This window comes from Equus asinus, chromosome 2 (genome assembly GCF_041296235.1).
Source record: "Equus asinus isolate D_3611 breed Donkey chromosome 2, EquAss-T2T_v2, whole genome shotgun sequence".
Taxonomy (NCBI): domain Eukaryota; kingdom Metazoa; phylum Chordata; class Mammalia; order Perissodactyla; family Equidae; genus Equus; species Equus asinus.
In genome coordinates this window covers 182,878,105-182,950,193 of record NC_091791.1, presented here as the reverse complement: position 1 = coordinate 182,950,193, position 72,089 = coordinate 182,878,105, and the positions used below count along the sequence as shown (strand labels likewise).

The following is a 72,089-nucleotide window of genomic DNA, read 5'->3' as shown; positions in this document are numbered from 1 at the left end:
TCTTGAAAATTAGCTTGATGTGTTAATTTTCAAGAATTAGCAACAACTTGGGCTGAATTACAAGCTACCACTAAAATAAGTCCTATACAATGGAATCTATTTTTCTTGATACAAATTCTCTCTTTAATGCGTAGGGATTCACAGAAGTAAGACCACCCAAGACACCAGATGGCTCAGTGTTGTTCAGTGGTCAGAGGCAACTGAGCAGCCAAGGATGCTCTTGGTCCACAGAGAAAGACTATGCACATGCCTTCCTCCGCTTGGAATGCCTGTCTCCTCAGTTGAGTTCAGTTCTGCTTTTCTGTGTTGCCTGACACCCAGAAGGTACCCAAACATTTGTTCATCTAATGAGTGCCTTCAATAATTAGTGAGAAAGGAGGTTTCTAAGTTAGCCTTAAGACAGCAACAACAAAACATAAGTTAGTATAAATGTGTCGATTAATACTACACACCAATTATATTCTGATAGGGTAAAGTTGTCTGGAGGCTTAATGGAACTGGCATTATTTATTTTCTCCAAGTTAATGGGGATAGACTCCAGTAAATGCCAGGGACATGGTGAGAAAAAAATTTAGCAAAGGGCCAAAGAGACGTTGTGAAGGTGTTCAAAGGATGTCTCTGTCACCCCCATTCCTGCTCCTCATTGGTGCTGACGGCTGGTATTGCTAAGGGCCTTGCACAGGATTCTCATGACAGTGTCTGAGAAACACTCTCTCACAGCTACTGGGAGTTTGTTGTTATCGATTTAGTAAATTTGCTCAATCAGATATCATTTATTCTGTAGCATATTTGCATAGGCAGTTGTTGAGAAATAATAAATAATTTATCTTGTGTTTGAAAATGATGAGGATCCAGTGTCTTATTTATCTGTGAATTCTGATTACACATTTTGGAGGCCACCAGGCTTGTCACTACAACTCAAAGCGGTAATCTGGGACTAGAGAAAATATTCCAAGTGAAAATGTTAATATTAAACCCAAAAATCTTAACAAAAAATTCTCCATATAAACGATCCCTGGGCTGTTAGCAGAGGCCCTGGAGGCCCATAGCATTAGGCAGAACGTGGCTTCTGCTCTTTGGCTCTGCGATTTTGTTATCTCCAAGTGCTAAATTTTAAATTATCTTTGGGCGATATAATTACAGTCTCAAAAATAATATGGTGAATATTAGTATATTTTAAAAGAACATTAACATTTCAGTTTTTTATTGAAGGGAAGGAAATAAAAACAAGCCCCATTATTTACGTTTATTCTCCCTCAAAGCTAGGTTACTCTGATTACATCGGACACTTTGGGGCTATTTGTTAAGTTGTTCTTTGGCTTCTTATTGACTGGCGGGAGGACAGAGGGATATGGTGCAGCGTTTTTAAAGAAACCTCTTGACCTGAGGCTGTGAACAATGGTTGACTCTCTCTTCCCTTGGCCACTGATGTCACGAGAAGCACGTACCATCTTTTGAGTAAAAAGATAGTTATACTTATCTTGATGTGTATTTATTTGTCCAGAAGACGTTAACTTTTGTTATAACCCAAATATTAAAAGGAGAGGATAAACCTGTGGAAATAGAAGCAGTATTTAAAATAAAATTTCTTATATTCACTGATCTCAGCTTGTCATCCTTATCTGAGATGATAAAAAGCTCCCTTAGGGAAGAATGCAGATTCTGACTGATGATGAAATCCAGAGGCAGCCTGGGCCAAGGGGGTTTGAAACTCATTTTATTATTGTCAATAGCGTCACAGAGACAGACAGGAACACCTAATAGATACCTCCTTCAATAAATTTATGAGCTAATCTGAATTAATCTTTGTCAAACCCTGTGAGCCATCTATACCTGGATACTACACTGAGCAATCCATGAGAGGCCACGTGGCTTTATCATAATTAGAAAAGAGAGCTGGAGCCTGGTGTATTCTATGCAATCATAAAAAAGCTTCAATTCACTCTGTTGTGATTAAAACTCCAAGATATACAGAGAAAGAACAAAAAGCTCTATATTAAAATCTCCTGGCATGTTTAAGAATGAGTGGAGTGGCTCAGACCTAAAGCTATCATACACAACCTTGATCAGTCAAAACACAAATGTGAACAGGTCCCAGGCTGTTGTGAAAAGAATATGATAGCACCACCATTGTGCCGAGGAGAGTGGGCACCTTGACTAAATCATGAGGCAGGCAAAGTGTGAGACTGTTTGTCCGTCTCCAAAATAAGGCTTTTGGATTTAGATGGTCTGATAAGTAACTTTTAGGTTTAAAATGCCATGAAGCTACAATTCTAAAATTTAGGGGTTCTCCATTTCCTCGGGCTCTAAGCTGTTCTTGGAGCACCTCCTTCATTGGCTGGATGTCAGCCTCTGCTCCCCATCTCACACCTCAGTAAGGGGCTTCATCCACATTTCTCTCACTCGGCTCTAGGTGTTTCCTCTTCTCTTATGGATACTTCTCCTTCAGGATCTCCCAGACCAGCAAGCTGATTTCTTCAAATGATGATTTTAATATGTTACCTCTTTTTAAAATTAATTAATTAATTTTTTAATTGCAGTAACATTGAATTATAACGTTGTATAGCTTTCAGATGTACATCATAATATATTTTGAATTCTGTGTAGATTACATTATGTTCACCACCCAAAAACTGATTATAGTCCATCCGCTCACATGTGAGCCTAATCACCCCTTTTGCCCTCCCCCCCTTCCACCATGGTAACCACCAATCCATTCTCCGTTGCTATGTGTTTGTTTGTCGTTGTTTTTATCCTCTACTTATGAGTGAGATCATACAGTATTTGACTTTCTCCCTCTGACTTATTTCACTCAGCATAATACCCTCAAGGTCCATCCATTAATGTGTTACCTCTTCCACAATATATTTGTATTTACAGAGGGATACTTTGAAATATTTATCTATCCATTTTTTCCCTTTCTTATTCTTTTAATCCTTTCAGCATTAAAGTTAGACAGGGGGGTTGAATCTTATAGCCCCAGGGAAGGAAGGATACACAGAAGCACAGAGAGAAGATTTCATTGAGTTTCTATCTAGATTAAAGCAACAACAACACCAGAGGCAATAGATACAAAATTCCTGGATTTTAATGGAAAGTGCTAGTTCCTGCTTCTGATAACGGCTTAGCAGCTTCTATCAGAAGAACCTGTCCTCAAATAACTATAAACTCTGCAGAAGATAGAAAACACAATCTTCTAAAGGCATTAGGGGGTAAACCAAAGTAGACACTTAAGGATGTATTTGATTGAAACATTTGAAGGAAGGGAGCAGCATTGAGTGGGTTTCCAACTTCTTATAGATTTTATCCTGAAGGTAAATTCTATTCACCACGCTAGGAAACCAAAACATGGATAGAAAACCCACAGCCTTACTGAGGATAGAGTTTGAGGCAACCACAGCAGCTGAAAGTAAGGGAGGAATCCTAGAAAAGAGAGAGCCATGGAGACGGTGCCTAAATTCATTGCATCAACTGTCCAAATATCTGGGTGAACCCTGAATGACACATGTGCAGGAAGACTCTAGGCTTCCAGCCAAGGCTCAAAAAGGTGAACTGAGCTCTCAGAGCTTTGAATTTGAGTTCAGCCTAGTTAACTTTTTGCCAAACAAACAAAAATAAAACTCTCTAGAGACACATAATGGAATCCAGAGTCTGTATAATGTATCATTCATAATGTCCAGGATACAATCCAAAATTACAGGCATGGAGAAACAAGAAAACGTGACCCATACCGAAGAGAAATGACTGACCAGATAACTAGATGTTGGATTTAGCAAACAAGAATTTTAAAGCAATGATTATAACTATGTTAAAGGATATAAAGGAAAATATTTCTATAATGAATAAATAGCTAAGATATCTCAGCAAATAAATTGAAACAATAAAAAAGAACCAAACATAAACTTCAGAACTGACAAATACCTGAAATAAAAATTTACCAAAGGGACTTTACAGTAGATTGAAGATGGTAGAAGTAAGAGTCAATGAATTTTAAGATAGATCAATAGAAATTACCCAATCTGAAGGATAGAGAGAAAAAAGATTGGAAAAAAAAAAAAATGAACAGAGAACCTCAGAGGCCTGTGGGCAACATAAAAATACTTTGAAAATAAATGAATGGAAAAAGACATAGCATATAAACCATAAGCATAAGAAAGCTGAGTAAACTGTATAAATATGAGATAAAATAGGCTTCAAGACAAAGGGTACTATAAGAAATAGAGTAGATTTCACAGTGTTAAAAAGATCCAAACAAAAGGACGATGTTACAATCATATGTAAGTATGTGCCTAATAGGAGAGCTTCAAAGTACGTGAAGCTAAACTGGACAGAATTAAAGGGAATGGCAGACACCAGGCACTTGAGAATTTTCTATATCTCCAAATATTTTTAAATATTAAAAATCATAACCTGATGGACTAAGGACGTTGATTATAAAATGAACCTGGAAATAAAGGGGATGCAGGATGTGGATAATTGTAGAGGAATGGATTTGAAGGGGATGAAACCAGGGAAACACGCCAGATTTAGGAGATGCCCAGAGCGTGAAGATTTGTACCTCGCTTCTCACAGCATGGTGCAGGAGGATGGAAAGTGCCGGATGAGGAAGTGGATAAACCTGGGGCAGCCTCAGTTAGTCCCCATGCTCAGCAGGTGGAAAGAGAGAGCAGCTGAAATTTCCTGAGCTTGCAGGGCCATGCAAAAGTGCCGAGAGGGGTGGTAGGCTGAAAGAAGGCCCAGGTCTGAATGAGGGGGGTTCAGATTGCACTGCCTTTGAGACTGGCATGGAGTTGAGGCAGGAACTGAGCATGAATGTGTCCAACACCAGCACACCAGCGCATGGTGTGCTGTGACCAGGTGGGGTGACTTACACCTTTACAGATGTTAGTGAGTGCTGGTAGGTGCATTTGGACCAGATACATTTCTCCAGCTGCCAAGATTTCTTGGAACCCCCTTGGGAAATTTTATTATCTTCAGAGGAGAAGGAGATGGAGAAGAGTGGAAGAATCTTGAGTTGACATAACATTTACTCAATGAGGCAATTTTAAATCAAAAGGGACTGGGCTAACTTCAAGTGGCAAGACTAAGGGATTAAAAACATCTGTTTCATGTTGAAATTGAAGAGTACATAAAAGTGCATAAAGCATATATGTACAGTTTAACAAACCATCCAGGTTAAGAAACAGGACATTGCTGGTACTTGAGAATCTCTCAGTGTGTTAATTCATGATCACCACCCCGTTCCTTCCTCCCAATGGTAACCACTATCTTGATAATTGGTTATTATTATATTCTAAATAATTTTACCACCTACCATGAGAGCACTCATGCCGTAATTATTCTTGTACAGGGGCCACGGTCACATGCACACGTATTCCTATAGGATAAAGACCTAGAAATGGCATTGCTGGGTGGTACGATTTGCACATCTTTGCCTTTACTGAATAACGTCACACTATTTTCCAAGTGGTCCTACCGATTTTCACGCCCACCAGCAGTGTATGAAAGTTCCTGCTGTTTCACATCTTTGACAGCTCCTTATTTGGTATCAGACTTTAATTTTTTTGCAATAATTATTACAGTATTTTGCAGTCCTCATTCTCAGGTGATGTCTTGCCTCTCATTTCTCTGAGAAAATAGGACAATCAGAATAGACTTGCCACAATTCCCATCACTGCTTCTACCTGCCTACCTGCATCAGTGCCCTGTACTCTGCCTCTTCTCCTATTATTATGGAAGGACAGTCTGTGCTCTTGGCTGTGGCAATCATCCCACTTGTGCCCTAGATCTCATCCTTTATTATCTCCTCAAGGACATTGCTCCATTAATTCCGTCCTCTTTCTTCTGTATCATCATTTCCCCTCTCTCTACTGGATAGTTTCCATTAGCATACAGACTTGCAACTGTTTCTCTCAACTTCAAACAAACAAACAAACAAAATAGTAGATAACACAACTGCCAAGCAACTGCTCCATTTTTCTGCTTTCCTTTACAGAAAAGCTTTTAAAGAGTTGTCTTCAATTCCTCACTTCTCAGTCTCTCTTAAGCTCAATCCAATCAGGCTTTCTTCCTTACTATTCCACCAGAACTGCTCTTGTCAAAGTCACCAATGACCACCGTATTGCTAACTCCAGTGGTCACTTCTCAGTCCCTATCTTACTCAATCTATTTGTTGTCACTTCTTTAATTTTCCAGAATGCCTCCCGAGTTTTCTCCTACTTCACTGGTTATGCCTGCTCGGTCTACTTTGCTGCTCCTCCTCAGCACTCTGATCTCTTAAAATTGGATACGACAGACCTCAGTCCTTGGATCACTCCTTAATTTTTTCCCTCTCCATTGATGAACTTATCCAGTCTCATGGTTTTGAATAGTATAATTAAGCTCGCAACTCCCAAATTATACTTCCTTTCTGGACTTGTTCAGGGAAATTCAGATGTGTTTATTCAACTGCTTTCTTGACAAATTCACTTGGATGTCTGATAAATCACTTAACACGCCTGAAACCAAACTCCTGATTTTTCTGAGAGTTGCCATAACATTTATTTTACGCCAATTAGAAGAAGCCTTATCTTCCTCCAGACAGATGCTGCCTATGAGGGTGCACAGCTTTGGCTTCCCTTTTCTTGTAGCCTCCTTATCTTCCTCTTCAAACTGCTCCACCATCCTCTACTTCTGTTAATAGCAGCTCCATCCTTCCTGTTCTTCCAGTCAAATATTTTGGGGTCATCCTTCCTTGATTTTCTTCTTCTTTCCAACCACATCCAATTAACCAATGGCCTTGATGGACATATTAGGTTGGATAAGAGGGATGAGAATCCTGGCTAAAGGAATAGCACAAAAACAGGGAGGCCAAGGAGCATGTAACACATTTGAGGAGGCAGAGTAGCTCTTCAGCTTTGCTTTCGTTTTTCATGCTATGCTTTTTGTGAGGAGATGTCTTTCTTTTCCACCTTTAATAGCCCAGCTCATCTTTTACAGCTCAGCTCAAATAGGATCTACTTAATTTCTTTAACACTGTTTTAGCACCAAACTCTTCTTTCTACTACTTATCACTCTTTGTGTCACTTTGGTTTTGCCTTAGTTTTCTTTTCTGCACAATGGGGATATCAATATCGCTCAACTCATGGATTTCTATGAGATTAAATTGAGTTAATACTTGTAAAGTGCTTAGAACAGTGCTTGGCACATGGTAAATACTAATAAAATTTAGCCCTTTTGATAATGCTGATGATGTTACTGTCTTCCCAGTAGATCCTATGCCCCTGAGGGGTCAATGAGGTTGTCTGATTCATCTTTGAATACTGAGAATTTAACATAGTGCTAAGTACATAGTAGGTGATCAACAAATGTTTATTGAAGAAGTGGATTTATAGGATCAGGCATGCAGTTGTGGGTGGATAGACATAGATACATAGAGGCAGTAGTGGTGCATTGGAAAAAGTGCTGAAATTAAAAGATTTAGTGGCAAAGCTCTGGCTAAGACTTTACCAGTTGCATGACCTTGGGCAGGCCACTTAACCATTCTGAACCTTCTTTTCTTTAGCTGAAATTAGAGATAATAATATCTTAGGGTAATGTTTTTAAGGATCACTTGAGATAAGGTATATGAAAGTAAGCAGTAATCTATGGCTCATGATGCAAATGAAGGTTGTTTGGTGTTAAGGTTTGATGTTCAAGGTATATCTACTGTATTTACAAAACAAGGAGACACTGTAAGTTGTACAAGAAAATCCTGTCTTTTCACACTTATCTTTGTTGTATATGTATCTGGATCTCTTTACTTTTTGTGTGGGAAGGTGACGTATAGTTTATGATTACTTTTTGCACATATAATGGAGGCTGCGAGAACGTGCCACACTCTGCTCCCAAAAGCTTATTTCTTGGCTTGCTTGAGTCATCACAACTGAAGTCTGTTGCTCTTTGCAACACAGCTTCTTATTCTGCTTCTGTCTTAGAAAATCAGTTTGTGAAAGACAATGTAGGTTAAGCACAATCAAGCACTATTTTGAAAGTAATTTGTAGAATTAGAATTTTAGAAACCCAATTATTAGTCGGTGAGTAGTTTTTTTTTCCAAAATGAATTGCTAGGTGATTAAATCCTCACTAAATGCCCTGACAATTGAATATCTTTCTCTCAGGTGCATTTTTATCAAGGAGTTTGCGTGCAGGGAAGGGTGGTCAGCTTGAAGGCTTAGTCAGAGAGAAGCCACAGCTTCCACATTCCTCACTATGGGGGCTGGTCTGCCTGCGCTCCTGTTTTTCGGCAAATCTCAGCTCTTAGGTCTTGTGAGGTCCTAGAGCTGAAAGAAGCTACTCAATCAAAATTTGTTCTTGCTTGTGAAGCTGCGTTTTACCTCTTTTGTTAAGGGTTTCTTCTGTGTCCCCTCATAGGAGTACATAAAGAACTGCTTTTGTATTCTGCTGTTATTCACTTCAACCCAGCTGCACTGAAACATAATACGCCTTGTTTCTATGTTGTGGTATTGATCACATTTCAGTCCTGGATATTGGTGATCTGTCTCATCACTTAGTGTTTACAACAGTGATGAAACTGGTCAAGGAGCCACGTGTGTCATCAGTGGCAGCTGCAGATCATCTCGCAATCATACTGAAGCTTGTATATAACCAGTTTGGCCTGAGGATGTGACCCAAACCTGACTACCTTGTAACAATCTAAGATATTTTATTGCTTTTAAACTTATTTTGATACTGACTGTAGCTATAGCAGTCTCAAGAACATCTCTGTTATCAGAATGACTCCCAATTCATTCATTCATTTCTTCGTTTTACCCAGACAGAGTTACAGAGAAGGGTCTCTGCTCATTCTATATAAGTAAGAAAATGATATCTAATATGAATATGATGTAGTTTTATATTTTTAAAATTGAGCCCAAGTTCTCATGTACTCAGAATAATTCGAATTTGTCATTGGGGAAAGCAACATGATATCCAATTTCTATTTATAAAGTCAAATGACTCCTTAGTTCCCATTGTGTGTGTGAGTGTGTGTGTGTGTGTGTGTGTGTGTGTGTGTGTGTGTTCCTTTTCCAATGAAGACCACTGACTTGGAAGAGGAAAGTCAAGAGAGTCAGCAAGGAGAACCTTTATTTATCTTCCCAAATTTTAGCCAAATACAAGTGTGATGGTAGAGGTATGCTTGCAGTGCCATTGGAGTACAAAGGATATCCTGGAAGTCTTCCTCCAGGAGGTGATGGCTTAACCTAAGTTTTGAAGGGTGGATGAGAACGAACTGCATGCAGAAGATGGAGGATGATACTGTAGGCTGAGGGAGTGGTGGATAGAAACAAACATAGCAGGAAATATCACATGTAATTGGGGAATTGTATTTGCTCTGGTGAGATCAAAAAGAGAATTTAGGGGTGTAGTGGGAATGAGCCTAGACCCACAATTGCACAAAACAATTAAGTTGTTGCTGTCGTTGCTGTCACCATCATCACCACCATCATCTCCACCATGACTTCACCCACACACCCACTCTCATTGTTATCATCATCCTAGCAAGTAGCATACCAGGCTCTTAAGGAAGTGGCAGAAAGGGAAATGTTGAGGCAGTCTAATCCACAGGATTTGAAGACTGATTTGATGTGGGGTGATTTATGCTTACACGGCTTATTGTGTTTGGCCTGCTTATGGGACATCCACAGGAGACATCAAGCAGGGATCTGGGCATACAGGACCGAAGCTCAGCAGGGCGGGCTGGGCTGCAGACAGACTGTGGGAGTTGTTGGCATATAGATATAACTTCATGCTTGAAGAATTTGATGTTTGTTTGCAAAGAATACAGGAAAGGAAGTAAGGGGGGAGTGAGCAAGCTGTACTTTTAGGGGAGCTTGAAAAAATGTTAATTGGTGTTGTAGGAAAGAGAAAAAGGAAAGAAAGAGAGTTCAGAAAGAGGACAAAAGGATTAAAGAGGAACCAGAGGAAATGTCAGTAGCAGAAAGAGAAAATTCCTTTATTCTTATCTGTTGAATGCCTGCTGTGTATAGTCATGTGGTAACCCTGCAGATGCAGAAAGAGTGAATGACTGTGACACAGGAGACTGTGCTCGGGGTTATGGGCAATGCAAGATGAGTCTGACAGAGTCCTCGTTCCCAAGGGACTCACAGTGTATCAGGAGAGAGAGACACACAGGAACAGCTAACAAGAAATGATATGAGGGAGAATGAAATCAGTGCCGGAAGGGGAATGGGCTATTCCTGACTGGAATTGGAGAAGGCTTCTTGGAGAAGATAACACTTAGGTGGAATCTGGAAGCTTGAGGGAATATCTCTCAGTTGAGAAGAGAGGGAAGAAGCTTCCCTGGTGATAGTGTGTGAGTGCTATTGATGGAATTATGTTCCTCCTAAGTTCATGTGTTGAAGTCCTACCCTCCAATATGAGTGTATTTGGAGATGGGGCCTTTAAGGAGGTCATTAAGGTTAAATGAGGTCGTAAGGGTGGGGCTCTAGTCTGATAGGACTGGTGTCCTTATAAGAAGAGGAAGAGAAAGCAGAGCTCTCTCTCTCTGTGAGCACACAGAAAAAATTTCATGTGGGGATATAGCCTGACACGATGTGTTTAGAGAAAGATGCACAGCTCCATGAGGTTAGAGACAAGGACATGTGAGGGGATGCAGTGGGAGAGACAAGAGGGCAGAGCGTTCTTTGAGTAACTGGATAACCATGAAGGAGATGGTCATTTGGCTTAATACCTGTTGGGTTATAAATGCTGATCATGGAGTCCTGTGAGCAAAAGGAGCAGAAATGAGAAAGTCCTTGGACTCATTAAGGAGGGTCAGAGCTAATGATCAAAATAGATTTGCATCACAAAGGCAGTTGGGTTAACTACCCCCTGATAATGAAGACCAGAAATGAAGATTCAAGTAGAACATGAAGCATTTCCCACATTCCTTAAAAGACAAGATCTGTTGCAATATAGACATTAGGCATGGTATGTTCCATTATGTGATTTTTGGCTCCTTGTTTAGCAATATTTGTGAAAATCAGCTTGAGGGTAATGTTCAAAGCACCACCCAGTGGCTGTATTCATTGATCTTGTTACTGTTGGTGAAGGAAATGCTACCACAGGCAGCTTCCCTGAACCGTTGTCAAAATGTTCCTTTTCCATCTTGTTGAAACTGCAGGATTCAGCGTTGATGCCTTGGCTGATTAATACTGGTCTGGGCCAAGTCAAAGTCATGTAAATGCAGCCAGCTCTCCCTTGAATAATTAACTCTCATTTAGAAAATAGAAAGTCATTTCAAATTGAACACTAAAGGGAAAGTGGTGACAGATGTTGAATTGGTTGCTTTCTTGTCCCTTCTTAATGCGTGTGATGCCCTCAGGAGAAAGGTTAAAGTAGAATGGCAACAGCCACTTAATCATCCCCTGCCCTCACCCTCATGGTGATATTCATTCCTCACTTCCCTTTCAATATCTTCTCTATTTCTTGTTATTTTTCAGTATCTGATTATAGACAAGAAGTTACTCCTCCCATATATTTGTGATTGGTTGGAAAGATAGTTTTGAGTGAATTTTCTACTCATCACACAAGAAATGTGGAAAGCTAAACTTGGCCCAACATTGAGAAGTCCAAAGAACTCGTCTCTTTTATCCCAGGCCTTTCAAATACTTTTGACTCGCTCAGTCCAAGGTCTATCAAGAACACACAAGCATCTAGGCACCTGCCATGGAGCTCATTTTCTGTAGTGTCCATTGAAACTGTCACGAGTTCCCTTCCTGTTTCTGCCTTCCATTTCTGATCTACCCCAGCCTCTGAAACCCAGCGTTCTGGCCATGACCTTTGGCATGACCTGGAGTTTGCCCTCTGGCTTTATGCAACAATGGCTGCTAGAACAGGGACACAGTGACCTTTTGCCCTGGCTCTGGAAGGGGGTGAACGGAGGACTGAAGATTCTAAAGGCGCCTGATGAATGGGGTCACATATGTATAGTAGTGAGCATGGAACCTGGCACTAAGTAATGCCATACACTTCAGTAAATGTTAATTCCTTGCCGCTTTTCCACACTTAGCATTTTCAGATGTCAGAAATGATGGTAAAGGGAAGTTAAGAATTTTAGGCTGTTTGCTGGAAGGAATCAGAATTGAGAAGAAGGGAGACTTTGGAGTGTGGAGTGAACATTTTTTTCTCTCCTTTGCTCCATCGTAAGATCTTGTGTCACGTTAGTCCTTTCTCCTAGGTGTGGCTGCTGAGGCTGGAAAACAAGGGTTCAAATCCAGACTCACTAGCTTTGTGACCTTGAGAAGATTACTGAGTGCTTCTGTGCCTCATCTGTAAAATGGAGGTAGTAATAGTACCTGCCTGAGAATTTTTGAGAGAAATGGAAGACATCACGTGTAACGTACTTAGAAACAGAGGCTTGTGGTTAAAAACAGCTCAGTAAAATTAGTTATTATTATTATTGTGGTTATTTTCTTGTTATCCACCAAAAATGCCCAGCAGGTAGGAATTTTAGTTTTTATTATTACTATCATTGTTATTATTACCCACATTAGTCATTTTCTACAGACATGAGTGAAATAGATTTAGGGGTACAGTTTTGTGTATTATTAACCTTATTTAAATGGCACATGCATTTACTCATATTTACTTACTAGATCAATAAAAAATGTCACTCACTCTTATTTGAGCTTTTATTTTTGGCTTATCTTTTTCAGAACCACCAGAAGCCATCTCCTAGGAAGGTGGAGCCACTTACCTCTCTGCAGCTGTGCGCTGAGACTTGGCAGCCATATCTCAGAGGCCTTGGATGAGACAAATCTTATATCAGAGTCAGATTTACGACATGATGCCTTGACCTCCCTCACTTTTCTCCTCAGGCTTTGGGCCTTTTTACTTGCTGGGACCTCTGCTACTTGCTTCCTGCTACCTGTGGGTTGCCTATGGGGATTACTGCTTTCCTACTGCCCTCGCACTGTGAATTGTTTGATTCCTGGCTCTAGCCTGTTGGAATCTCATCCTCTGTCCTGTTCCTGGGTTCGATTAATTGCCTACTGCTTACTTGCTGGCCTAGAGGCGGGCCCTTCTGTCTTGACTTTTGATTCTTTCCTGCCCTCATATATCGATGGCCTCTCAGTCTATACATCTTCCTGGTCATACTGTTCCATCACAACTAATCCTGCCCAAGTGACGAAAGCCTTTCCTGAAAAACTGCTCTGGCTGATCTACACCACATCAGGGTAAGTTGCCATTTGGTAGTTTGTTCTAGAAGATTCTGAGAGAATCCTGTGCCTTGCCTCTTGTGGTTCATGTGAAGTGAGTCAGTGGATTTTGTTCAATCACAAGCGAAAAGTGGATTTGAATTTCTGTCCTTAGGACTGGATCCCTGCGCTGTGGGGGTGGGACAAAGAATAGTTCAGAGTGACCCGGAAAATCTCAGAAAATCTGTACACATTCTTCCCCTAGATAGTGGGTATTTCTTATTTTGTTTTCTTCAACCACAAATCTGTGTAGCACTGCATGATTTTCAACTTCTTGAGAGAGTAAGTTTTGTTTGTGTCACAAACTGAGAGAGTCCTTGATGACATGTTGACAGGTATTGGAAATGATGGGATTGGAAAGCTGACAGGTGACTCATGCATATGGATGTCTTCCGTGATTGTACATAGCAATCTATCCGGGGTTATTTATGGTAGCATTGTCATGGCGATCAATGAGCAGTAAACAAGGCTCTCAAAGGCGTAGGGAGAGTTTTTACAGCCTCTGTGACCAACTGTGGTACCTCCATTTTCAAAAGTTTGATGATAAGCTTATTGAACTTGAGTCCCAATGTAATGCTTTTTTATTTTTTTAACTTCAGAATCATGAAGAAGTACAAAAAATCTGACGAAATGAAAAAAGCCAACTGAGTTTGTGGTTGAATAGAAGCCAGAATTCTAGGCCTCGCTTACTGGTTGTGTGACCTTTGGACAAATCATCCATTTTGGGCCTCAGTTTCCTCATTCTTTTAAAGTTTTTTTCTTTTTCTTCTTCTTCTCCCCAAAGTCCCCCAGTACATAGTTGTATATTCTAGTTGTAGGTCCTTCTGTTTGTGCTATGTGGGACGCCATCTCAGCATGGTTTGATGAGCGGTGCCATGGACGCGCCCAGGATCTGAATGGTTAAAACCCTGGGCTGCCAAAGTGGAGCATGTGAATTTAAACCACTCGGACACGGGGCAGCCTCTCAGTTTCCTCATTCTTAATGCGGGCTTAATAATATCTGTTCTAGCTGAATTCACAAGACTGTTGTAAGGAGTAAATGGAATGATGACTATGAAAGAGTACTGTCCATGCCCGGGAGAAATAAGCCTGAAGACAGCATTCTGTGAGAGAGGCTATGCGTCTGGTTCTGCTCATTTTGGGTGCCAGAATCTTGACTTCATTGTCCAGGAATCCACATAAAATAATACTTTGAGGGAGAGGTTCTTAGCGTGGCTTTTTAGGAAGATGACAAAAGGGTTCAATGAGAATGATCGAATCCATATTTTCTAATGAAACCACATGCACTTGACTTTATAGTAGCTAAATAATGATAAATACAACACTATACAGGTTGTCCAGCGATCTTCTGGCAAACTTCCAGCTTCTTCCCACTAAGCAGCTGATAAGAACAACTCCTCAGTGTGTTGAAGACGATACTCTCAGGTCTGTTCTGGTGTGGATGCCAGTGTTCAGCTCACACCTTCTGTGTTCCTTTCCGGGTAGGATTGACTGGGATTGTTCAATTTTTTTTTTCAGGAAATCATTTCTAATTGTATATTTTTAAGTGTCCAGAGATATGGTTGATCAAAGGTCACTTTGCTCATAATTTTGTTGATTTAGAGACTCTGCTTTCCTTTTGTAAAGTGCTGCTTCTCCGACCTGTGGAAACCCAAGATTCCTGCAGGTTAGTGGGTCTGTAGAAAGGAGACTCTTAACTAGAAAGATCAAAGGTTATCTTGGTAAAGTGGATGACATGCTGTGTAGTTTCCTTCTCCCACACAAAGGTGCACAATGGTTCCACTGGTTTATGTGGCTTGCACAGGTCAGGGGCCTGCCAGGCAGAGGGGCTATGAGTTTCCTCATGCTCATATTTTATTTCCCTTCTGTATTAGTCAGGGATTCCCAGAGAAGCTGAACCAATAGGATATATCTGTATCCATGTCTATATCTAGATCTAGTTATATATAAGATGAGATTTATTATAGGAATTGCTTCACACGCTTGTGGAAGCTGAGGAGACCCACAATCTGCCATCTGCAAGCTGGAGACCAAGGAAAGCCAGTGGCGTAATGCAATCTGACTTGGAAGGCCTGAGAATTGGGGGGCTGATGATGTAAGTCCCAGTATGAGTCCGGAAGCCCAAAAACCAGGAGTGCCAACATCTGAGGGTAGGAGAAGATGAAGGTCTCAGCTCAAGCAGAGAGAGTGAATTCGTCTTTCCTCTGCCTTTTTGTTCTATCTAGGCCCCCAACAGATCGGAGGATGCCCACCCACACAGGAGAGGGCCATCTGCTTCACTCAGTTCAACAACTCAAATGCTAATCTCTTCTGGAAACAGCTTCACAGACACATCCAGAAATAATGTTTCACCAGCTATCTGGGCATCGCTTAGCCCAGTCAAGTTGATGCATAAAATTAACCATCACACTTTCCAATCCAGAAAGTCACATCTTTTTTTTTTTTTTTTTTTTAAGATTGGCACCTGAGCTAACAACTGTTGCCAATCTTCTTTTTTTTTTTTTTTTTTGCTTTTTCTCCCCAAATCCTCCCAGTACATTGTTGTAATTTTAGTTGTGAGTCCTTCTAGTTGTGGCATGTGGGATGCCACCTCAACATGGCCTGATGAGCAATGCCATGTCCAAGCCCAGGATCCGAACTGACAAAACCCTGGGCTGCCAAAGTGGAGCATGTGAGCTTAACTACTCGGCCACTGGGCTGGCCCCCAGAAAGTCACATCTTTACACCCTAATCCTCGTCTCAAAATGACATACTTGTCCTCTGGCTGCTCCAGAACTCAGACTTGCCTTCTGAGATTTAAGAGTGGGGTTTCTAGTTGAGCCACAGGGCCTAGGACGCTTCACCTTTCATTATAGATTCCAGCTGAGGGCCCTTCCAAGCAGTAGTCCTGGCCCTGATCTTCCATAGTTGCCAATACTGGGAATAGATTTAAAAAGCAAATCTTTGCTTGACCTAGTTGTTTCTGTAACCTGAATTCGCCATCTTTCCTCCTTTGGGCTCCATGAGGTTAGAACCCATGTTTGTTTTCACTCAACATCACCTCCATAGAGTTCTTCATGGTATAGAATAAATAAATGCATGAATGAATTGACAGCACAAAAATTACCAAAAACCAGTAAACGTATAAAAATATATTAATATCACAATTGTCAATTAAACACTAATTGCAAATCAATCATGAGTTAACCAAATTGCATATAGTGTTGTGATTTAATAGAAAGAGATTATGAAACAAGATGACTCGAATTCAAATCTCAGCTCTGACTTAATAGCTGAGGGACCTTTGGCAATTTATTTAGGTCTTTAAAATCTTGCGTTTCTTAACTTTCAAATGAAAAGATACATGTAAGTGTGAAGCACAGTGTTTGCCAAGAAATAATTTCTCAATAAATGTTGGCTATAATTTTTTTAATTAATTAAATTAATTAATTAATTTATTTTTAGGAAGATTAGCCCTGAGCTAACTACTGCCAGTCCTCCTCTTTTTGCTGAGGAAGCCTGGCCCTGAGCTAACATCTGTGCGCGTCCTCCTCTACTTTATATGTGGGACACCTGCCACAGCATGGCGTGCCAAGTGGTGCCATGTCCGCACCCGGGATCCGAACCGGCGAACCCTGGGCCACCGAGACGCAGAATGTGTGCACTTAACTGCTGCGCCACCAGGCCAGCCCAATATAATTTTTGTATTATATCAAATATAGCAAAGAAATGCTTTATTTTTTAAAAAAGAAAAGATAAAATACAGAGTGGCAAATTTATGTCTATGAAAATTGGCATAATCTTTCTGGAGAAAAAATTGGCAATATAAACCAAAAACATTAAAATGGGCATATCCTTTGATCAAGTATTTCCATGTTTAGGAATTACTGTAACAAAATAATCAGGTATTTCTGTAAATATGTAGGTAAAAGAATTTCTGCTAACAGTTATTTATAATTATAAAAAAAGGAAATAACTAAATATTCAGCAATAGATGGATTTCTAGGTTTTTAAGATCACCATATAGAAATACATATTTTTGAATGGGGAAATACCCATAAAAGTCCAAGTGGAGAAGCAGACCACAGACCATTAGAAACAATATGGTACCCTTGCTACCAAGATGCCCTAATGGCCTGTGTAAATGGGTCACGTCTAAAACCAGACTTGTGATTCCTTTCAATATTTTCCTTTCCCATTGTTCCCATTTCTGTAAATGACACTATTTAGCTGAAATCCTTTTTATTCAGAGTACTTACACTCCTATATTGTATACCGATTTGTTTATTATCTAGCTCCATTGCCAGCATGTTAGTTCCAAAGGAGCAGGCATCTTTTTTTTTTTTTTAAGATTGGCACCTGGGCTAACAACTATTGCCAATCTTTTTTTTTTTTCTGCTTTTTCTCCCCAAATCCCCCCAGTACATAGTTGTATATATTTTAGTTGTGGGTCCTTCTAGTTGTGGCACGTGGGATGCCACCTCAACGTGGCCTGATGAGTGGTGCCATGTCCACGCCCAGGATCTGAACCAGCGAAACCCTGGGCTGCCGTAGGGGAGCGCGCGAACTTAACCACTCAGCCATGGGCCAGCCCCAGGACCAGGCATCTTAACTGTTCTGTTCACGGCAGTATTGCCAATGCCTAGAACAATGAATAGCTCGTAGCAGCAATCAATAAATGTTTGTTGATTAATTGCATGAACGACTGCTTAAAATGCATTAAATAGAAAAAGATGCATGAAAATGTTACCACTGATTAATTTTTTAAAAAATTCTATCTTTTTATTTTATTTATTTTTAAGATTTTTTATTGAGGTCATATTGGTTTTATAACATTGTGTAATAAAGTGTACATTATTATATATCAATTTCTGTATAGACTGTGTCATGCTCATCACCAATAGTCTAGTTTTTATCCATCACCAAACATATGTGCCCCTTTACCCCTTTGGCACCTCCACCCCCATTTCCTTCCCCTCTGGTAACCACTAATCTCTTCTCTTTATCGTTGTGTTTATCTTCCACATATGAGTGAAATCATATGGTGTTTGTCTTTCTCTGTCTATCTGATTTCGCTTAACATAATACCCTCAAGGTCCATCCATGTCATTGAAAATGGGACCATTTTGTCTTTTGTTGTGGCTGAGTAGTATTCCATTGTATATATATACCACATCTTCTTCATCCATTCATCCGTTGATGGGCACTTGGGTTGCTTCCATATCTTGGCTATTGTGAGTAACGCTGCAATGAACATAGGGGTGCATAAATCTCTTTGTATTGTTGATTTTATGTTCTTTAGATGAATACCCCATAGTGGGATAGAAGGATTGTATGGTATTTCTGTTTTTAATTTTTTAATAAATCTCCATATCGTTTTCCATAGTGGCTGCACCAATTTGCATTTTCCTCAGTAGTATACGAGGGTTCCTTTTTCTCCACATGCTCTCTAACACTTACTATTTCTCATCTTGTTAATTATAGTTATTCTGATGAATATGAGGTAATATCTCATTGTAGTTTTGATTTGCATTTCCACAATAATTAATGATGGTAAACATCTTTTCATGTGCCTCTTGGCCATCTGTATATCTTCTTTGGAAAAGTGTCTGTTCAGAGCCTCTGCCCATTTTTTGATTGAGGTGTTTGTTTTTTTGTTGTTGAGTTGTATGAATTCTTTATATATTTTGGAAATTAACCACTTGTCAGATGTATGATTTGCAAATATTTTCTCCCAGTTGGTGGGTTGTCTTTTCATTTTGTTCATAGTTTCCTTTGCCTTGCAGGAGTTTTTTAGTCTGATGAAGTCCCATTTGTTTATTTTTTCTTTTCTTTTCCTTCTTCTTCTCCCCAAAGCCCCCCAGTACATAGTTGTATATTCTAGTTGTAGGTCCTTCTAGTTGTGCTGTGTGGGACACCTCCTCAACACGGCCTGATGAGCAGTACCATGTCTGTGCCCAGGATCTGAACCAGTGAAACCCTGGGCCGCCGAAGTGGAGGATGCAAACCTAACCACTAGACTATGGGGCTGGCCCCTAGTTTTTCTAGTTGTTTCCCTTGCCTGAATAGACATGCTATTTGAAAATATGCTGCTAAGGCCAATGTCAAAGAGTGTACTACATATATTTTCTTCTAAGAGTTTTATGGTTTCGGATCTTACATTTGAGTATTTAATTCATTTTGAGTTAATTTTTGTGTATGGTATGAGAAAATGGTCTACTTTCATTCTTTTGCACGTGGCTGTTGAGTTTTCCCAACACTATTTATTGAAGAGACTTTCCTTTCTCCATTGAATGTTATTGGCTCCTTTATCGAAGATTACCTGTCCATAGATGTGTGGTTTTATTTCTGGGCTTTCAATTTTGTTCCATTAATCTGTGTGTCTGTTTTTTGTACCTGTACCATGTTGTTTTGATTACAATAGCTTTGTATTATTTTTTTAAGTTGGGAATTGTGATGCCTCTAGATTTGTTCTTTTTCTCAGGATTCCTTTGGCTATTCAGGGTCTTTTGTTGTTCCATATACATTTTAGCATTCTTTGTTCTATTTCCATGAAGGATTCTTTGTTCTATTTCCATGAAGAATGTCATTGGGATTCTGATTGGGATTGCCGTGAATCTATAGATTGCTTTATTTAATATGGACATTTTAACTATGTTAATTTTTCCAATACATGAGCATGGAATATCTTTCTATTTCTTTACATCTTCTTTAATTTCTTTCAATAATGTCATACAATTGTCAGTGTATAGGTCTTTCACCTCCTTGGTTATGTTTATTCCTAAATATTTTATTCGTTTTGTTGTGATTGTAAATGAGATTGTATTCTTGACTTCTTTTTCTGCTAGTTTGTTATTAGTGTATAGAAATGCAGTTTTTGATTTTTGTAAGTTGATTTTTGATTTTTATAAGTTGATTTTGTACCCTGAAACTTTGCTGTAGTTGTTGATTATTTCTAATAGTTTTCTGGCGGGATTCTTTAGGGTTTTCTATATATAGAACCATGTCATCTCCAATCAGCAAGAGTTTTACTTCTTCCTTTCCAATTTGGATACCTTTTATTTCTTTATCTTTCCGAGTTGTTCCGGCCAAAACCTCCAGTACTATGTTCAACAGGAGTGGTGAGAGTGGGCACCCTTGTCTTGTTCCTGTTCTCAGAAGGATGGCTTTCAGTTTTTTACTGTTAAATATGATGTCGACTGTGGGTTTGTCATATATACTCTTTATTATGTTGAGGTACTTTCCTTGTATACTCATTTTATTGAGGGTTTTTATAAAAAATGATGTTGGATCTTGTCAAATGCTTTCTCTGCATCTACTGAGATGATTATGTGACATTTATTCCTCATTTTGTTAAGGTGGTGTATCACGTTGATTGATTTGAAGATATTGAACCATCCCTGCATCCCTAGTACAAGTCCCACTTGATCATAGTGTATGATCCTTCTAATGTATTTCTGTATTTGACTTGCCTGTATTTTGTTGAGGATTTTTGCGTCTATGTTCATCAGTGATATTGGCCTGTAATTTTCCTGCTTGGTGTTGTCCTTGTCTGGTTTTGGTATCAGAGTTAATATCAGCCTCATAGAATGAGTTAGGAAGTGTTCTGTCTTCTTCAATTTTTTGGAATAGTTTGAGAAGGATAGGTATGAAATCTTCTGTCAATGTTTGATAGAATTCTCTAGAGAAGCCATCTGTCCTGGACTTTTGCTTTTTGGGAGGTTTTTGATTACTGTTTCAATCTCTTTACTTGTGCTCTGTCTATTCAGTCTCTGTTTCTTCTTGATTCAATTTTGGGAGGTTGTATGAGTCTAAGAATTTATCCATTTCTTCTAGATTGTCCAGTTTGTTGGCATATAGTTTTTCATAGTTTTTTCTTATAATACTTTGTATTTCTGTGGTATCCATTGTAATTTTTCTTCTTTTGTTGTTAATTTTATTTGAGCCTTCTCTCTTTTTTCTTAATGAGTATGGCTAAGGGTTTGTCAATTTTATTTATCTTTTCAAAGAACCAGCTCTTAGTTTCATTGATCCTTTCTTCTGTTTTTTTAGTCTCTGTTTCATTTATTTCTGCTCTAATTTTTATTGTTTCCCTCCTTTTGCTGACTTTGGGCTTTGTTTGTTCTTCTTTTTATAATTCTATTAAGTGTAATTTAAGATTTCTTATTTGAGATTTTTCTTCTTTGTTGAGGCAGGCCTGTGTTGCTATAAATTTCCCTCTTAGCACTGCTTTTGCTGCATCCCATAAGAGTTGGTATGATGAGTTTTCATTTTCATTTGTCTCTAGGTATTTTTTGATTTCTTCATTGATCAAATAGTTGTTCAGTAGCATGTTCTTTAGTCTCCACATATTTGTGACTTTCCAAGCTTTTTTCTTGTAGTTGATTTCTAGTTTCATAGCATTGTGGTCAGAAAAGATGCTTGATGTGATTTCAATCTCCTTAAATTTATTGGGACTTGCCTTGTTTCCCAACGTATGGTCTATCTTTGAGAATGTTCCATGTGCACTTGAGAAGAATGTGTATTCTGCTGTTTTTGGATGGAATGTTATATATATATCTATTAAGTCCACCTGGTCTAGTATTTAATTTAAGGCCACTGTTTCCTTGTTAACTTTCTGTCTGGATGATCTATCCACTGATGTAAGAGGGGTAGTATTGAGGTCCCCTACTATTGTGTTGCTGTTAATTTCTCAGTTTAGGTCTGTTAATAGTTACTTTACATACTTTGGTGCTCCCGTGTTAGGTGCATGTGTTATATCCTCTTGGCAGAATGTCCCTTTTATCATTATATACTGCCCTTCTTTGTCTTTCAGGGTCTTTTTTTATCTTGAAGTTTGCTTTGTTGGATATAAGTACGGCAAGCCTGCTTTTTTTTGCTTGCCATTTGCTTGGAGTATTGTCTTCCATCCTTTTACTCTAAGCTTATGTTTGTCTTTAGAGCTGAGATGTGTTTCCTGGAGGCAGCATATTGTTGGGTCTTGTTTTTTAATCCATCCCACCACTCTGTGGCTTTTGATTGGAGAATTCAATCCATTTCCATTTGGAGTGATTATTGATATATGAGGGCTTGATACTGCTATTTTTATCTCTTGTTTTCCAGTTGTTCTGTATTTCCATTATTTAGTTTCCCTTGAATTTCTGACTACCATTTCAGTTTGGTGGTTTTCTGTGATGGTTTTCTCATTATGATTTGTGGCTCTGCTCTGATGTTTGTTTAGTGGTTATCATGAGGTTTGTATAAAAGATCTCATAGATGGGATAGTCCATTTTCTGACAGTCTATTATCTCCATTAGCCTAAGGAGATTCCATCCCTTTCCTCTTCCCCTTCTGAGTTATTGTTGTCACAAATTGTTCTTTTCTATGTTGTGAGTTTGTGACTAAACTGTTTATAGTTATTTTTGATACTTTCCTTCCCTTTGTCTTTTATGTTATAATTAAGTGTTTACTAACCTAATCTGATATAGAGCTACAATTTTCTGATTCTGTCTATTTATCTCCTTGCTCAAGGTTTTGTAAACCTTAGCTTTTAAGTTTCAGATGGGAGGGTTTCTTTCAATGTTTCTTGTAAGGCAGGTCCAGTGGCTATGAACTCCTTCAGCTTTTTTTTTTTTTTAATCTGGGAAAACTTTTATTTCTCCATTGTATCTGAAGGCTAGTTTCACTGGATAGAGTATTTTTGGCTGAAAGTTTTTGTCTTTCAGTATTTTGAATATCTCATTCCATTCTCTCCCAGCCTGTAAATTTTCTGCTCAGAAATCCACTAAAAGCATGATAGGGGTTCCTTTGCAGGTTATTTTCTTCTGCCTTACTGCCCTTAATAGTTTTTCTTTGTTGTTGACTTGCCGGTCTTACTATTATATGCCTTGGAGAAGGTCTTTTGGTATTGATGTAATTAGCAGTTCTCTTGGCTTCAGGTATATGTAAGTCTGGTTTCTTACCCTGGATTGGAAAGTTCTCAGCTATTGTTCTTTGAACAAGCTCTCTCCTCCTTTCTCCCTTGCTTCTCCATCTGGAATACCTATAATCCTTGTGTTGCTCTTCCTAATTGAGTCAGATATTTCTCAAAGAATTTCTTCATTTTAAAAAAATCTTAGTTCTCTCTCCTCCTCCACCTGAAGGATTTCTATATTTCTAGCCTTTAAATCACTAATTCTGTCCTCCATAACATCAGCTCTATTTTTTATGGATTCTAGATTATTTTTTGTGTTACTAATGGTATTCTTCATATCCAGAATTTCTGTTTGTTTTTTTTTCTACAGTTTCAATCTCTTTGATGAAGTATTCCTTCTTCTCATTAATTTTATTCCTGAGCTCATCAAACTGTCTTTCTGAGTTTTCTTGTAACTAGTTGAATTTCTTTATGATAACTATTTTGAATTTTCTGTCATTTAGATTGTAAATTTCTGTGAGTTTGGGATTGGTTTCTAAGGACTTGTCATTTTCCTTCTGCTCTGAAGTGTTACTGTTGTTCTTCATGGTGTTGGATGAATTGATCCTTTGCTGAGGCATTTGTATTAGAATCAGATCGCAGATTCCACATGCCACCGCTTGGGCGGGCAGACCTGTGTTTTCTGATCCTGCCTCATCTGCTGGAAGTTGTGCTGATAGGGCTCCTCTGAATTTGTACACTGGCCACAGCTGCTTGACAGGTCACTCACAGGCTGGACCTCTGTGCTCTGCTGGCGGGTTGCTCTGGCATGAGACCACTGTGCTTGGCAGGGGACTGGCCAAGCTAGTGTGCTAGCTGGGAGAGGACGGGCACTTTCTTTTGCATGTGGGCTAGCTCTGAACTTGCAGGCGGCTTGGCTGAGCTGCTGTGCTTGGTGGGGGCTCATTTGCAGGGGCTGGGCTGCATCACTTGGTGGTGAGTGTTCCCATCAGCAGGGCCTCCAGAGCATGGCAAGTGCTTCCATGGGCCAGGCTACCACTCTGAAAGTGTTCATGTGCAGGCTGTGCTGCCCCTGCCTCCTCTTACAGTCCCGATGGCTGCCGTGTGAAGACCTGTGACCTAGATCACTGCCACTGGGGAGGGGAGAGGTTTGCTCACCTACTTCCACTGCTTCCTGGGGATCCAGTCCCCCTATCTCCAGATGTATGGTTGCATGGATCTCTCAGACATCCTATTGTGCTTTGTAGGGAATCCTCTGTTGGTTAATGAATGTCTGTTTAGCTGTAACTTACAGGAGTGAGACAAGGGGAATAACTCCCTCCATTATGATGCTGATGTCATACCAGTAATTAACCCTTGAAGGCAGAATAGTGGTGTGATTTGAGAGCTCTCATATATTTTCCAATTTCTCTCTAGTTAGAAGAAAGTTATTAAAATTGGTATAGAGAGCCTAATTTGTAAACCTATTGAATTTTAGAATATCATGTAGACTATTTATTTTATTTTATTTATTTTTTTGCTGAGGAAGATTTGCTCTGAGCTAACATCTGTGCCAATCTTCCTCTATTTTGTATGAGGATCACTGCCACAGCATGGCCACTGACAATTAGTGGAGGTCTGCACCTAGGAACCAAACTTGGGCTGCTGAAGCAGAGAGCACCAAACTTAACCACTAGGCCACGGGGCAGGCCCCTACACAGTTATTTTTAATGGTCAAGAAGAAAAGCAAAGAATGAGACTGGATGATTTGCTATCATAGAAGGTCTGTATTATCATCATCATCATATCAGCAAAAGATCAAAGTAATCCCAAAAATTGACAGCAAAGAGAATTATTAGGGTCAACTAAATCCCAGAGAAAGAAATCCTGAGATGGCAGTGTGCTGTGCTTGGAGAAATCTTGCTTCATAAAAATTGGACCGGTACTCTTAAAACAAAATCACAGATATTCAATTTTAGGAAACTTTAGTTCCAATTTCCTATATTCAAGTTTCATTTATTTTCATCTTAAAGTAAATTCAATTTTTGTTTTTCTATTTGAGAAATATAGTTAATGGAATTCTTTATGAGATTGAAATTTCTATTGTTGCAAATGAGGCCAAATTTGTGCTTTGCAGACCTTATATATGCCCCACAAGATATGTAATATGCTTTTAAATTCTTTATCCATAAAAGAGGTCTTTACAACTCTCTTGACATTATAACAAAAAAATTCTCTCATTCTGTTTTCTGTGTTTATACTGTTTTTATACTGTATATAAGTTCCTAATGGGCTAACAAAGTATGATTTTGTTATTGACTTTAGTCAAGTGCCATGCACATCTCTATGCTTAAAAATGTTACCTTTTTAAAAAAAAAATCTCAACACATAGGGAATGGGAAAGAGAGAATAATTTACAAGGAAGAGTGCAAAACAATTTTCCTTTGATAATTCATTATTACTGCATGGTATACCCTGGGGTTCTAAATATGAAACAGCCTTGATGGTGCATGTTTGTTAAATCCAACAGATAATGGCATATGTCTTGCTGTAATAAAAAAGTACAATTCATTTTGACAGTGTCACTAAAGTAATATTACCTCCAGCATTAGAAACACGATGTTTCTCTGAGCATATGCAATTATTTTATAGGAAGCAAACTACCGTATGAGGATGTTAATAAGATAGTTTCTATTATGTACCTAGTGCTTTTAATATTCAAGTAAAAGCCTTGTTAAAATGACTGAAAACATGCATATTTAGTTATTAGTTAGCATTTGGAAATACAGAGAGTGGGTGTTAGTGATAATGCTGTGGGGCTAATTTAGGAGCAATTATAGAATTTTTATGACTATTCATTATTTTTCAAAATAGCACATTTAGTCAACTAGATAGTTATAAGACAATTCTAATAGGGCAAACAGTAACATAGTCTTTCCTATCTTTGTTGCATGATGTGTCATGGTGTTGTTATATGCTTCCAAAGGGAGCTAAGAATTATCATAATAATGACGAGGATAGCAACACGTCCTTACTCATGTAGCAGATCTAATGTTTGTTCAGTCTTTCTTTCCTTCCTTCCTTCTTTCTTTCTTCCTATTTATGGAATGCCCACTCTGTGTTAGGTGCTATGCTGGCTTCTGGGAACAGAGTGGAGGATTAAACAAACATGGCTTCTGTCCCTATGGAGCTTACAAACCAGAAGAAAAAACAATTATTCATTGATTGAGCACGTATTTATTGGGCAGCTGCTATGTGCCCGACCCTCCACAGCAGTAAAAACAATAAAGCGCAATGAGGTGGAAAGCACTTGGTGTGTTTCAGGAACGGAAAGGAGGCCGACACCATCGATGGACTGGATTGGGCCAAAGAGGAAGCAGAATTGAGGCTGTTGCAGGCCTTCATGTGAGAGATGATGGGGCTGGAACGAGGGCCATGACAGAGCGGACGGAGAGAATGGAACACTGCAAAATCCACTGAGGTGGTGGAACGGACAAGATGTTCAGAGGGCACCCTCAAAATATTTAGATCTTTAACTTTGCTGATCCCTCAAAGTCTAGTTCAATTCTGATTTTCCACAAAACTATCCCTGAAAATTTACAGCTAAGAAAGACCATTATTCATCACATACGTGGTCAGCTTTGTGTCCATTGTAACAAGTATATACTAGCTTTTATTGTTTTGCAATATTTTCCTTATCTGCCAGCTTGTTAGCTTTTGAAACTTTGTTTTTATATATTTAGCATATAAATTTACAAAAATAATATTAATATAATATTTTTATAATTTATAAATATAAATATGTATTTGAGTCCTTAAACCTAATAAACATAGGTCAGTAAACAATTAAGGGTTTGGTACAGTGTTCTTTACCTGGAGATGTTTTATAGATAGGAAGTCATTTCCGCTACATCCTGGCACCAGTTTGAAAGAGCTCATTTGTCAGGACACAAATCATGTAAGAGGAACAGAACTAGGGCTTCCAGAGTAACTCTTTCTATTTCCTCCACAGCTTTTATCCTGTAAGTCTTTTATTTGGAACTCGGATAAGCTGTCAGATATCCCTAATATAGTAGAATCATGGCACTAAGCAGATTTAAGAAAAAGAGGCTTTATTAACTTCATCTTGCTTTTTGCTTCGTTTGTAGATCTTTATCATAATTCTTTTGTCCTTGAAATCTCCTTTGGACAGTATTCTATACTTTATAGAAAATAATGAAAGCATTGTTCCTGAGAATCATGAGAATAATCTCATGAGCTTTCAGCAAGACAGTTTTAAAGTGGGTAATACGGAATTCTCTATCTCAGTAACAACTTTTTGTCTTCTGTTGAATCTTTGTCTCTGAGATTTGCAACGGTAGCCATTAATTAATAAGATAGAAAAAGGGACATGGCTGGAGATGAGGCCAAATAGGGATGGATCTTGACAGACTGGAACTAACGTCAAAAACAGGAGAAAATTGATTTGGGGTTGTGTCAAGTGTACTTGGAAATAGAAGGTGTAGTCTTTATCCCCTGAGTATATTAGTCTTCATATATCACTAAGTCCCTTGGGGAAAATGGCTACTACTGCAGAAGTGCTTGTCGTGTCAGATTTATCTAACATGTTATTTGCTGCAGAGTTTTATTCTTCTAGGTTAATGTGGCATATGAATCCATCTTTTGTGTGTCTGTGTGTCTTTAGGCCTTATCGTAGTAAAAAAAAGTCTATATGAAAGTCACAAAGTCTCCAGAGCAAACCTGGAGAAAGGTGTGTATTGTTCCAGGTTGATTGTTGCTAGAATGTAGACGTAGGACTTCCTGTTGTGAGATTAATGAAAAACATCACCCGCTGTTGCCCACATTACTTGGCAATTTATTCTCTCCCTAATGGATAGAAGTAAAATTCAAAGACCAGCAAAGAATGCTTAAAGGGACTCATTGGAAATGATGAAATAGTGGGACTTACAAATAGAATCATAAAGGTTAGATCTGCAAGAAATCTTAGAGGTCATTTAGTCCCGTCTTTTCATTTTACTGAGAATTGCAAATGGGGACAAAATCTTTGCCCAGAATCATAGCCCAGAACCACCTGTCTAGGGGCTTTCACTGGTTAGTTCAGAGCTGGGCTAAACCTCAGGGAGGTCGTGACTCCCTTTCTCTTGTTCTTGGTGTCACACTCGTCCATCTTGAAGCTTGAGCTGTTACTTGTTGAAACTAACTATAAGGTGCCTCCTTGTCTAACCTATTTCCTATCACTTCTCACCATACCTCTCTGCCTGCTAGGGAGTGTAATCATCTCATCGGCCCACAGATGTACCAGCTCATCTTGTCTTACCTTTGTCATATTACTGGTCATTCCTGGAGAATCCGCGCCCTTTCCCCGCCTGTCAGTTTACAGTGTACTGTAGTTGACCGTGTACTCTGCTCGGTCAAACCCCACTTCTGCCGCAGAGCTTTCCCTGACTGCCCAGCCCTAACAGATTTACGGTCTCTGAACTTCTACGGTGCTGACAGTTTATAACAATGGCTCCCAAGCCCAGCTAATCTCCAAAATCAACTGGGAAGGTTTTTTTCCCCCTAAATTAAAAAAAAATTTTATTTTAAATACATTGGGCCCTCCTTCCAAGATTCCATTTTGATTTAGGTCTGGAGTGGAGACCAGTTCTCTACATTAAAAAAAAAAATAAACCAAACTCCCCAAGTGATTTTGATGAGCAGATTTGGGAACCAATGATCTGAAATACATAAGAATTTAACGTTTGTCCTGTGTTAAGTTTTTTTCTTGTGAGTTTGTTTTATATTGCAACTTGTAATGTGAACTGTAATGTGATTGAGGATGGTGAAAGGGAGGTGGGTGGTAAGATCTGTTTGCAAAAGGGAGTAGGGCCTATTTGCAAAAGAAGTGTTGGAAAGCCAGTTTCTTGAAACAATAGCTACTATAAGTGTTAAGACAAATCTGGTGAAAATTAAAATAAAGGGAGAATCCTAAAGATATTTGTTCCACACAGCTGCTAATTGTATAAACATCACTTGATAGTGCAAAAGAAAAAAATACTTTGAAATCTAGCATAGCTCATAGGGTCTAAATGAGTGTGTATTTGGTTTGGGTCTTGGTAAATGCCGCTGGGGAACTTATCCTTTTCAACATCACCTTTACTCTGTTTCTCTACTGAATTATCTTGGTTCTTAAACTTCTGTGTGCATCAGAATCTCCTGGAAGGCTGGGTAAAACACAGCTTTTGGATTCAGTAGGTCTGGGGTGGGGCTTGAGAATTTGCATCTCTAAGTCCCTATGATGTTGATGCTGCTGGTCCACTGGAGTATACTTTAGTTTATTCTTCACTTGACTTCCATCACATCACATTCTCCCGCCTCATTGGCCAGTCCTTCCAAGCGTTCACTGCTGGACACTCCTCTTCCTCCTTAATTCTAAATGGTGACATGACCTCAGGGGTGTTTGGTTCTTAGAGCTCTTCTCGTTGAAACTCACTCCCTTGGTGTTTTTTTCCATTTCCATGGCATTATATACCATCTATATATTTATAAGCCCAAATATATGCCTATAGCCCTCCTCTCACTTGAATTCCAGAATCCTATATTTAATTGTCTATGAGATGTCTCCACTTGGGTGTCAAATAGGTATCTCACAATTCACTTGACCGAAACTGAAGTCCTTATTCCACTCCCCAAACTTCTCTTCTCCCAGACTTCCTCATCTCAGGAATTGACACAATTGTTCAACCAGTTGTCCAGTCCACAGACCTTGCGTCCTCCTTACTCATCTGTTATTCTCTAACTTCACATCATGAAATCCTGTAAACTCTACCTTCAACATCTATCCCAAATTTGATCACTTCTCACCTCTTGCTCCAAGGTGTAGCCCATACCTGGACCATTACCCAGGAGTCCAATCACTCATCTCTCATCCGGATCAGTGCAGTAGTCTCCCAGATGGTTCTCTCTGTCTCTCTACTCTTGCCCCCTCAGAGTCTATCGTAAACATGGCAGCCAGATCAATTTTTTTAAAAGTATCAAGTCAGATCAAGTCACTTCCCTGCTAAAAATCTCCAGTAATTCTGATCACACTTGGAGAAAAATTCCAAGTCCTTAATGTGGCCTCCAAGACCGTGTGTGAACTGACCCCTGGTCAGTCCTCTGACCTAGTTTCCCACGTCTCTCCTCTGTGCTCTGTGCCTCTTCTTGTTGCTCTGCAAGTGTATCCAGTGGGCTTCTGTCTCTTTGCCTTTGCTCTTGTTCTTGCCTAAGCATTAGTGTGACCCACACCTTCTCTTTATTCATATCTCTGCTTAAAGTGTCACCTCTTCGGAGAGGCCTTCCTGATGTCCTCTTCAAAATAGTGCCCCCCCCCACCCCCCACCGCAAAGCATTAATCAGCATTTGTTTACGTTTATTTCTTCTATGAGAAGATCCACCCCAGGAAGACAGGATGTTTTGTTTGCCTATTTTGTTGGTTATCAGCTGCACAGGCCATACCAATAAAGATGCAATAAATATTTGCTGAATGAATACACTTGACCACATGCATTTACAATAGTGAGACTGGGTTGGAAGGTTGAAGGAATGATGTTAAGGATATTTTAAAACCTAAGAAATGGCTTTAAAGATGAAGAGCAATAAAGATTAAAGTAGGAAATAGAGTTCATAGTCTATATAGATCAAAGACATAAGCTCAAAGGCCTCTGGCATCAGCAGGCCATCTGAAGGAGCAAAGTCTCTAGGTAAGACTTTAGACAGTGGCAAGGATTCCGGGGCCTTGGGCAGTGTATCCTGGCCAGGTACTCAAATCCGTTAACAAAAAATCACAACACTGTGCTGGCCAAAAAAACAAAAAACAAAAAAACACACTTCTAATGTAGAGCAGAATCCTGCTCCAGCTGTCAGTTTGCAACTGCTGATAGCATACAAATTCTTTGGAAATGCAATTGTAGTCCTTCTAATTACTTTTATAAATGTAAAAGTATGTAGCATAAGTCACAGAAACTGCACTAAACAAGGAAGGAGTTTGGCCTTTTAGGTTCCGGAAAATTCTCTTCCACTGACCCATTTGTGACTTTTGACCAACTAATTAGCTATTGTGGGCTTCAGGTCATTCACCCTTTGGTTTCAGATAAAAATGTCACTCCCTCAGGTACAAACAGATATGTTTTAGTTCTCTAGAGTAAAGGTACCCTGGAAAGTTGAAAATAATTGATATGACATTTTAAAGCATTTAGACTCTTAGAAATAAGTCTCTTTATACATGCATTTGATTTCTCCTCCTTTTTTCTGCCTAAAAAAGGTAGACATATCTTCAACCAAATCTCTCATTTTAGTCCGTGTCCTATTCATAAGAACGCACAATGGATGAGTTGATGATTACCATGCAAACCGAGAAGCTGCATGCTGGCTTGCTCGAGGATTCAATTAAAATTGAGCAACATTATTTTGAATAATCAAATGCTGTTTTGAATAAGTAATTCAAGTAAACAAGGCAATTAGTACAAAGTGATGGTGATGAAGCTGAGTGGGGGCAATTCTTATACATATTAAATATAATTTTTACATACATCTTAAGTATAGTTTCAGAATTGAAAAAAACATTTTGTTGGGATAGAAGAGTTTATATTGGACTTAATAAATTTTTGAATAACAGCTGAGAAGTCCTTTAGGCTTGCAGTAATTATATAACCTTTCTTGATGGTACACTTTTAATAAAATTTTAATGATTTTATAGTGCTATATTTAGTGCTAATATGAAAGACAGTCTCTGCCAGTAGACAGCTCTAGAACTAACATAAACGTCTGGACTGTATCTATGCCATATTAAACAACTGGATGAAAACAATCTAAGAAAGCATTCGTGTGATAGCTAAGTAATTCAAACATCCGCTCTCCTCTTCTCTCTTGGAATCGGCTCACACAGTTGTGGAGGCTGCAAGTCCAAAATCTGCAGGGTAGGCCAGCAGGCTGGAGACCTAGGGGAGCGTGGGGGCTGCAGTTCCAGTCTGAGGGCTGTCAGTTTAGGCGGTGGCAAGGACTGGGCAGACCAGTCTTTTTCTATTAAAGCCTTCAACTAATAGGATGAGGCCCACTGACATTATGGAGGGTAATCTGCTTTACTCGTAGTCTGCTGATTTAAACACTAATCTCATTAAAAAGATACCTTAACAGAAACATCTAGAATAACGTTTAATGAAATAATTAGGTACTATGTCCCAGCCAAGTTGACACATAAAATTAACCATCATAATACTCTGTATTTTCGTAACCCTCCAAATCCTTCTTGAAATGAGACAGAGTATAAAATGTACCTAAAGTAAAATACAATTTGTCTTTTTAGTTATTTCTAAAAGATGTGGCATTTCCTTTAGTTTCCTTAAGCCCCAGCCCTGTATTGTTTGGGTCAGCTGTTTCTTCATCACTCTGGATTGAAGAGCTGTATGTGGCCCAAAGCCTCAAGCCAGATGTCCCTGCTGTGCTAAACAGATGCTTCTGCTTAGGGCTTCCACTGGACAGGCCTCTCTCTGGAGATTTAGAAAGTCTGAATATCATCTACAGTCATGTGCCACTTGACGATGGGGCATGTTCTCAGAAATGTGTCGTCGGGTGATTTCATCATTGTGTGAATATCACAGAATGTACTTACACAAAGACTGGGCTATATGGTACTAACCTTATGGTACCACTGTCTTCTATGCGATCCGTCATTGACTGAAACGTTGTTTTGTGGCGCATGATTGTATATAAATAATAAGTAAACACTTAGACTTCAGTTCCTTAGTTATCTTAGTTAAGATTCTTGATTGCAATTATCAGGAACACATTTCTAATTAATTCCCTAAGCAAGAAGGGAGTTTATAAGAGGGATTCAAGCAAAATTAGAGCAGCATGTGTTATTAGAAACTAAAGAGAAATATATTATAGGTAAAAAGCCTGGAAGGGAACTGCATACTGTAATTATGAAGGTTAGTTGATTTCAGTATCTCATAGCAATAAGACAGAAGTTCTTTTTTATGTCTAACCTAAATTCTTGCTGCTGAAATTTATAGCAGTTCTCTTTCTGTCTGATTATTAGTAGAAGAGAAACTTTTCATCCAAGGGTGGGAAGCATATCTGGGTCAGGTGTCTGTCACAAGGCTGAGAGCCAGGAGGAGGAGGCAGGGATCAGAGAGGCTGTTTCTGTGTGACTGCTGAAACGGAGGCAAGCCTCAGCTGGGTCTCAGCGCCCCTGCTGAAGGAGGAGGGTTCTCGAGGCAGTCATTGGTGGTCTGGGCTTTTACGCTCTCTGGGAGTCCAGTGGAGGGGAAAACACCTAACAGGTGCAAGGCCGTTGGGAGGGTCAACTACAATTGCCCTCCTTAGACATACCGTTTGTTTTCCAACCCTGCATTGTAATGTAAAAGTTCAGTCCCTAAGTGAACCTGATGTCATTTATAGGGAAAAAAAGATTCTTGGCTTCTGCCTTTTTCCTTTATTGCTACTCTCCTTCTTCTGTACCCCTGACTGTTTGCTTAAAGAAAAGGGGTCAGCGATTTGACCATCCCATTCCTGAACTGTTGCCAGCTCTTGCTATATGCACAGCATTGTGGAGAACCCCCAAGGCCCAAATTGCTTTATAAAACCTTAAAGTCACTTAGTGATGCTTATCAACAGCTAATATTAATGGATAATGATGAAAACCACAGATGTCTTCCTGGAACTGACAGCATAAAATCAAGCTAGTCTGGGCCATTTTCATGTTAGGGAATCTTAAAAAATTATGGAAGTAAAGTAGCATATGTTCCAACTTCCATCTTGTAAAAAATGTTCTATATTTTTAGTACTGAATTACCATGCCTACCCATTTTACAATAATAACATCTAATGCGATTGTTTGAACCCTATCTGAGGAAAAGAAAACATATTAGAAAAATTTCAAAAACTTTAACAAATTTTCAAACTTAAATTTCATTTGTAAATATTTTTATAAGGGGGTCATAATGTTGCTAAGTAGGTCACAGAGAATATAATCGATTTGCTTGGATTGTATAGGCACCAACTGTCAAACCAACATCTATGACTATGAAGATCAATCTCATCAGAGTACGCACAGTGGTTTCAGGGCTTCAGATCACCACCCTGGAGGAAAGAATTGTGTTATATGTTTACTGTAAGTACTCATGAGTTTACTGTACGTACTCATGAGTAAATAAATACTCATTGGTTTTTAGTTTGAGTCGAGAATTTTTGGCTGAATGGCTTTTGGTTGTTAAGAATCAAACTCCGTGTCTGGATACATAGCAGTATTCTCAGTTCCCTGTTTAAATTCAACAGACATTTGTTGTTGTTAGTGCTGTCCAATTGATTCCAAGTCCCAGGACCCTGTCTACAGCCGAGCGGAGCCTTGCCTTGTCTTTTTGGCAACATCCGCTCCTCTTTTGGTGCTTTATTGCAATGCTCCACTGCTATTCATAGCATTTTCATGGCCAATGTTTTCGGAAGTGGGTGGCCAGGTCCTTCTTCCTAGTCTTTCTTAGGCTGGAAGCTCTGCTGAAATCTGTCCACCACGGGTGCCCCTACCGGTAGGTGAAATCCTGGTGGCATAGCTTTCAGTATCACAGCAACACACAGCCACCATAGTGTGACAGGTGACAGACGGTGGTGTGGGTCCCTGACTGGGGAACATCCTGGGGCTGCGGCAGAGAAAGCACAGAGTCTTAACCACTGACCACCACGGCAGGCCAACAGATATTTACTGAGTATTGATTACATGCTAACCTCTGCATTAACGGCTGGAAATATGAATGTGATACAAGTCTAGAATTTAGTGGGAGATATATGTATATATTTTAAAAATTTTCAAATTTCAAATTGGATCTCAATAACATCTCTGTGTATATGTACACACACACACACACACACATATGTATAGAACAGCCAAAAATCTTATCTTTTTTAATAGCTAGCACTGAAATTAGTTTTAACAAGCTGATTACTCTTCCCGAAGAGGAATTCACTGATCTTTGTTTTGGGGGATGTAAGCCTGTATGCTTAGAGCCGAGAGAGAGAAAGAGGCTGCGGCCCCATCGCTCAGTATGCGGAGTCTACTTTGTTCCTCTATTTTAATTACACTTCAGTGCTACCCTTAGCTCTGCCTGGAGCACAGAGCTCCTCCAGCTCAGCCTCTCTCCTGTCTTCTGCCTATGCAGTGTTTGCCCGAAGGAGGGGACCTGGGACTCTAGCCTTGATGCGGAATTTCAATAGAGCCTTCTGTTGTGAGCCCTGGGCCACACCTCACCGATGAGGCAGCCTTTGTTTCTCATTCCTGAAAATTTCTTTCCCATCTACTTATCAGTTTCCAAAATTTGTTAACATTGTTTACTGTCATTTTCTTTACGTGGCTTCCTAGAATTTTGGGTTTATGAGTGTTTATTCCTTTATTTTTATTTTTTGGCTTTTGGGAAGAAGCAGAGGTAATCCCTTCTGCACCAAAATGTGTGCAGTTACCTATGTTTAACCCCGTGGGATCTGTGAACATGGCACTGAGACCTGACATTTTTGCAGCATTGCTCCCAGACACTGCATATGTCGGTCAGAATGGTTCTCTACAGATCTCATCCATGCCATATATTGACCCAATCAGAAGTTTACTGTTAAACAGCACCTGCCATACTCCAAGTCTGAAGGACATTACATCACTCTGTGGGGGATCTTTGTGGCATTATATCCCAAAGGGGCCTTGCTACATTTGCTAAATACTCCAATGGGCAAAGTAGTATCTTAAGTGGGATATAAGATTTGAATAAAACATGCAATTGGCCCGTAAGGAGTGTGGACTCCATGTACTCCAGTAGGGGAGCTAAGAGCCTGCATAGGTAACTACAGTACAAGAAAATGATGCTGAGTGCTCTGCATAGGTCCCGAGAAGTTACTGTGAGAATGCAAGGTGGCGGGAGGGGAAATTAATTGTGATGGAAAAGACAGGAAGATCGGAGATGAGTTGGCATCTTGCCTGGAACAGGAAGACGCTAAGGGCATTCCAGGTAGAGGGAAAAGTGTCAAAAAAAAAAAAAAAAGATTGGAAGCATGAGTATTGCATTTACCAAATTCTATTGATTTTAAGATGCCATATATTGAAAAATACTCATTAATTTAAGTAATATTAGGGAAAAAACCTTACTACCAATTAATCCATGATATGATGTTTGCTTTTAATAATTTTTATTTGATGCTTATTGAGAGAGCTCTTTTAGATTTACGTGGACATGGATTTTGTCATATTTTGTTCTTGTGCATTCGTAAAAAGGAAAATATAAACAAAATAACGTGGGTCAGGTATTCCCAGTAGAATTTTAGGATCTAAGTCTTCTGAATCACTATTCCACGTAGCATGGATGATGTCCATGTTCTTCTATGTGGTGTTATCCTGGTACCTTCCAGTGCATCGGTGACACAGCATTCTTAACAGAGTGCTTCACTCCTGTCTTTGGAATTTTATTCCAAGCCACTGACCTCTAATTTGCAAGTTTTGATCCTGGTGTCCTCTTGACTTTACTGGGAGGTATCAACAGAAAGTGCTTTCCTGATCTTAACAGAAGGTGTTAACTGAATATTTTCTGATAATGACCAGGACTCGTATCCTTTTTAAAAATGATCTTTATTTAATCTGTTGGTTGAAACGTTGCAGGGTTGCATTCTTTTTGGTCGTGCCACTAGCAATAGTGACCGAGTTCCTGTATGCGCGGGCAATGGCAATTTGCCGTGAGCAGCCTGACTGGCTGTGGTTGTAAAATGCCATTGATATAAGGCACACATCCTGATTTTAGAAATGTTAGTATATGAAAAAACTGAACATCCTAGAACTGATAAGATATAGCACTATGATTTGGAATTAAGAACTTATTTGTGTAATTGAGCAATAGCTGTCTCTCTCAGCATTCATAAGGGCAGAAGTGTCTCTTTTACCTTTATTTGCCCAGAGCCTGGCATGATGCCGGGCCCAGAGCAGATGAACAATGAATATTTATGGAATACACGAGTAAAAGGGTGGGGAAGGACGAGTAGGTCTCTTTGTCTAGAGCTACTCTGTCCAACACGGTAGCCACTAGCTACATGTGACTACTTAAATTTCAATTAATTAATATGAAATAAAACTCAAACTTCAGATCCTCATTGGAACCAGAAGTATTCCAAATGCTCAGTAGGCACAGGTGGCTAATGGCTACTGTGTTGTGCAGTGCAGATACAATACATTTGCTTCATCACAGAAAATTCTTTGGATAGGGCTGGTCTGGAACATAGAGAACACGAAGGAGAGTATTGGGAAAGGATGGAGAGGGATTTTGGAGATTGATGGTGATCTTGGGAAATTAGCATTATGTTCAAACACCTGGAACATGAAAGTATGTGCCTGGTCTATCCTTAAAATAGTGTGCATATTTTTTTTTTAACTGAATTTATCAAGTACTAGAGTACTGCAATTTTATAGCATCAATCTTCCCAGGCTTTTCTTAGATTCTTCTAAGCAACAAACAAAACAAAAAAAACTACTATAACTGCTATTGGCCAGACAGTATTGTAGTTTATAAATTGCAATTGTTAATTTGCGCATTCTTTGTGATTTACTCAAAAGCTTTCAAGACTGCTTGAGGCAAGGATGTGTGTATGGCAGAATGTTTAGAATCTTATGGCCAAGTTAGAGCAAAGAGGGATAGAGTGGAACTAGAGGATCTGGAAAATTCAGGGAACCAAACATATACTTGTATTGGGAAAAACACCTGGTCTTTCCCTCCTGAGTAGGGAAAGACTTAGTTCCCCAGCTCCTGTGTCGTTTTTTCCTGTGTGTCTCCTTTACTCTCACATTGCTACCACACAAACACTTCTGACACCAGATGTGTGGGGTTTTTCCCACACCAAGCAACTGGGTGACACAAGCTGGATATCCTACAGTTTAACTCCATTCTGACACTATCTACCTGCTCCCCACTTCAGATGCCAATCACAAGTCCAGGTTGTCGCCTGTGCTTCTGACCAATCGGCTATGAATCTGAGGTTCCATGACTTCCTCCTCGAGCTCGATTAATTTGCTAGAGCAGCTCACAGAACTCAGAGAAACACCTACTTATGTTCACCAATTTATTAAAGGATGTGATAAAGGAGACAGATGAACAGCCAGGTGAAGAGATACATAGGGGGAGTTCTGGGAGGGTCCCGAACACAGGAGCTTCTATCCCTGTAGAGTTGGTGGGCATCACCTTCCTAGTGTGGACATGTTAACCCCCTTGGAAACTCCCTGAAACCCGTGCTATTAGGATTTTTATGGAGGCTTCCTCTCATAGGCATGATCAATTATTAACTCCATTTCCAGCCCCTCTCTCTTCTCTGGAGAAGTGCGTGGGGTGGGGTGGCAGGGGGCGGAGCTGAAAATTCCAAGCTTCTAATCAAGGCTTGGCTTTCCTGGTGACCAGCCCCCATCCTGGAGCCATCCAGGAGCCCACCCAGAGCCATTTCAACAGAACAAAAGATGCTCCTAGTGCTCTTATCACTCAGGAACTCACAAGGGTTTTAGGGGTCCTGTGTCAAAGACCAAATATTGGAACAAGAGATGCTTCTGGTGTTCTCATCACTTAGGAAATTACAACGGTTTTAGGAGCTCTGTGCCAGAAACTGGGGGCAGGGACCAACATATATATATTTTCCATAATCTCACAATATTTCTCTGCACAAAATTCAGATTTACTTTAAAGTTGAATGGTTCTGTAAGTCATTTTTTTAAGTGAGTGCTGAGCAAATTTATTAATCGTTGTTTTTTGGGGTTTTTTTGGTGAGGAAGATTGTTGCTGATCTAACATCTGTGCCAGTCTTCCTCTATTTTGCATGTGGGGCACTGCCACAGCATGGCTTGATGAGCAGTGTGCAGGTCCTTGCCTGGGATCTGAACCAGTGAACCCCGTGCTGCTGAAGAGGAGCGAGTGAACTTAGCCACTATGCCCCTGGACCAGGCCTTATTACTCGTTGTTTTTTGTTTACAGGTGAAAAAACATACATACTTTGTCTAAATTAATCATAAAATTAAGACCCATTGATAGCTCAGCTAACTTCGTACACCATCTACTTTGGAAGATTGTTATCCGTTGCATTTCATGAAAATATTCCTCATGATAATCTTCATACAGTGCAAGGCACCAAATAAAATGGGCATGTCTCTTTTTTGTCCTCTGTAAGATGTAATCAAATTGTTGTAAGTAGTTCAGAAGTAAATAGCAGTCTTTTCTAAGAGTCCTTGCTTGGGTAGAGCATCAGTGTGGCCTTGGGGTTAAGAGCATGGACCCTGGAGCCAAGTGACCTGGCCAAATCCCAGCTGTAGGAGCTGTGTGACTTCAGACAAGTCATTTAACCTTTCTGTGTCTGAGTTTCCTTCCCTGTAAAGTGGGGGTGATAACAATAGTAGTTCTTTTGAACGATAGTTGTGAAAATTAAATGAATATATATATATATATGCTCGTTAATTAAGTACACTATCTCTAAATAAATAAGTAAATAAGCAAATAAATAAATAAAGCTTACAACAGCACCAGCAGCAGAGTAAGCACCATTGAAGTATTTGTGAGTATTCTCTGATATCCTTCCAAGTGTCTTCCACCAGGTCGTGTTCCCAGCCTGCAGATCATGAGCCCCTGTGGAGTGATTGAACATCTTTCAGCATGTTCTTTTTCATTTCCTTCACATGAACTTGCATCTGGTACGACAGTAGGATCCTGCATGTGCGGATGGCGGCAAAGGAGAGGTTTATATTATAATCGCTATTTCCTACACCCTGTGGGAAGACTTAGGCATAGAAAGCGGCAGCTTTTATTCTGATGGTTTTCTGTAAGAGTGTTATGGTTCACAATTTAGCTCCCGGCTGTTTTGGGGAATGGTTTGACATTTGTAAAGTAAAGGACAGGAATATCACTTACGAGCCCACATCGTGTCTTTGTCAGAATCTGTCAAACAAAATTCTAGACAACCGGCGTAGACCTGGAAGGACAGAAAATCATCTCTGTGCTTTTGTGACCCAGCTTCCCCTCCCACCTTTCTCTACTGTGGTGCGAGCAGTTATTTACATCCAGAGTAGACAGCACTCTGGGTTTATTTTGTGGGTAAAAATACTAAAAGAAAAAAAGAGGTGGAGGCATGCCATTGGAAATGCTGAGTGTAAATCGTACTATCTCCCTGATTTAGTAAGTCTGTCCCTTTTCTTTAGATTTTTTTTAAATAATAAAGACTTGTAAGAATATTGAAAATTTCTGGTTAAACTTATCAAACCATACATTTCATAAGTTCTTTAATGAAACTGAAAGCAGATTGGCGGGTGCCGGGGGGAGGGTGGGGCGCATCCTTTTGGTGTGGTCATCAAACAAGGACTTTTCTTGTAGCGATAGACAAATTGTGGAATGAATGCAATATCTAAGTGAAGTTGATGATGGTGATTTATATTGGCTCATATTTAATCTATGGGAAGATACAATAGTGATACAAAAGCTTTTAGCAACTAATATATATTTTTAATCTTTGAAAGCCATGTGGCTCAGGATCCCTGGGCCTATAAAATGGTGCTATTCAGACAAACAGTTTTTGTAAGCTAAGGGTCTGTGTTGAATTTGCAATTTATTGCCCTTTCTTCCAGTTCAGCTGGAAGTCTTCTCAGCTGGGAGAGCAACAGGTGTTTTACTAACACTGTTAGCCTATCGCCACTGTCCTGAGAAAGGGTCTACGAACGTCTGAGTCTCAGTCTCCTCCTCGACTCACATAATCTAGGTTTAAATCCAGCTTTGTCACCTCGTGGCTGTGTGATTTTTGTCAAGTTACTTAAACCTGATCCGCAGGTACTACAGCTTTAAAATGGGGCCAACAGAAGTACCTTGAACGCAGGTGTTGCTCAGATTTCAGGCAATAAGCATGAAGTGCTCACCACAGCTTCTGATCTATCATCAGAGCTCGTCTCCTTGTGGTTGCTCCTGCTCTTACGAGTCGGCATAGAAAGGAGGCTGGTGTTCCAGGCTCACCCTGGTGGCCTGTCCCAATTGGTGAGTGATATGGGCGTTTTACCCTTGGCTTTGAGACATTTGGCTCTTACCTAGAGGTCTTTCCCCATTTCCAAATTAAAGAATCTTGAAAGGTGAGGCATTGGTAACTGAACTCCTGAATTTCTTCTTTGCAATGTCATTGCCAGCTCAGGGGAACGGTTTATTCTAAGTCTGCAAGTGAAACTAATGTAGGCAGTAATCATATGCATCAAAAGCTGTCTTACACTTGTCTGGGAAAAATGAGAGAGGGGGCTTTTAAAAGTCTGGTTTCTGGAGTTACCAGCCTACTTTGTTGAAAAACAGCAAATAGAACTTGCAGTGGCCATTCTGTGAGCTTGAGGAAGAAAGTCATACACCCAGAAATGCAGAGCAAAAATACAGAAGGACCTGGGTCGTCGGTGACATACAAGCTCTGTAGAGATTCCTCCAAGACTTGTGGCATGAAATAAATAAATCCCTCTCGGGTGAGTTAGGCAACTGGTACTTGCAGTTGAGTGCAATGTTAACTAATAAATGCCTGTGTGTCTCCTAGTTGCATTCACAGGGGCATTTAAGAGGTATAATGATTTAATTCCATGGAGCGACTCTAATGTTGGGCATACTGAAGAGAAACTTTGGCGGGGCTTGGTGTCTTCCACCCTCCTCACCTTCATCCTGTGGCTGACTGCCGAAGGATAGAACCAACCTGTCTGGACCAACGCTGTGATTGCCTCCTGATGTAGTCGTGTTTCTATGCTGAGGCTAGGTCTGCAAACAGGGAGTCAGTTGAAAAATTATATGACAAAGAATACAATACACTTTTTCACACAAAAAGAATCTTCTTGTGTATTTAAGCAATGCTTTTTATTGAGATATTTAGCTTGGTCAGTAGAATGTCCAATCCTTTCTTGTTGAGGACATTAAAATTGTGTGCCCTTTTATGGCATTTATTTTGTGTCATTGGGTCTGCTTTGTCAGCTTTTTGTTTGCGTTGCCCAGTATCAGGTCACCATTTTGTTCCAGAAGCACCATTGTGTTCTATGTGACTCGTGCCCTTGGATTTGTACCACGGCACTGCTTCTTTAGGGGGAAATGATAACTTCTGCCTTGAAACCGTATATTACAAAGACTTTTAAAGTATTTCTCTTCTTTGCTTATAAGGCAACAAAACTTCGCCCAATCCAGCCTCTGTTGGTTCCACTTACTCATTATTTTTGGAAATGGTCTGTTTTCTGGCAAGGATGCCCATTAATCTTAGGCAAGTGAAGCTTTTAGTATCTGGGCATCTTTAACTCTTTAATCATTTAATCAAACGGTTGGAAAGAGTATCGATTACACCTTCTAGCCTAGAGAAAATTAGCAGGCCACTGTGGTTTTTGGTGGGTATTTCTCTTGGAACTGTCTTCCACCTCTACATTTTCAATGCAAGACAGATTCGCTACATATTTTACTAGAATAAAGTGAGACTCAAGTAACTCTGAATTTCTTATTATTGTGAATTTTTTAAATCTCATTTGATTTTCTTTTTTTCTACAGAGTAATTGCCCTAAGTTGTCAAAACTATTGATTCTTTAGTGTTCCTCGTTTGTTATTTAACCTTAAATAGCATATATCCTTTCCTGTTCTTTGACAACAAATTGTTCCCCTTGTATGAGCTTTGTTCAGCTTGCATTTAGCTCTTCTTTTTCTTGTTCCTGCCTTCTGTTGGTCAGTTTCATGTAGAACTATTGGAAAGAACATAAGAGCTACGCAGGGATTCAATTAGAGTCTGTATTTTAGCAAGTTATGCCTCCTTATTTTGACAACTTTCTTGCACAGACAACATGGAATTATTATTACACAAATGTACAATAAGCAATTTTTACATATTTGGCTGAAAAGCTAATTTTTACGTTATGGAGAAATCTCAAGGTAGTTGCATTTAGCAAATATTAAGGCTATTATTGAATGAATCTCTTTCATATGATAATAAAGCTATAATGTCTCCCTCCCATTTGTCACTTAAAAAAAGTCCTAGAAACAAACAAATGGATGACTTTCCTGGTGTGTTCTGTATTAAGGACATTTCGGGGTTGCTGCTGAAATCCTTGTCTTTTCAGTTGTATTAGTGTTCTAATTCTAGTCTTTCCTGGCCATCACAGCGGGCAAGTCTCTGAGCACTAGGAGAGAATTAACAATTTAAATTTGTTAAACCCATTTTGAGCACTAAAACTTTTTTTTGTGCTGTGGTTGTGTGATTTTTGAACTCTGTTTTTCATACAACTCATTAGTATTTATTGTTAATAATAGATCCTTTTAAAATAACACATTTTAATTATAAAAGCAGCATACAATTAAAAATACAGACAAGCAAAACGACGAAAAATAAAATCCCTAATCCTATCACTCAGCGATAATGGTGAATTTATTCTATATTCTTATAATGTAATATAACATTGATATAAACTATACAAATTTTTACAAAGATGAAATCACATTATCCTGACTGTTTTGGATTCTTCTTTTATTTGAAAGATAGTATACAGCTTATCAGTCATTAAAAATAAGATTAAGGGGCTGGCCCCGTGGCCGAGTGGTTAAGTTCGCGCGCTCCGCTGCAGGCGGCCCAGTGTTTTGTTGGTTCGAATCCTGGGCGTGGACATGGCACTGCTCATCAAGCCACGTTGAGGCAACATCCCACATGCCACAACTAGAAGGACCCACAACGAAGAATATACAGCTACGTACCGGGGGGCTTTGGGGAAAAAAAGGAAAAAATAAAATCTTAAAAAAAAAATAAAAAAAAAAGATTAAAACTTTCATGTTTAATGTAGAAAAGTGAAAAAATACAGGTGATTATAATGGAAAAACGACGACTGATGTAACCATACAGAGATAGGTTTTGATTTCATTTTAGTCTATATCTTTCTGACCTTTTAAAAATGAGTATGTGTATATATATGAAATGTATGTGTACCTTTTTATAAACAATATCATATTTTAGATTCTGTTTTGTACATGCATATTCAGTAAACTGTATCTATACCTTTTATGTCTGTAGACATCTAAATCCTAGTTCTTAATGATTGTACAATAACTTCACTGTATAATGTACCATCATTTATTTACCCAATCCCCCTGGTTGAATAGTAGGTCATTTTTATTTTTTTTCTATTATTTACATCGCCTCAATTGACCTTGCTGGACATACGTGTCGCACATGTTCGGTTTCTGTGGGTAAATGTAAGGCTGGTGATAGAGAGTGCCACATCTCTCTTGGTAGCTTCTCCCAGCTGACACTCCTGCCCGCTGTCTTTTAGCCCATTTCCACACTCTCCCAGTGCTTACTGTCACTGGGCTTTTCAGTCAGATGCCTTTGACTGGAACTAATGGGAATCAGGAGGTGGTATGGGTTCAACATAGCTTGGTTTCAAATCTTCGTTCTGTCACTCACCGGCTGTGGGACATAAGGCACATTCTGAAGTTCTCTGGGCTTCCACTGCCTCATCTGTAAATGCAGATAATAATGATACCTATCTCATAGGGTTATTGTGAGGATTAAATGAGATGATAGATATAATGCATTTAGAATGGTCTCTGGCAAATAAAAAGCAGTAAGCAAACATTAGCTGTTCTATTGCTTGTGTAGTTAAAATGACTTGTGATACATTGGTCCGATGTTGTCATCTTGCTGGTTTGTATGTTGTCACCTCTTAATTCAGTTATAGACAAAGATTTTTCTGATTCTTGTCTTTAAAAAAATCATGCTATATATCTATTTTATGTTCTAACTCTTGTAATAGTCCAAAACAATACAATTCTGACCTCAGACAGGAAATGTAACAGCACTGTACAGACTAGTCCTACACTTTCTAGAATGAGCTCCTAAGAGGACCATACTCAGCAAAGCTAACTCACTCAGCTGGAGAGCATTTCTTGTGTAAATGTTTTAGCAGCCACAACAATACTTTATTTGCAGAGCATAACTATGAACTCTAAGATCTAAATACACATCACTCCAAATACGCCGCAGCACATCTTGGCACAACATGAGCTGGCTGGAAACTGCTGAGGAAGAGCCGCTGGCAGAAATAGCCACAGGCATAAAAGTTGATGTGGTGGTAACTCTTTCATAGCAAACGCAAAACTGGGTCTCCAGCTGAAAATTTCAAAAAGAAACAAAGAGCAATGTCATCCTTGGATGCAATACAGTAGTCCTCGCTAATCCATAGTTTCGCTTTCCACTGTTTCAGTTACCCGCAGACAACCATGCTCCAGAAACAGATGATCCTCTTTCTGAGGGATGGTCAGAAGGTCAGCGGTAGCCTAACTCTAGGTCACAATGCCTACGTCATTCATCTCACTTTATCCTGTTACACAGGTATTTTATCATCTCATGTCATCATCATCATCAGTGAGTTCAGTACAATAAAATATTTTGGGAGATAGAGACTACAGTCACATAACTTTTATTACAGTATATTGTTATAATTGTTCTATTTTATTATCAGTTATTGTTGTTAATCTCTTGCTGTGCCTAATTTATAATTTAAACTTTATCATAGGTGTGTATGTATAGGAAATAACATGGTATGTATAGGGTTCGGTACTATCTGTGGTTTCAGCCTGCACTTAAGGTCTTGGGACGTACCTCTGTGGATAAGAGGGGACTACTGTCCTGGCAGTACAGGGTCCGGTGTTGAGAGTGCCGGTCCGCTCTGCACGGGTGCTCTGTTGTCAGGAATGCTGCTTTTGACGTGGACAAGATGGACTAAGTACTTCAGAGAAAAGCAGCCAAAAGACCTGAAGTCTTCTCAGTGAAGGACGAGTAGAAGGAACGTGGAGTGTTCAGATCAGAGAACAGGTTGATGGGAGTCACGATAACGAACCCAGAATAGTTGAGGAATGAGACTGGCCCTATCTCCTTGGGTGGAAGCTGAACAAATGGACAGGAGTCACAAAGAGGCAGATTCTGCTTATTCAGCTTCAGTATAAAGAAAGCTGTTAGTACTAATAATGTAAATGGCTTTAAATATTCTTTGAATAGAGCCATATAAGCTGTCGCACACATGTGTGTGTGTGTATTTAATATTTATTCTTCTAAAGAGGTAATATATTCAGAGGTTCTGAGGAATTTGTGGATCTGGTAAATTGTGGGCCTTTTTATTCATAATTTGTGAACTAATCAATTTTCTCATTTGAATGCAGCCTCTTATTTCTCTCTTCCTCCTTTCTTTCCTTCCTTTTTGATAACAGCTTTGGGGGGATTGGGAGAGTTCAATTTAATATTGACACCGTGATCCCTGAAACTAATGCAATGGGAAGGAATGTTGTCTGACCCCATAGAACCCCCCAGGGGGCAGGTGGGAGAGGGAATCTGCGGTCAGCACTTCATGAGCACATAAGGCTTTAAGATAAAAAAAGAGTACCCACGTTTCTCATTGCCACCATGTCCTAAGAGGACTAAAGAGATCTGCCTCAGACTGCGCCTGTGTGCTTAGGCAAGCCCACCACCAAGCACAATGTCCTACAGACAGTAAGCACTCAAAAATCTCTAATGATGAGAGGCACGGGGAGAAAGAGATGGTGACGATGGGCCATGAAAACCATGGGTGGAGGTGGTGGTGTGATGGTGATTACATGATAGTGATGACAGTAATACTTCTTATTTTTGAAGATTTAAGGAATCAGTTTTTATGTATGATGGCAGAATTATGGAAATTTGCTGAAAGGCATAATTCTGGAACAGATTTTCAGTTTTCTTTCAAGCAGTAAAATTATTTCTGACAAAACTCAATCCCAGGTTTTGTCCGATAGAAGTCAGTTTCCTCCTCTTTTTTGTGAATTTTGTTCTTGCCAACAGAGCTTGGGAGTCAAAACTTGGCTCAGAAGTCCTGCAGCAAGGCTGACTTTAAAGGTTCAGAATTGACAGGCCTGGAGAGGGAGTGAAACCAGAATTCTGATCAATGAAACATCTTAGCCATCAAACCAAACGACACCTAAAGCCCCACCCAGTTTCAACACTCCAGGAGTTCATTTGTCCCCAGACTCCAACTGGAGCTCAGGCTGGTTAATTACCTTCCCCATCTCTTCATCCCTGCCCGTTGTGTCACTTCCCTGCTTTTCCTTCAGGTTTGTTCTTCCTTTCCTCCCTCTTGGCTCATCGTTCTGGGGTTGTCCTTTCTTCCAACAGTTTCAGCTATGCTCAAAACATTTAATGCTAGCAGTAGCATTAAATATCCTGGTCATAATAGAATTTCACACCCAGAAGCGGGCTGCAATGAAAACAGCTAAAATTCATAACATTGGCTTAAGGCTGAGCAATGGGTAGTGAGAACACTGAGACTGGAGGCTGGAAAATGAAGCTCCACCTAATCCATTTGGTAAAACTTGGTAAGATGGGTGCCTATGCTAACTCAGAAGACAGACTTGTGTCTTGTTACTCCACGGGGACAGGCTGGAAAGGAGAATGTTAGTAGTGTGTGTTGATAACAGCTGGGTGTATTTGTCAAGGTCTTACAAGAAAGAAATGAGCTCAGGTGTACAAGCAGAAATTAAAGGGCGTAGAGAAACACAGCCTTCTCTATTCAAACACTATTGTAAGTTTCTTTAAGTAGGTTTCACTAATCCTTACAAAAATCCTATGAAATTTTATTAATGACATTTTACAGATAACCCTAACCCTAGGAAGTAAATAATCTGTCCATGATGAGCTAGTACGTGGAAGAACTTGGACCTAAAGCCTTGCTATTTAAACTCCAAAATCTCTTCTTAACGATGCATTCTGGTTAATCTCCCCAAATCAGTCAGAACTCCAGCATCTAGATTACAGTATTCCTCTCTACCACTAACTCCTGTCAATCTGGGTATTTTAAATATCCCTCTGGGTGATCTCTTCAGCTTTCTAATTTACAGTTTCCTTGCCATTCTTTCTACAACGATCTTTACCTGCCCACCACTTCAGTATCTTACTCACAAGTTCTCTTACCAACACTTCTCTACCCTCAAAAAAATCTAGCTTCTCTCCACTGGAAAAAAAAAAAACCTATCTTGGACCTACCCTATCCAGTGAATAATTTAAATTACTCTCTCGCCAGGACTTTCAACTCACTTGCCCTCTGTTTCCTACTGCACCTGCCTATCAAACTTGCAATCCTGGACCAATATAACCACCTGCCTTCTAAGCTCATTCATTGGAGAAAATTGAACAATTGTGTCCATTGGGAAACTCCAAATTATGGCTTCCAGTTATAGCAGTCATGAAGCTATGATCTCTTGGCTCCAAATTACCCTTGTATACTCTGCTCTGAGAGACAAGTGTCTCTGCTGGAGCCGAGACACTGCAAACTACGTGTCTCCCATTGCTGTCGTTGATCCATGAGGAACACAACGGAGCTAGGGCATTTGTGAACCTATCTGATGTTCCAGCTCCTTTCACGGTAATATAAAATCTCATCATTTCATTCCATTTTTGAAAGTCATATGATGAGGTAGTAATGTGAAGTTAAAAAAATCTTATTTTAGGTAAGAATATTAAAGATTGCAGTATTTTTAATGCACTCTAAGTGTAACACACTCTGAATGTAATGATCTAAAAGGATTTAGATGTATTTAGCAAGAAATATACAGATTACTTTAAATTGCTAGATGATGGGTTTTCAACAAATAAATTAAAAATGACATTATTTTGTGGCTGATTTTGGGATAAAATAGATATTTAAATTTAGATAAATTTTAAAATTTTGAATGAATTTCAAACCTTCAGAAGAGGTGGCAGAATGGGACAAAGAAGTTTTTTTCCCATGACCCTTCCAAGAGCAAACTGCAGGCGTAATGTGTAAGGCCGCAGGCCCAGCTGGGCTAGGACGGCGGGGTATCGTGCCGAGTGACCGAAGAAACGACCTGGAGACTGAGGGTGAGACATATAGATTTATTGGGACTTATGTACAGGGAGAGTGTCCAGCGTGGCCGGCTAGACATAGAGTTGCGCACCGCTACTGCCCCCTGAGAGAAACTTGCTTGAGTCGGCAGAGGAACAAGGCTGCGTGCTTGCTAAGGGGCTGTCCTTGGTACGACCAGCATTCCCAGGAATAGTAGCTGACACGGAGGGGCTCTCTGTCCTTGTAAGACGCAATGTTCTTCACATGGGATAAGGGAGGATTCGGGCTGGCCAGGCCCAGATGGTTACAAATCCCGGTAGCTGGGCTGCCTGCCCAGAAGGGAGCCGGAAGGACGCATGGTTGCAATGGGCCTGGGGGCTTTTGCTGAGCAAGCAAGGCCCAGGCCCTACATAACGCCCTATCACCTTGTTTGCAGGATCTAAAATAGAAGAAAATTTTTTAAAAAAAATCTGATGTTTGACGTTCTTGCATTTTGTGCTTTAAATCAAAAGCAGTTGCTTTATTTTGTACCTTTTTCGTGTTTTGTTTCCATGTGATGAGATACAAAATACTTTCTGCCTGCTATTTTGTAAGCGCTTGTCCATAATGCCTTACAGATGTGGATAACCATTTGTCCAATGAATCAAAAAGCCAAATTTAATGTAATAGCAACTTTCTTTTTAAAGTTGGAGACATCTTGAGGTGCTAGATAGGAATTTTTATCAGATGAACGCGGTTTAGAATTTTGGAAAAGATCATTTGGAGGTGAGATCTGAGAATTATTATCACTTTTATGCTCTTCTTTAAATTGGGTGTGAATGTTGATGTTCCTTAAACTTCTCGAGTTTAACCGATAGTCCATTATGGGTGTAAATTAAGCAGTTGACAACTACAAATAAAGTGCTCTACAACCGTTTAGTGGCCACATGCTCTCTGGCAGCTGGCCACACACGGCGGTGTGGGAAACTGGAAGATGGGCGTGCTCTTCGGATCTCCACTGTCTTGAATTGTACTTGGAGGCTCTCAAAATACTGTTTTTAAAGGGGAAAATGTTAATTAGATACTTTACTTATTGATTTTTTAAAGTAGTAGAAATTGAAACACGCCTTTATTGCTTTCAATGACATAAGCCCTATGGAACACCTATATGAGCTCCTGAAGACCTTTTGGGATCTGAGAGAAGTGCGTTTAAGCACAACGCACAGAGCTTTGCATACAACTCCAGGAGGCTCGTACACGTAAACTGTTGTCTTTAGGGTTTATCACTAAGGTTAGAAACTGGCACAAAATGATTAGCTCCAAATCAGTAAGGAATGAGGGATTCACTTCCAGTTTTAGTTTTTTCTTTGAGAAGAGAGTTAAGGGAAGAATTTATATCTGAAAGTGTAGCTTAATTAGATCACTTTCAAAATTAAAAAAATTTGATTAAAATGTCATTGCAACAAATATTATTTTAAAGAAGTGATTTCAAATTAGGCTTCAGTTTTCCTGTTATATAGCAAGCTAAGTCAGAAAGAGGGCCAACATTTTGTGCTTTAGGGGCGGCCAGGTTCTGAATGTCTGGGGAGCATCCCTTCATCTCGGCATTTGTGATGGTGAGTAGCCTGGCTTTTAACAGCAATAGTGTGATTTGATGGTTATCCCATTTCAAATGAAAGGGACTTTCAGATTCTACCAGGAGAGCTGATCAATCGCTGATCAGCAATAAGAGGAAGGGCAGATTTCAGATTTTGTCCAGAGTGCCTGTTGGGCTTTGTGTTGGCGAACACGAGGAGATACCAGTCCGTTTAGTAGTGCTAGTCCAATCAGAAAACTCAGGGAAAAGATTATCTCAGCTTAAAAACCAGCAAAGCCAATTATTGAGTTCAAAGACAGTGAGGTAAAACTAGCTAGTTATAAAACCAAGTCTTACGGAATTAACAACTAATTATAAACGATAAAATGAGCTTTAATTAAAAAGACCTAGAATTAATCATTTGCAGCTTAATAAGTATTAAAAATGTAAAGTTAGCCTATTTATTTTTAATAATAAAAATCAGTAATAGATCTGTTATATGCCAAATATTATTCTAAGGTTTTTGCATTTATTATCTTCTTTAATTTTTATGATATTTTCTCAAGAAAGCATTGGCTTTACCATCTTATAGTTGAAGAAACTGAAGCTAGAAAATTAAAGCCACAAAGCTAGGAGGCGATGCAGCAGAAATTTGAACCCAGGACATGCTGGTGCGACTGCAAACCCCAGTGATTTCCACTCTCTGTGCTGCCTCCCTGGAAGGCCTGAACGGTAAGCTCTTGGCACTTTTTACAATAAATCGTTGTAGTATTGTTTGCATTGTATTCGCTCACAAATCTCAGCGTCTTAGCACAGTTGAGCTTTCTTTCTCATTCATGTAAAGCTCCAAGGAGAAGGTCCCTAGGATGCAGTCACGAGGCCCATGTTGCTGGTGGCTCTGACACCTACAGCATGTGGCTGCTTCTCAGGTTACTGGAGGTGTTGACATTTGGGCTGTCAGATTTAGCAAATTAAAATACTGAACACTGTTGGTCAGTGAGAGGATGTGGCTGCTGGTTGACCCTCGAGTTGGACCATGGCAATCAGAGGCTCCTCAGCTCCTCTCCTGACCTTGAAATGTTCTTCTGTCTCCTTTCCCACCAAAGGAATCGTTTTCAAGATGCTGTCTTGAGATAGCAAGGCGTTGTTGAGAACATCTAGATGGTGTGTGACTGCACCCTTTAAGGCCTCTACAGAAGCTTTTGGATTCTGGTGGGTGGATGTGGACACCCGCTCATCTTGCAGCCACCCAAGACAAGCCTCGTATGTAAGTTCCCTGCTTATTAAACCTGCCACCTACCAGTCGGGAGTGGTCTGCCTCTTTCTTCAGTGTCTCCTTGCCCTCCATGTACAGGGGCCACTTTGGGAACCAATAGATGCCAGTTACATTTGAATTTTGGAGAAATAACAAATAACTTCTTAGTATAAGTACGTCCCATGCCATATTTGGGACATTTACATTTTTGATGCATTTTATTTGCTAAATCTGGCAACTCGAATGCCAATGCCCAGATAATGATAAGTATGTCCCAAATATGGCATGGATATACTTACACTAAAATATTCTTTGTTATTTTTCTGAGATTCGAGTTTAATGGGGTGTCTTGCGTTTTATCTGGCAACCCTAGTTGACGTCAAACGGGAGATGGGGTGGTGGGCGAGCATGGAGGATTTCTTGGGAGGTTTTTATGGGCCAGATCTGAAAGTGGTGTACGTCAGCTCTGCCCACGTTCCCTTGGTAACAACCTGGCTGTATTACAGCCTCACCTAGATGGACGGGGGATTGAAGACATAGTCCCCCAGAGGACATTCACCAGCATCATGCATGGGTGGAGGCACAAATCGTAGACAGCTAACCACCTCTGCCTCTTCACATGAGCAGGGGTCACATGCCAGTTTGCAGGTGAGCCTGTGTCTGCACATAGACACAACACATCATAGTCATTGAGCACTTTGTCTGACAAATCTGGACTTAAACTATAGGTCAGTTTCTAACTAGCTGTGTGGCTTGGGCAAGTTAGTTTGCCTCTCTGTGCCTCTGTTTCCTCATTGATCAAATGGAGATAATATAGAACATCCTTAGAGAGTTTTTATGAGAGTTAAATCAGATAATCCATGCAAAGTACTTTGCACGGTATCTTGGAGCCCATAACCGCAGTTGCTGCTTCTATAAGTCACAGAATAGAAATATTAGTCTATTTACTTTGTGTCTTTTTCTACTGCTAATGCTTTCTGATGGTTAAAAGAAAATAAAAATTGCTTTTTAAACTGACACTCTGGAGCTGATAAGGCCTGGTTTTTAGGTGCTTGTTTTGTGACTTGTGGCTGAAAACTTATAATAATAATTAAAAAATACATAGTGGTGGTAAAAGTTAATATGCTTTGTGTTGGTAATAACGAAAAATTATGGAGAAGCTGAATATCTGCCTGGATAAAGAAATTTTTCCAGGCAGGAAAACTATTAAAAATGGATGATAAATAATGAGTTTGCATTACTTATCAGATGTAAATATTTACTTAGATAGTCTATTCACAGAGATGCAAATTATTGCTCTGACTTCTCTTTGTACTGCCTTATCACTTTTTCTGAGCACGCTTAGCGCTCGGAACTAAAATTATGTCATTCTTCAGAATGATGGGTCTTATGAAGTCTTATCTGTCAAGTAGCCAGCTGTGTTATGGCAGGTCATTCAGATTCTTTCTCCTCTCACTTTAATTTACTTTCAGGGGAGAGATGGCTGGCAAGGTTTAAGTGGGCATGATAAAGACTAATTAAAGAGTTGTTCCTCAAATCTCCTTGAAATTAGAGGTTGATTCACTGAAATAATTCATATTTCATAACCCGAAATAAGCAAAACTTTGAATCTTAGCAAGAAAATTGAAGAGCTATACGGATTACCCAGTTCTTTGCTGTGGAATTGTGCAATTGAATTTGGAATATAATAGACTGCGTGTTTCCAATAAAACCAACTCAGTACAGCTTCACATCATGGAACTGAATTAGACCATGACTCCTTCTAATTAGTTTGGATAGTAATATTTTTAGTCCTTAAATCACACCTTTTAGGGAAGAATTCTGAAGTCTTTAGAATAAAGTCTATTGTTGTGCATTCTTGGGGGTAGTTCTTGAGAGGGGGAAGTTAACAGATGCAATGAGAAAAAGAGGGGGTCTAAAGAGTATTTCTCAAAATTGTAAGGGAGCTACTTCATAGCTGCTACGTTTAAATTTTTGCCAGGTATTGCAGCTACCTTGTCACATGATCGCAGAGTGCAGAGAAAACAGCCAATACTGCCCAGAGGGGACCCAAAACTTGTGAGTCAGGCGGAACTGGATGGTGCCCAAGAGGGACTCATTGGCCTGTATCCACCAGTGCCTCCAACGACTGTCTAGGACATTTGCACAGTTCCTTTCCTTTTCATGAAATAGGCCAGAAAACGGAGGCTGCTGAGAATGAAAAGAAGTGACGGAGAGGTGAATGGGCTACTCAAAATTACTAGGATTGAGGCAGGTGGATTTTGTACAAATTACGCAGTTGATTACATCAGGCTTCCATTTTGTTTGCCAGAATCTAGTTTGTGAGATTTTTTAAAACTTGGAAGTGTGATATAATGTAACTGCTTACATATATTCTGAAGCATGTTTAGTGGTCAAACACATGATAATAATGAAATATATCATTTTCTGGGAAGTTCATTAAGGTTATGGATATCAATTGCTAAGCTGTACAGATCCCTTGTGGTGGTGATAGATGTATGCAGGGGGAAAAACCCTTCTCTCAGATGGTTTATTTCTGTATCCATTCTCCCCTTCCCAAGAACCAGTCAATATTTACACATCAATTCTTATTGTGTGTAAAAACCTTTATCACTCTCCCTATTATAGTCTTCAAATCCGTCTCCCCTTCAAATCCCCTCTCCCTAGAAGAAATCACCTGCTATCTTCTAGACTGAGCGGGGTAAGGCATTATCAGAGTAGCATTGAGAGTTGGTTGCGGCACGTTCGAAAGCAGTGAGGAGACGAGAAGATGGTGAGGTGATCGGTGCATCCTTAGGGACATGTTTAGATGGAATCTCTGAGACTATGATTCAAATCAAGGAAAAAGAACGGGACAGAAATTATTCTTTGATTTCTGTTTGGTTTCAATATGAGGACAAGCTTGTCGGAAGCAGGTTGTTGACTTTGCCGTTAAAGGCCCGTGTAGAACAATGAGACGTAAATCTTCTCAGCAGTGACATTTTCATCGATGACATTAAAAGTTTATTGAAAACCTGAAGGGCACATAAGAACAAGCTAGGGAGAAGGGGAAGGGACTGTGTCTGTGGAACAGGCGAGGCGTGTCTTGAGGATGGGAACAGCTTGGAGGGATGGAGTCAGGCGTTCTCAGAAGAGGGGCAATGATCCGTACAGATCTATCTGGAAAAAAAAGCTTGTGGAAATTAACCAGGCAGGCTTGTTTGTTCCTACTGCCCTAAATGAGTTTGATCTTCCAAATATGTTTAAACAGTAGGTAGCCATGTTGAGAAGGGAGGAGCCCTCGCTGATAAATGTGCTCTGTCTTTTCTATTTTGTTGTCTTTAAAAAGTTGAATTAAACCACAGACTCTGGGCAAACCATTTTAGTATGATTAAAAACATTCATTACTTTTCCCTCCTAAAAGCAGCTTCCCTAAAGCACGGAAAAATGTTAAAAATGCATTCACATTAAAGTCTGATTCTTTTTCTAAATTGGAAAACAAGAAAGCACATTACAATTTTTTCCCAGTGAACAGTCATTAGAGTAATGAGGAATTTGCTGGTGATGAACGTCTGGCGGAAACATGACCCTACCTCATCTTTTGGTTTTCTTCTCATAAAAACAACATTTGAAGATAATCCAATCATGACTACAATAGAAAGTTTAAGAAAGTAAACTCTGTGAACGTTAAGCTTGACTTGACCACAAAGTAATAATTCCACAGTCCTACATTTCATGAAAGGGAGAAAACCTTAAGTATGTGATTACTTAGACCTTGTCCCTGAGTCATCGGTCTCACCTGTATCCTTGTATGTCCTTTTTGCTTTTTGTACCATTTTATTTCTTGGCAACACCTTTACCAGAAATAATTCAGGCAAAGAAAGGTAAGACATAAATTAGCCAATTTTCCCTTAGGTGTTAAAAGTTTTGATTAAAGTTTTAAGATGAGTAAAGGTTGAAGCCATTTGTTAAAGTAAAATTTTGACCTACTCCTAGTCTATTTCTAGCTATCATTAACATGATGCCCTTATCATCATTAGTAAACACTTTCAGAGTATTATTACACATTATGTGTAATATTATGAGTAGTATTATTACATGTGATGCGTAGGGCAATTTGTTAGTAACAAAATGGAGTAAAGTGTGGTTGCTGTCCTGACTACAGTCCGGCTGGGGAAGATGATTATTGTTGGATTTGTATATACCATTCATTAAAGTAATATCAGCTAGTAAGAAACAAACCCCCTGAAGTTAGTGGACTAACAGAATGCAAGTTTTTCTCTCACTCATGTGAATCCAAAATACTTTCTGGGGTAGACAAAATAATGCCTACGATACCCCAAAGATGTCCATATCCTAATCCCCAAGAGCCTGTATGTTACCTTACATGGCAAAAGGGACTTTGACGATGTTATTTAGTAAAGGATCTTGAGAAGAGAAGATTATCCTGCATTATCTCGGTGGGCCCAGTGTAATCACAGGGCTTGTTAAAAGGAAAAGAGGGAGGCAGGACGGACAGAGAAGGCATGTGATGACAGAAACAGAGGGACCAAGAGAGAGATTGAAAGATACTGTGCTGCTGGTTCTGAAGATGGGGGAGGGGTCCATGAGCCTTGCGGGTGGCCTCTAGAAGCTAGAAAAGGCAAGGGAACAGATTCTCCCCTTGAACCTTCAGAGGGAATGCTGCCCTGTTGATTCATTTTAGGGTTTTTGACTCCAGAAATGTAGGAGAATGAATTTGCACTCTTTGAAGCCACTAAATTTGTGATAATTTGTTACAGCAGCTGAGGAAACCGATCCACCTTCCATGTGGTCATTCAGGGACCCATCTCCTTTCTTTTTCTGGCTCCCCAAGGTATTGGGGCCTTAGAGTCTGCTGCATTTAGCCAGTGGGTGCAGTAAGAATGAAGGATGGTAGTGTGGGTTTTATGGACCAGGGTAATAAGTGGCAAACACAATTTCTATTCACATTCCATTGTTTTCACCCCTGCCAAGGTGTCATACTGACTGAAGTTTTCCTTTAGATTTTATGATCCGCTCATCGGTCTAACAATTTTCTCTGTGTCGTTAGAAGATACTCTTGTCCACGCAGCTGCTCATGCTATACATCAAGTAGTCATTTTTGATACCTCCTTCTTTCCTCACCTCCCACATCCAATCTGTTAGTGAGTCCTAATAATTCTACCTAACCTTAAATCCATCACTTTTCTCCCTCTCCACTGCCTTGATCCTCATCCACATAGCCTCGTTGCTGTACCCAGCATAGCTGTGCATCCAGAAAGAAGATGAAACCTGTTTGGTGAACAGGGAGTCTGTTTTTGCCATGGATGCCAAAATGAGTAATCAGCTGATGGTCATTATCTCTTCCCCATAGCCATTCTCTGATATTGGATTATTAAAAACACAGTTTTTCAAAGTACTGAATATTGTGAGTTGAGTATATAGTGTTTTCTTCATTTCTAAAGGGGAATTAATAGCCTGTAGTGACCTCAAGCTCTTTGAGATAAAGGCAAAAAATAAAAAAATGCGTTCATTCCTCAAATGGTAAAATAACTTGACTGATGTGAGCCAGAAAGTCCGGGGAGGAAGTGAACAAATTCAAATAATTAAGTTCATGATCTTTGTGAGGAATAATTTTGCCTTCATTTCTCAGCACTCTTGACGGGCTGTGTTGGGCCGTGAGCATCAGCCTGGCTCATGGCTTCCTTCAGTGCGGAGGAAGTTAACACCGGAGGGAACAGATGAGCGGATAATGTGAGCCTGGAAATATGACTTTGCTGCACTTCACCAGATGAGTTCGAGCGGAATACCAGATGGTGCTACCTCATTTGTGTTTTTACAAATATGCAATTCTTTTATTTTTTTAAAGAAGAAATAGAGATCATGTTTGTCCCAGGAAAATATAAAAATTGTTATGTTTTGCTGCAATGTTGCCTTGTTGTCCTATCTCATATAAGGATGATATAAGCCTTATTACAACCTACATGTGTGTTTTAAGATTTTTATAATACTTTGTTTAAAATACCCTTGTATTTTTCCTGTTATAAAGCAATATGTGTTCATACTAAAACATTTAGAACATATAGATAAGTAATAATACTACCATACTGAATTGGCGACTGTTAACTATTTGGTGCATATCCTTTCGTAAATATATTGATGCATTTTTCTCAAGAGCTCCACTTTTAAAATGTTCTTAACTGTACCAAAGATGCTGTATTGGACAAATGTTTCTTTAGGCTTTATGATCTTCTCAACAAACACTTTTATTCATCTCATTACCGGGCACTCCTGTCCACACAATTGCTCATGCTGGATATCTAGCAGTCAGTTTTGGTACCTCCTTCTCCCCTCACCTCCCACATCTGATCTGTTACCAAGTCCTATTGATTCTACCTATCTTCATCCACCTTGCTGCATCTCCACTGCCACCACTTGCTTACTGGCCCATGCAAATATTTCTTGCTGCCTGGAATGCTCCCCTTTGTTCATCTCCCGTACCTCTTGCTCTCCCGAGGCCCCTTCCCTCTTGTCTTCACCTTCCTAATAACTGCTTGCCCTTTAGATTTCATTTTTTGGTATCGTTTCTTCCAGGAAACCCTTTCTGATAAACCCATCCAGACTGGATTTGGTATGTCTTCTGTTTGCTTTCTTAGCACCATATATACGTCTCTATTATGCCACTTTTCACCCTGGAACTGCACCCTGTTTACCTTGCCGTGTTCCTCACTGTGTTCACTTAGCAAGTGCCTGCCCTTGCAGGTGATTGATACGTGTTGTTGGATGGATGAATGGGCATAGTAGGAAATTAGGTTTAATGGGATCAGTTTTGGCCTCTGAGAACCATATTGATTTTTGAGTAAAGGAGTGATGCAGAAACACCTGACTTTAGAACTGGTAGTTTATGGAGGACAAATTGAAAAGAAATGAGGTAAACTAAAGAGTACTACCGGGAGATTGCTGCCTGATTGAAGGGGAAAGTACCAACAACATTGACTCTTCTTATTGGGAATAGGAAGGTACGAATATGAGGTCCCTCAAATGAATAAGCAAAGACCTGCTCCTGGTCACTCTCGGGTTAAATAATGCAAGTGGAACTGTCAGGGGTCCATCCCAAATAGCTCAGACAGGCAATTCTAACAGAAGAGGTGATGGCTACAGGCTAGAAAGACACTTTCAGAAAGGTAGGTGGGGGGGGGGGGCTCGCTAAAATAGCCTTTTTCTTTCCCACCACCTTCTCCTCAGCAATGGGTTCACCTAGTTCAACTCTCTCTCATCTGGTGACACAAACTTTCTCCCAGGGGGAGGGGATCTGACTGCCCTTCTGGGCGGTGTAGCTGTTCTCCCAAGAGCTGCTGTTTGGTTTTCTGAGTTTGCATTTTAACATGGACTAGTTGCAGTAGTAATAGAAGGAACAGCACGTAACACAATCTGTCATCCCAAAGTTGGGAAATAGAGCCAGGAGGTTAATTCCTGGTGTTTGCAAATACTGAGGAAACACTTCAAAAACAACATATGTACTTGTGTGTAGGTCATACAATGGATCATAATTATAAACAATAGCATTCTTGAATAAAAAGGGAAAATGATGTCATCGTAGAGCCATAATTAATAAGCAAGTATTTAAAGTCAGCTTACTGTATTCACTATATTACTATACTGTGTGTGTGGTGTGTGTGCACAAGGAGGATGAAGAATAGTCTTTGCCCTCAGGGAGCTTGTACTTTGGGTGAGGAGATAAGCTGTAGACTTATAGATGCGTAAATAAAAATATAGGAGTAACTAATTTAATTTATGGGTGGATGATTACTTAAGGCTCTGGGTTTTAGGTATCCAGCCAACTCAAGGAGAATTAAGCAACACAGGGGAATTTATTATGAGGAGACAGGAACATACCACAAGAGCAGGAAAGCAGCAGGGACTCCAAAAAGGCGCTGGAAGGACTGGGAAGCTGCCACCTCCCTTCTCTGTTTTCCATCCACCCCCCAACCCTCAGCCCCACCACTAATTCATTTTCTGAGGTGCTCCAGAGTGCCCAGGTGGGCATGTTGCTGACTGGCTATTTGAATCCAATTCCAAATTTTCAGTTGAAGAAATCTGATTATACTAACTGGGTTCAACATCCATCCTTAGTCTGACCAACCCTGATTGCACAGTTGTGTGGTGGAAATAGAGCTGTCAGGGCTCAGAGAGGCCATTTTCAGAGAAGACGCCCATTATAGTGTAAATATTTTGTTTAGGGGTATCTATCTTTATTCCACCAGTGGGTATGGCTGAACCATGAGATTCCAAATGGATAACATTTTCTGGGGTTGTAAAAATAATGAAGACTTGTCGTAACAACCCAAGATTTGGTCAGGATTTCTATTTGGTGCTGTAGAGATTTTTCTATTGAATGGGTGTTTGCACCTACATTACTCACAGCTATGCTGGGTTAGAATGTCACTCTGCCATCTGTTATATTACCTAATAGTCATGTTTTTCTTTCCTGTGTTTCAAAGTTTCCTTTTGGAGAAAAAAAAGTCTTTATGGGATAGTATAGGACCATATTGATGTTAATAAGTAAATTTTTATTAGGTATAACAGAGACAAACCCAGCATTGAGGACAAGTCTGTAAATGCTCAGGAGAGCACTGAGATTGTAATACTTATGTGTGGTTCGCTCCCAAATTTTTAGATTATTTGCATTCTCCCTTGTATTCAGTTTATTTTAACATGCTGTGCTTGGTAGGAAAATATCTGAAAACTGTGGTTCTTTCAAAACATCTTCTGATGTGACATGAGGCAAAGTGAGCATGCTGGCAGCACAGCGGAGGATGTGGAATGACACTGCAGTTCAAATGGCTCGAACTGAACTCTGAGAAGATCTTGGATGGTTTTAAAAACTGTCCTTGACATAATTTTGATAAGGAGATAATGTGTGCAGTGAAGTGGCATTTGCTCAAATTTGCTTTTGAGAAGAATTCATTTACGGCTATTATGTTAGTTCCTTAACCTCTCTGTTAGTTTATTACTCAAATACACACTGATAAACTTGTCGTCAGGAGAGCTGCGGAGAAACACTGAGGGTGGTTTCGTGTAGGGCACACAGCCTGCAGTGGTTCCTGAGTGTTAGGTTAAAAAATGGAAAGGCCCAGGATAAATTAAAACCAAAGAACTTTTTGGAAAATTCCAATAGGGGATTTAAAAAGTAGAGATGGTTTTTATGTTTACGTGTTCAGAAATAAAGTCAAGCTACTCTTTCCTCTTCTTTAAATGAAATTTCTAATTAATGAAAAGCTCTTAACTACAGGGTTTGAATATAATTGGAGAATGTAATATGAAAAACGTTTTATACTGTGAAGTCCAGGGATGTATGCTGTGTACACATATTTGTCTCTGGGTCGAATGCTCATTCATTCAGTTTTGGCCTGGCCATGACAGCTTCAGATGCTTACTGATCTCATACTGGGGAAATTAAAGTGGAATTACAAGGAGTTTTCTAGAATAAGGGAATGTTTCTTCTCTACACTGGCTGTCAGGCAAATGAAGCTGATGCTCTGAGCTTCGAATTTGCTATAAAAATAAGACCTCAATTCACTCCAGCCTCAGTGGCTCTCTTTTGTGGGCCAATGTAGACGTAAGTGGTGTGGCATGTCATTTGCCCACTTTTCGGATCAGTGGGCAGACTTGAAGGAGCTGGAGGAGCCATTGATAATCTGGCTCTGTGTGGAAATCCATGCCTGGAGCCTGAGCCACACAGATCAGCATCTCTCTGGTGTCGCTGGGCTGCTTGCTGATGGCATCCTTCATTCATTCACACAATACGTTTTATTAAGAATCTAGCAGTGGCTCCATACATACATGTCAGTAAGCTGGATGTGCATTGATTTAGGATTCTGACCGTAGGTTTGATTACAGCAAGAGCTACTAAAACAGAAGTAACAGGTAAAACAGAAACCTATGAAAAGGCTTCTAAATCTCAAAACTCATTGTTATGTTGTCTAGATTTTGGAGTTTAGTTCTGACTCTGACACTAACTTGTCTTGGTTAATTCACACAAAGGCTTTGCCTCCGTTACTACTTTGTAAAAATGGTTAAATTTCTTTTATTCTGAAAAGATGTGGTATAGTTATACTGAATTATAATTCACCTCACATATTAAATACATACTTTGTATAAGGCATTTTGTTAAATTTTCTGAGGACAGAAAAACCTTAATATAAAGTATGGTCCTGTCTTTCAAAGAGTTTGTGGTTTAATAGTGAAATTGAGATGTACAAAAATACAATAATACCTGGCAGAATGTGATAAATGCATATATAACATTAAGTTTAGCTATGGGAGTTTATGGTTTCACATAATCAAGCTGTTCCAAATGCCATTTTTGGGAGTGAATTTAAATTTTCCTGGTCATTTTAGACGTAAGCTATAAGGACAGCCTGTGTGTGCACACATGAGTGTGTATTGACACTAATGTGCAGGTACAGTCACATTCCTACATCCACTTGCCTTGCTGGATGCTGTGTGTGATGCAGTGGAAGTCAGAAGACCTACATGTCATTCTTTACCTTTCTGTGTGACCTTGGGCTTATCATCAAATATCTCTGGGTGTCGTAAATTGAGGATACAGTTACCTCTCCTGGGTAAAGAATTGTTCTCTAGCTCAAATGAGTGACCAGGACAAGTATTTTGGAAATGATAAAGCCACACACAGTAACTCTAAGGAATTATTTTCCTTTGGTTTAGGGTATTCTCTCTAACTCTTATGTGAGCATTTAAATATTAGGAAGGCTAGATGCTTTATAATGATAAAGTGTTATAGTTTGTTTTGTACAAATTAAAAGGCCCTAAGTGTTTTTAATTGCCCTTAACTCTCTATGGCATGTTCATCTTCATTCTTAATGGCTCCACATGGCTTAAAATTAATTTGCATCTTTACCCAATGTCATGCTATGTCTCTTTGATATACTTGCAGAAATTCTTTGACGAAGCTTAAGATGCACAAAGATTTTCTTTATGTGCATATTAATAACTAATTACAACTATGACTCAAATTTTATGGTCTTTATACCCCACCTCATTTCCAAAAGATATCATTGATAGCACCCACATAATGAATAGACTCAGTTGAAATAAAATTAACTTTTATAAATGAAAAGATTTACAAATTCTAGGTCAAGGACAACTACTTTTTAGTAATCCCTCATTTAATGACTGGATTTGACGGAACACAAAGTTCTCCTTTGAAATGAAGACACACTACCTTATCCATGGCTCTCTCTGCACTACAGTCTGACTTTCCTGTCTTGCTGGGGGAGAAGCAGACCGAATAGGGTTTCAGTAGACTTCTTTGTGGGGCTCCCTTTTAAAATTGTTACATATATATTATGATTTTAGACTGTCTAGAGAAAAGATAGTTTCCTTTAAGAAGCTACAGAGACGTGGCAGAAGGCTGGGTTATAAAATGAAGAAGTCATACATCAACTGAGAGAGGTAATGAGCAGGTGACATTGGATCTGGCTGGGAGAGAAGGCAACTTCTGGGTTTCAGTCTTGAGTAGGGAGATGGAACACAGAGGGCCAAGCACTATTGAGGCTGTCAAACTCTGCCATGAATTTAAAGCCTCTTTTCTTAGCAGGAGCCATCAATGTAGGAAAGGAGCAATTAGATGGGACCAACAGGATGTTAAGAAAGCAATTCTCACCGTTAATCTGAGAGTCCAACTTGAATGAGAGAGAGGTGATGGTAAACTAAGCAGGCAGCAATTGTTCAGGAAGAACTTGAGAGGGGAAAAAGGATACCAACCTGCTTTTAAGGAAGAGGTTTTCAAGCCTTTCCAGCAGCAAACTCCGTTCTTCCAAGTGAACTCTTGCCTGGCTTCCACATTCCCTCTGCTCCTCCTTCATTTGTGAAGTAGGTACAAGCAGAGCGGCTGCGGCTGGAAGCAGGGGTGGGGCCACCCTCGCCTGATTGCCCTCCCACTGAGGCCCCTCAGGTAACCTTGGAGCTTGCAGGGTCCACAGACCACAGTTTGGAAACCTCTCCTTCAAGTTGTAAAGGAAAACAAATGTTTAGACTAGAGGAATGGCTGACTATATAGCTTTGGTAGATTCACTTAAATTTCGTGAACCTCAGTTTTCTTATCTGTAAACTGGGAGTAATAATATCAACTTCAAATGGTTGTTGTGAGGGTTAAATTACATGAGCTAACCGACTTTAAGTGCTTGATACCATGCTTGACACATTGTCATTGTTCAATAAAGGGCAGCATCTATGACTCATTTCAACTTCATCTATCAAAACATTTTTGAACCTCTTCTTCCCAGTTGGAATAGACCATTACATGTCACTTATTAAGCTATTGCCTCTCAGCTCCAAACCTCTCATCCTTCTATATCTTCCTCTGTGGTGCTGAGGCTGAGACGCTGCAAACCGCATTTCTGCTTGGTCAGCAGTCTCCGTGTTGGGCTCTGCCAACAGAGGGCGCCAGGGAGACTGCACAGCTGGCGGAAGGAGAAGGACTTGCTCCTTTCTGTCCGTTCGCCCCGGCTTCCTAATTTTGTCAGCGTCACCCTTGCCTCACTTTACTCTGGCAGCCACAGTTGAGTCCAATAGCAGCAGCTGAATCCAGTTTGGAGTCTCACTAACACTGCCAGGATCAGTCTCTTCCAACCCTCAGAAACCCCAGCATCAGGCCAGCAGCGCCTCATCCTCAGCGGTCTGGGTCCCAGGCTCACAAGATCCCTTCTCCAAACTTCTAAATTTTAATAATCTCATCCTCTTCCCTTTGTTTCTCCAACTCTAGGGGGTAGTGGCTTCGTACAGTTGTTACCTCTGTGGTACCCTAGAGTTCTCCCTCTGCCTTTTCAGCTAGTCAAGGTGTGGCTAACAATTATCTGTAATAAATTCTCTCTATTAAAAATAACTAGTGTGGTTTCTATGCCCTAACTGGACCCTGACAGTACTAATACGTACTTCTTCCTCTGTTTCCCTGCTGGGATTTGTGTCTGTGTCCCAAGTGCCTTTATAATTGACTGGTACATCATAAGAGTCCATATGTATAACTGCCTACTGAATAACTACCTGAAAACCTCTCTCTGAGTCCCACACTCAGTATTTCCCATTCTGTACTCATCATCCTTGCTTACTGCTACACCCACATTTCTCCTTTATCCGTATTGGTCAGCAGCATCAGTGTGCTTTTAAATGACTTGAATTCACAGTGCTCTAAACTTGATCTCTATAGCAACTGAACCAGTGTGAACATGAAAATTACCAACATCTTTGAACTTCAAGTGACTGTGATAGCTGAGACAAATTTTGACTTTGAAGATGTATTAACATAATTCATTTTAGAATCTGAATCTTTAAAAGTTAATAATCAGAAGAGCTGTGCTTAATTAGGAACTGGGAAACCCAGATCCCATTTCTTCTATCTTATACTGATTTGTACAACTCATTAGTGTTTCACTTTCTCCATCAATGAAATGGGGTTACAATAATTGCCCCATTTGTGTCAAAGAGATATCTATCTATCTATCTATTTATTTATTTATTTTTGAGGAAGATCAGCCCTGAGCTAACAGCTACTGCCAATCCTCCTCTTTTTGTTGAGGAAGATTGGCCCTGAGCTAACATGTGTGCCCATCTTCCTCTGCTTTATATGTGGAACGCCTACCGCAGCATGGCCTCCCAAGCAGTGCCATGTCCACACCTGGGATCTGAACCAGTGAACCCCAGGCTGCCAAAGCGGAATGTGCACACTTAACCACTGTGCCACTGGGCCGGCCCCAAATAGATATTTAATATGTACATGAACATGCACATTAGATAATATATCTGCAATTATTAGAATTAAAAAAATTTAGAAACAAAGATTATGCTAAATTTAACATATTTTAAAGACCCCCCCATCTAATTATAACAGATGAGTTCAAAGTACCATGTATAAAAGAAGCTTAAGCTATGTTGAAAATTTTTGAGTATTTTAGACTGAACATAAAACATTCATCGCGTCAAGTCAGCCCTGATGGCCTAGAGGTTAAAGTTCGGTGTGCTCCACTTTGGTGGCCTGGGTTCAGTTCCCAGGTGCAGAACCATACCACTTGTCTGTCAGTAGCCATGCTGTGCAGTGGCTCACATAGAAGAACTAGAAGGACGTACAGCTAAAATATACAACTATGTGCTCAGGCTTTGGGGACAAAAAAAAAAAAAGATCCTACTTGTCAATATGGCCAGATGAAAGATCATTAAAAAAAAATTTATTGTTTCACCAAATAAATTATATTGACTGAAAGTTGAGAGACTTTGAATTACACAGTTATTAAATAATTATTTAACATAATTGTGTTGTTTGAGAAACTATTTCTGTCTTGCATATTTGCGTTTGGAAAAAAGGAGTCTTTGGTGTAAAAGAATTATGAAGCAACTCAATTTCACTGGCATAGAATTTGAGAGGGCATGAAGAGTTATTTTATTTCTAATATTGAATGGGTGAGGGAACAGATCAAGTAATGAATTTTAAATTGTTTCGGTTTTCATGCTGGATCAATCTTTACTATCACTGAAATTTTTCTTAAGTAATTTTAGTTTTGAGAAAATTAGAATTGATTTACTTGTAATGTAGAATTCAGAATGGAAACTACTGGAAGCCATGCTGAATAATAAAATAAAATATAGATTTCTTGTTCCAAGGTTTAAAAGACATCATTTTGAAGAAAAAAAAAGTGAACTGTGGTTAACCCAATTTCTTATCTGGGTGAATATGAGTGATGTCCAGGTCCTGGAATGGGATTAGGGTTAGAAGTTAGAAGAGGAGATACAAGATGAGTAAGACACCCCAATCAGATTGCCTTTGCAATGGAGTGTGGGAACGCTGGAATTTCACAGCTCACCATGGATCTTAGAGGAAAAATGAAAAAATTGAGATGGTTGGAGTAGGAGTGAATTTTCCATGTTGGCCACATTCTGGCCATGGTCCTATTGATTTGGTGTCAGTCCATCAGAATATGTCCAGAAGCCATAACTTGAGACAGAGTGTATGATCTTATCCATATGTTATATCAATAGCAAAGAGAAGATCACCAATTCTTCTTTTTTGACTAAACCTTATGGAAATAGTTGATGCCATTCACGAAACCTGCAACGTGGTATATGGTGAGTGGGTGTCACCACCTGGAGAAGTGCACAGGAACCCTAAGGCCATTCCATGATAGCATGATTAGTTGGGTCAGAAGTGATTCGGTCCTGCCCATTTCTGCTGTAAAGAGTGGGGTTGCTCTTTATTTTATTAATTCTATATATTTACACTTAAAAGTAAAATAAGGAAACCAGAAGCCAATATTTGACTTTACTATGAATACCTCAGAGAACCTTTCACTCATTCAGTCATTCAACACTAACCGAGTACAGAAGCATCTCATGCGGGGGAAAATGCTGGGACCAAACACTGCAGACATAATGATGAAAGAGGTCCCTGTCCTCTGAGAGCATGGCTTCCGGTAAGGAGGAACACATTTGCAATGTGCTCAGTGCTTGTTGCAGAATGGCTTCTGGCCAAGTTTTTCTAAGTTACTTAACTCATTTACTACGTGTTTTGACCAAAATGAGCAATCTTTCCACCAGGTGCTTGACAAAGTTGCAAAACAACTAGTTGACTTGGTGGTGTGGAGAACCCGCCTCCTATTTGCCCCTCCTGATCAGGACCATAAACTTTGAGGGACACCCGGAGCATTTTCCCCCACAGGATAAAAGCATCTTAGACAAGGCAGACTCAGGTGTGTAATCTCTGTCTCTCTTCTCCCTAAAGTCCAATTTAGGGAATATTAGAGAAGAAATAATTAGAAATAATCTGAATGGGAGAGGTTACATATCTCTGTGGTCAGGACTCAGCCTTCTTCATAGAGCTGTCCATCCCCCTCCTCCGTGCTCACACTCATGCTAACTCCTGACTGGTCCTTCTGACCTCAAGGCCATTTACTCTTCAGCTGTAGGGTAGAATGGGGTGGGCTTATTTCTTATCCTCATTTCTCTTTAAGGCACAGAAGAAGGAAGTTAATTGCTTAAGAAGATAGAGTTTGGTTATCAAAACTATTTTTTGTCAGGTCTTGTTCATCAGCTTCAATGTTATCAGATTCACAGAACATCAACATGTCTTTTATTTCTTTTTGAAAACAAGTGATATTAATAGTATATGGTGAGAAAATTTTCAAAAGATAGACTGACACTTTGCTTTTCTTTCCTCATCTCCAAGATGAGATCATTATCCAACAGAGCTTTTAGGAAAAGTCTTATACTTTGTTAAAAGAGATGGCAACACACTTGCTATAGTCTGAATGTTTGTGGCCCGCCCCCCTGCCCCCCACCCCAATTCATACGCTGAAATCCTAACCCCCAAAGGTGATGGTATTAGTAGGTGGGGCCTTTGGGATGTTATTAGGTCATGAGGGTGGAGCCCTCATAAATGGGACTAGTGATCTTATAAAAAAAACTCAGAGAGCTCCCTTGACCCTTCCACCACGTGAGGATACAACTAAAAGTCTGCAAGCCAGAAGAGGGCCCTCACTTGAACATGCTGGCACCTTGGTCTCAGACTTCCAGCCTCCAGAACTGTGAACAATAAATTTCTGTTGCTTATAAGCCACCCAGTCTGTAGTATTTTGTACAGCAGCTCGAATGGACTAAGTCAACATCTCTATTATAACAGTGATTAGAGACTATCTTGGAAAGTACACCTTATCAGAGTCCTTCTCTCTCAGGATTCCAGAATCTGTCTACTTACCTTTTCCTCTATAGATTCTAAGCATCATGAGGGCAGAGACTGTCTTAATTTATCTACCTATTCCCAGTGCCTGGTACAGTATCTAGCACCTGGTGGGGCTCAGTAAATATTTGGTGAGCCAATATCTGTTGAGTGAAGGAGTGGATATTTAAAAAGATTATGTAGTTATAATGCAATTCCATTGTATGATTTTTGTTTGATGTCCAATTTCAAAGGAGTCATTTTTCTTGTCTGGAAGATCTGATCATGTTTTATAATCTTTTGATTAAATCAAACATATCAGCATTTCCTTTCATGTATATCAGCTTATTATTCTATAGTTTAGTCATCTCTCTCTAGATAATGAGGAGCTCTGAACTCCAAGGGACAAAAACTCCATGTAATTCAAATGTATTATTCTCAAGGCAAAATTTCTTTTCAGGTGAAAATTATACTGCATTTTTTTTTTATCAAGTGAAAATTAACACTAACATTCCCAGGAGAGTTTTTCTTCCCATTACAAGTCTTTGACTTTCATTTATTTGTGACCTATTTTTTTCATCACAGTAAGTGCATGATGTCCCCTCTTAATGAGTAATTGGGGAAAAGGAAGTAATGAGGCATCCATGAAACGAGTTAGTACAGATGGAGTAAGTGATATAGTTACAACATTGATGTTATCATCAGAATCCCTCTCCACGTAATGATCTGAGGTGTTTATTAGTATTGAGGGTATTTGCTCACTACAACCTGCTAATACATCAAGTGTTGAGACATCACTCCCAATGTGTGAGCTTCCTTAGGGAATTTTATTTAAATGGCTGGTGATATTTACTATATTTTGGGATGGTTGCTCATAAGAATAGAAGAATTTATTCACTGTAAAATGTGAAATAATAAACTTTTTCAGATGATTGTAATGGGAAAATCAAGTTAATTGAATTATACAGTTGGTATTTAATGTCATAGATTAAGTTTTATGTGTAAGCAATTGTTAGGTTTAAAAGTCAGTCCCCAAGATATAGAATCATACTCATTTTGAAAATTTTCCTTGATTTAAAAATACACTTTTATCTTCAGATCAGATATTTGAAGGGTATATTTTGTAAACATCAATATTTTTCCAGAATGGTTGGCCATTTTTTTTCTCAAGGCTCAGTAGAAAATTAGGAAATTCAATATCATCCAACTACTAAGGATAAAAACTACCATCGACTTTAGACTTATTCTTTGGTTGTTATGTCTGCATCTCTCATCTAAAGGCTAGACATGCCAGAAACGAGCTGGTTCCACTCTGACCTGGAGAATTGTACTTGGGTGGAGGAGAGAAGGAGCGAGGGAGGGAAGCCTGGATTTTGCAAGTATTGAGCTAACATGTAAAGTCTTGCTTCCCATTTCTTTTTCAGGGCATGATAGATACTACTGGGAGAGAAATAATTCTCTAGGAAAGTGAGTATTTTAATAAAAATGTAAATTATTTTAGCATTAGTCCTAAACTTCAGATTAGTAAGTATGGCAGTGATTGATGAAAGTGCCGAGTACTGGCAAAATTGTCAGTAATGGAAAATTTTTTCAACCCATCTGCGAGACAGCAATCCTTTATTACCTAAACGTGATTTCATTAAAGGTAAACATGTATTTCACTCTCTAGATTCATATTCCATGTAAAGTCAAAGTTGAAAATACAGTAATTAGTCTCAGTGGAATTTGTGTCTCTGCTCCCATAAAGGTTGTCTAAATTTTCCCAGATGTTATGATTAATTTTCGTTATTGCCGTTAGCTTATCTTTCTTTCTAGTTCCCCATTTTCTCTTTTCTTATCTTTCCCTGTTCTATCAGAACAAATTCCATTTCTCATGTAAGGACCAAGGAAGGGTTGAATTGCCTATAATCGAGAAGTTGGGTTTGAGCCTTGTTCTCTCTTCCTCTTTTTGCTTGTGTGGTTCCTTTTTCTGCTTGTTCAAAGCCTCACTCGGATTACTTTTACTATCATCTCTTATACTGAACTGTTGGGAAAAATGAAATAAAGTCTCGCTCCAAGTCTTTCAGATGTTACCCTTGTGGCCCTCAAACCTTCTGAACACGGGTCTTTTATCCCTCATTTCCAAGCTTAATTTGCAGTGGCTTTCTCCTTGTACTTTATTACGGGTGTATTAAGGCATTTTTGAAGTGATTTTACATGACATTAGAATTATAAATGGAATATTATGTTGAAAGTTTAGAGTACCCTGACCTTCCTAATTTATGAGACTATTTCAAGTGATTTTTGTAAAGCACAAGCTTTACCAAACTGGTTTATTACAAAATGAAGGAGCCATAAGAGCATAGCAAGCAGCAAATTGTTTTACACCCCATAGCCGATCCTGTGTTCTAATCGTGGGACTAAGGCACTTCTGTGGGAGGGCACATTAATGTCATTTCAAAAGACTAGAGAATATATCTAAACTATTGGGAGATTGCAGAAATGAAAGCTGATTAAGCATAATGATTGACTTAAACCCTTCTTGAATTCATTTATATTTTTAGACAATGCTGTTCTTGGACTATGATATTCAAGAAGGCTACTTCATTTTATTCACTAGTTTTTCTTTTTATCTATCTCCAAATTCATTATTTTAACTAAGTGAGGTTTTGTAGACAAGGCCTTGGTAAACGAGTGTATGTCTATTTTACTCACATCTGATGATCAAGATCGCATTCCGGCACCACCTTTATATTTATAACGTATTTAAAAAATATTTTTAGTAAGAAATACTCTAGACACACAAAACATATAAAACAATTTGAAGTGTAATGTGTAAGTCAGGGTCCTGGAATATTGAGATAATTTGGGGAGAACTTAATAAGGTAATAGATTTTACCTTATTTACCAGGGTTTAGGGAAGCCTGGATGGTTGTTTCAGTAACCCCAGGGCTACTAACAGCTGGTTATCGCCCCTAGCGATGTGGTCTACAGTCCCTAAGAGGCCCCACGGATCCCTGCCTCCCAATAAACATGGTGTTCATGCCCTTGTATATTCCCTTCCTCTTGAGCGTGGGCTTGACTAGTCACTTGCTTCTAATGAATGGAACATACCTACAGTAGTGGGATGTCACTCCTGAGATTAGGTTACAAAAAGCCTATGGCTTCTCTCTTGCCTGTCTCGCTCCCTTGTTCTGAGGGAAGCCGGCCGCCATGGCTTGAGCTGCCTCTGGAGAGGCCGTCATGACAAGAAGCTGAGAGAGGCCTCAGTCCCACAACCTGTGACACCAGGTAAGTGAGTTGGAAGTGACTCCTCCTCAGGTGCATCTCCAGTGAAACCACAGCCCTAGTTGACACCTGCATTATGGCCTTGTGGGAAGCCTAGAGGCAGAGTCACTCACAATCCGTGATAAACAATATATGTTTGTTGTTTTAAGCTGCTGAGTTTTGGGCCCACTTGTTATGCAGCAGTGGATAACTGATACAAGGGGTTAGGGAGGGAGCAGTCACTGGAGACAGGGAGGGCTGTGTGGAGATCTCCTGCTAGGAGCTATGGCTTTCAGTTAAGGGTCACATTCAGTTTGCAGGAAGCTGGGAGAATAAATACCCTGACGTCATGCCTTGTCTCTGAGTCCTGCTGGAGCTCCCTCTTTGCCTGACC

The 72,089-nt window shown here is 39.6% G+C and overlaps 1 long non-coding RNA gene across 2 annotated transcripts; it reads left to right on the top strand.

The window, feature by feature from the left end:
- Positions 1-12,680: 12,680 nt before the first annotated feature.
- On the top strand, positions 12,681-66,354 carry LOC123283110 (uncharacterized). Of its 2 annotated transcripts, XR_011501574.1 has the most exons (5): positions 12,681-14,645; positions 45,311-48,972; positions 51,059-51,224; positions 51,599-51,759; positions 57,380-66,354. It is a non-coding gene; the product is annotated as an uncharacterized lncRNA (long non-coding RNA). The 2 variants fall into 2 exon arrangements; XR_011501573.1 differs by having other exon boundaries at positions 45,311-51,224.
- Positions 66,355-72,089: the final 5,735 nt, after the last annotated feature.